Raw genomic sequence first — 72,089 nt, 5'->3', positions numbered from 1 at the left:
GATTAATATAAATATTTTTATATGCAGTATGGTTTTTCACTATTTTAATAAAGGGCTTCATAAATCAACATTAAGTACTTAAGGGTAATATACTATTGCAATAACAAATGCATGAAAGCAATATGAACTAGCCAGAAAGTACACAGTAACTCTCTAGAGCAGCAAAGTGAGACAGAGAGTGAGTATGAAAAAAATTGTCATATTAAAAATATATCCCCGCAATCCAAGTTGGTCTTAAAGAAAAAGAGACAAGAGCAGAAGTTCACTGAGGCCCTTTGGAGTCACAGTATCCAAAGTATGTATCCATCTCACTTCTCTTTTCAGCAATTCTAGGTTGCGATCTCCACTCCTGCTTAGGGGAGAAATATGGTCTATGATCATGTGTCTGAATTGAGGTAATGAGTGTTTAACATGCAAAAAATGACTTTTCCTGGTATAAATCCAACCGCGTTTTGATGGGTTCCGAAGCTGGTAAATGTATAATCATGACAATATCCCCTAAGTTCTTAGCCCTCCGGTAGTCAAACATAGGTTTATTGCTCCAGGTAAAAGGTAATGTCTGGCCAGTCCTTACCATTTCCCAATTTTTTTAAATTATCCTGCAGACCATGTCATTTTTAATAGAATAAGTGCTGTCAAAAACCAAAGGTTCTGTATTAGTCCCATGTAATCCTTAGGTTGCAACAGCTCCTTTTGGGTGGAACACCTGGCCTTGTTGAGCAGATTGTTAATGTCTGACTTTCTATACCCTCTTTCTAAGAAATTGCATGCCAATTGGATCTCTGCTGATTCCCTGAAAATGTAAAGGAATTGGGAGTATAAGACCCCCTTGGAGGTTAACTTTGGGTGGTGGGAACTAGCATGAAGGATTGTATTACTATCCATGTGCTTGCAGAACAAGGTAATGCTAGAGTATTACCCCTCTTTACCCCTCCTAAATAGTCTAAAAAATGTACATTGGATGTGCAAATGATACTAAACTAGAAATGCTTTCAAATTAATTAGAAAGCAATCATCAATGTATGCCTGGGACCTGGGGTTTTCTGAATAAGGAATCATTCAAAAATTTGAATCTCCATACCTTTAATCTACTAAAAAATCATTTAAACATTAATTAAACTTAACAGGATTGTTTTGCCTCCAATAAGGACTAAGTATATGTTATTTGGGATCAAGTACAAGGTACATACCTGTACAAGTAAAATCATTCTTCCAAATAATTCATGAAGAAAGTAGATCCTCACAAAACACCATAGTCTAGTTAGAAAATTTACCACTGACTATATTATTATCTTGTAGCAATTTTGTCCAATGTACAAACAGGATCACCAAGACCAAAATGCCTTAGTTTAGAAGGCAAAGGTTAATGAAGCACTGTAATAAAATCTTTAGTAGTACAATATAATTTGATCACATTTACTGAAATCTCACTGTTCAACTTCCTGCTTAATACATCATAAAAAGCGAATACATTTGTTTTATATAATCTGTCTTTCATAAAGCCGTGTAATATTACTACTTATAATGTTTTTCTCCAGGAAATATTGAAATCTTCAAATTGTTTGCCCATTACAGATGTCAAATTGATAGGCCTATAATTGCCAGGTTTATGACTATAATCCTTATTTCATTTCATCAATCAAAATTGTAGAAAATGGGTTAGAAAATCATAAATAACAGGTTTGTTAAAACTGAAATAAGATCTGTAAGTACTGACGGTCTATTCCATAAGGCAACAGAACTTTTTTCATGTTCAATTAACTTTATAGTTAATATCATCCTGTGTCTGACCACTGACATATTGTTGAAGCTAAGCCTTCCATACTTCTACAGAGTAGGTGCTTCAACCCTGGCTTCTCTATTGTATGCACTAAAGAAAATATATATTTCCACCTTTCTACAGTTTTTTTTTACTATTGATGTACTTTTTAGAATTTTAGGTCAAGTGCATCAGTTAATGTCTCACTTTCCATTTTTGCTTCTTAATTGCTGCTTTAAAACACGTATTGTAGTGTATATCGGTCGATATAGAAAGTGTATGTCCCCATTATTGTTCAGTCTTCCTGCTTCCTACTCAATTCATTACATCTAAGATAAACCACATTGGTTGATCCTTAATGTTTACCAATTCCTTTCCTAACTGACTATATTGAGAACAGCAATGGTTTAATTGCAATTTGTAGAACATTTTTGTTCAGTCTATGGTTGTTAGATCCTAATAGCACCCTAATAAATGCATTGAATTAATGATCTTAAGCTTTTTAATTTGTGGAGTGGTAACAATTCCAACAAAAACAATTCAAATTTGACAGCTTAAAGGACATGTAAACCCCACACATAAAAATCTAATCAGTGAACAGCCTCTTTGAAATCTTTCAATACCTGCCACTCTGGTTGTCCAGAGGTTAATAGTAAGTCTGCAACATCCCCTTAATCACTTAGATTTGCTTCTCCTCCTGTAACCCACTCAGCCCCCACCCTCAGGAATTTGCTTTGGCTGTTGGCTTGTGGGCATGCTCAGTTGTTCTAAGCATAGATTACTAAACACGCCCCCCAGTCTAGCAGCCAGTAAAGAGATGGCATTGCTGGTTCCCATAGAAACTCAGCTCTAGCTGTCTGCTTCAATTTTTTTCTCCTGAGCTCAGCTTTACCATTACAGTGCTCAAACAAAGCAGAACTTTTATCAGAGACAGTTGTGCCTGTGTGAGCCTGTATTCTTGATGAAATGTATGCTGAATAAGGGTCTGTGTGTGTGTATGCTATTTGCAGATTTAAATGTAACTGATTATGTATCAGAGGAAAAATGGCCACCGGGGGAAAGCTGCTATTTGCTTTAGGATAATGTGATGGTGCTGGCAAATGGAGGGGATATATGCAGTACAAATGATGCCATTTGGGTGGGGGAGACATGACCAACTGATAGCTATTATTGATATTTATTGCCCCATTTCTCACCTTGTCTTTATTATTTCCATTTTTTCATATGTGTGAATTTAGAATATCATAAACTATCATATTACCACTATCCATTGAATCACATTTTACATCATTTGGAGTTCACATTTTATATTTTTTTAAACACACTATTGCAGGAAAAAAAACACAGCTACAAATATCAAATTCAAATAAATTCAAGACATGAGGGTTGATTCACTAAAGTGCGTTAATTTTTACTGCATGCTTTTTTGCGTTAAAATAGACGCGAAAATTAATGCGCGATTCACTACAGTATTACTGCGTGCATTAAGTCGCATGCGTTAAATTTCACGCTACCGCATGCATTAATTTAAATGCATGCGTTAATTTGCGCGCAGAAATAAATACTAACACATGATTCACAAATACTTAGACGCGCTAAATATCGCATTAGTCTATGCGAAAATTAACACCTACTTGAGGCAGGCGGTAATTACAGAAAAGTACAGTTAATGAGCTTTTGGCAACACAATATGGACTTTGCAGTGGGATTTATTCAAGTCTGTGTTGGCCCAAGAGTGATGCAGCCGCCAGTTTGCAGGGAAATAGTCATTTTCAGTACAGTAATTTTCCGAAAGTATTGGCATGAATGGCTAATATGGCGTGCGTTTTTTCGCACGCGGCAACTATTTATACGCGGTGCGTTGATTAGCTCTCGTTCCGTCAAATACCGCACGAAAATTGTCTTCGCGCCTAAACTAAGGCAAGCAGTATCACGCGTAAATTAACGCAAATATGCTTTTAGTGAATCGTGCGTTAAGACGCGAAAAATTAGATGTGATAAAAATGTTAACGCATGCTATACACACGTTTTAACGCACTTTAGTGAATCAACCCTATGGTGTTCTTGTTGCCGTTATCTTCAATTGTGGGATTTTATATATCTATGTATAGAGGCGGTGAAGAGGTGCTGTAGGACTCTTGTGAACCAGAGACATGAGAGGTCAATTCTGAAGCTGAACACAGTGTGTAAGGTACAAAAGTATGTAATCTGTCATTTTTAGGCCCTTTGCACACTATATACTGCTCTGCACAGGTCTCTGTGCTCTGAAATGTAGTGCAGAGACCTGTGGCTTTCCCCACAAATACAGAGCTGACAGTGTTAGTCAGCATTGTATTACTAAGGGGTGGTAGGCATGTGGCTGTTCCTTCTTCTGCCTCCTGACTGTCCTCTAACTTGCATGTTATTTAGACAAAAAAGTTAGACAGTGGTAGGAGGCATGGGCCACAATGGCCATGGTATATATTGGGTTGTTATGCCCTTTGAGTCCAAGTATAATTTTAAGCATGTAAAGAAATCATAGGACAGTTGGCCCTTAAAGAAGAAATGTATCACTGAGAAAAAAAGCAAATAATGTAGGTGAGTGACACTTGAAAGCCTTTCTATATCATTAAGCATGCATTGTGGGTGCATGCAATTACATTCTCAGTAACCTTAAAGATATTCAGGTTTTTAGAAAATACTCTAGCTGGACATATATATATATATATAATAAAGAGAAACCCACAACCATACATAGCACTAGCACTACTTTAGAAATGGCACATCTTTCCTTCAAAACACACTACATATTGATTGGGTGAACATTTTATACATGGGGCTTATCCCTGGGAAACAGAGACCAATGGGAAACTTACTATAGAACCAAAAGTGGTGCACAAGTGTGTGGACACTGTAGCGAGTAATAGGTTGATTGTAAATCTGGAGTCTTTAAAGAAGAAGTAAAACCCTTTTTAACATTAGTTTAAAAAATATGGCTTTCGCTGAAAATACTTTTTGTATATTATTTTAATAAGGAAATATGTGTGTTATTTGCAATGTATCTCAATAAACAGGGCAAAATCTGAAAATTGAAACTAAAGTCACTTTCTGCTTCCTGTCTAAATGTGCAAGGTAAATCAAATGAATCAGCAGTATAAAAAAAAAATCTTCCCTTCTTCTAACAGCACTCTTATCTTTCTAAAGAGCAATGCATTATACAGAGGCATTGAAGTGAACGGTTCTTTTGGCCTTGCTTGGCAGGACAGGAAGCAGAAAGTGTCTTTAGTTTCAGTTTCAGATTTACAGCATACAATAACGAGAAACAAACATATTTTCTGATATAATGTAAAACGTATAATGTTCCATATAAGCTCTGTTCATTGAAATGACATTGCAAAGGGGTTTAGACTGCTCCTTTTAGAGCAATATGGATATAGTGGGCATGCTTGCATTTTATAAGCCAACTGTAATTGTTCATAGATAAGTTACTATAGGTGTTGGCTAGTAATGAGTGACAAAATTAGCAGTTTTACCAACGGTAACTTTTTTAGAGATGTAGTCTGTTTACTCGCAGAAGGCATCATTTCCAACCCTTGCCTTCTACATCTGCTGCTTCTTTGGACAGAGAAACAGATGATACACTACAGTGAATAATTAATGGAAATTAAGGGGTTTTGGTGAATCTAATTTTGAGACTTTCTGACTTGAGCAAATGGGAGATATGAGTGTAATTTTTTTTCTATAAATAATTGTAGCGAATAGAAAGGATTTTCTCTAAAATGGTAGGGCAATGTATATGCAATTGCAGAGATGAAAACTCCTTGACTGCAAAGTAATTTTGCCTCCAATGCTTTTCAGAAAATTTTGTGGCTTCGAAAATATTCTGCTAAGTGAAGTGCTCTATATTCCATTATAATTAGTGGCCTTTTCCGAATCAATGTATCTCTGAGTGCATAGACAATTGTGGGAGAAGGAAATAAATACACAGCCACTAGGGGGTGCTAAGTTGTTCCCTCCAAATAATTCTAGTCATTTATCTCCTTCTCTAGTCTAGCATGTCATTCTTCATCAGCTCAGGGTACACCCATATTCTCTTTTTTCCCAGACATCCCTGTGTTGCTCTGTCATGCATGCAAAGTAGAGTATGTTTTTGCCAGTTTCTGGCAGGTTTAATAAGGTGCAGAAGAAAACACAGAAGAAAACAATGCATTCCTTAAAAAGGAGGAGCACTGTCCCAATGTAGGAGGTAAGCAGCTTAATCAGGGGTGCATAAAAACTTGGCACCCCCAGCAATTCTACCTTTCCTTCACCATTTAAACATACAATGTTGCCCAGGGTTTTTATAAAGGGCCATATAACTCCTAGTTCAACATGAATTCAACAAACTGTTACCTTATACCCTGGGCTGGTGATCCTCTTCCTTCTTCTGTCTTCACACCGTTTGCGTATGCACAGTAGAGTGAAAAGCCGAACTTTAACAAAAAAGCTGCCCTTTTCAATCTACTGCTCATGTGTCGAGAAGAAAGAAGACAGGAGGAAGAGGATGACTGGTTTGAAGCTACCCCAGGCTGGAGCAGTTTTCTCCTAACAGGAGCAGCAACCCAGGGTATAAGGTAAGCCATTACAGTCACTGGGAAGTGCCTAACATTTTGGTGCCCCCAGTGATTTTACCTCTACTTCTCATTTAAGGCATTTAAACATGGGGGAGTAGTATGTTTAGCTGTTTAGCTGCTGGGTAGAAAACTGTCAGAAAGCAGAGAGTCATTGGGCCTGGTACAATGTAATACTTTTCTATGTTAGTTCAAATTTCTATCCCCTATTTCTAGATTTCTAATTTTAATTGGCAAAATGTACAGCTGCATAAAATATGTCCTATTGCAGTTTATTACTTACCTCCTTACATAACCACTTGTCAGGTGTGATAGATATCTGTGCCTTATACAGTATATTTTCTGTATGACTTTTAAAATAAATCAGTTTTACACTGGGTTAAATGATTTGTTTTGTTTAAGTGGAAAGCCTGCTGTGAGACAGTAAATAAGCATCTGTTCTCATTCAAGCAAAGATGCTCAGTGAAGCACTAAATCTACTGAGTATGAATCTGAAAAACAGGCTCCTTGTATAGGATCTATTATCCGAAAACCCATTATCCTGAAAGTTTAGAATTTTGCGAACACCATCTCCCATAGACTCCACTTTAATTAAATAATTCTAATTCCTTTTTCTCTGTAATAATAAAACACAACCTTATACTTGATCCCAACTAAGATATTATTAATCCTATTGGAAAAAAATCCTATTGGGTTTATTCAATGTTTAAATCATTTTTTGAAGACTTAAACGAGGGTGATCAAAATTACTGATAGTTCCCTTGTGCGGAAAACCTCAGGTCCTGAGCATTAGGTGCCATTTTTATGTTCAGTTACCTTATTTACTAATGTCGATAGTATGAAGAAGTCTCATGTTCTAGGATTCCTTGATCCTTAAATATAATTTTCACATTTCTACTTTTTTAGAATTGCCTTAATGCATGTCTAAGCATAGTGTTTTATTGATATAAATATAGGGACACAACCCAGTCAATGACTACAAAAAAGAAATTCTGATTGGCAGCTCAATTCTATGCTATCCCGCTATGTCCCTGAATAATAAAAGCATCCAAAGGATGTTTTCTTGTCATTGTGGACTGAAAAGCAATGCGGGTTATATAAAGGGTTAAGCTTCTTTTGACATTTAGTCATGTCAAAAGCCAGCAAATCAACTGAGAGCTTTCAGACTCCTAGGAGAGGAGAGTTCCCTGACAGGCAGTGAGAGAATCTGAACTTAAATGGGAATCAAAAAGCTTACGGCCCAGAGGAGTCTGACAGTTTGCAGATGCTACCTGGGTCTGCTTAACGAAGACAAGGCCCGCTCGCATGAATAGTTAAATTAGCATGTGTATGCTCTCCTCTCATTATCACGCATCTAACCCACCTTGATACGCTGGAAAATCTTCTTGTGATGTGACAGCCCAGCCACTGTCAGAGAGGAGTTGTTACAGCATCCATGCTCTCTGGCAATGATTTCTGAACTCCTCATTTTTTAAACACAGCGATACGTTTTGACAGCATGAAAAAAGGGAGGAAAATTAACATTTAGGATTCTCCCAAACAAAGCCCTGGCACTGTCACTTGAGAAATTGTCAGCTTTTCCAGAAGTACGTAATATAGAGAAATGTGATGTTGGATTTTCATGAGTAACTTTTTCCATTTTACATATTCTGTACACCACCTGCAAGCACTAATATGGGGGTTTCCCACTTTACTATGATTAAACATTTATTTCCAAAGTGGTGACATTTTCCAAGGTTCTGTGTGGTGGGAATTTTCCACTCTAGTATTTAACCTTACATGAGAAACAACTTGGTCCAAATAACAGATTGCTGAGCATCATACTTCTGAAGATGCTGTGCTGCTCTAACTTTGCTAGAACCTTTACAATTTTGGATTGATAGGGGGCAGGCTTTTAGAAGCAAATTGCAACTGCTTCTCATATTGTTATGTGTAAATGCAAACACTCCCAAAAACAAGTTACAGAAACTCACATCTGATCCATGGCATCATCAGTCATGGTTGTAGCCTTTTAAGTGCCAGTAAGAATTTGACAGCACTTAATGTCAGAATACAGTCATTTATAGAAGCCCTGTTCAAAGCATATAAACCACAGGAGCATATAAACACAGGAGCTCCATGTGTTAAAACAGTCTTGCTATACTGTATCTCTTGGATTATTGCAATGTCATATACCCATCCCTACCCTTTATAAATAAAGTATTCTATTTGGTATTTTTATTCAGACGCAAAATATATACGATCAATGCTTTTTATTTCTAAAGAGCAAATTTGCATAATAACAAAAACAGTCATTCCAGAGTCAGTGTGAAGAAAGACTACAATTTCAGAAAGGTCAGTTTCTTTTTGGCAAATATTACTGAAAGTGGTAACTATTGAGTTGTAGTATGAACAACATATTCAAATATTCTCAGTTAGTATGCAACTTTCATACAACAAAAGCTTAAATACGTTTTATTTTATTAGTACAATTAATATAAAACTTTTTAATAGTAAATTGTTAATCTTTACAGAAGTGCATTACACATATTCCTTTTTTGCTTACTAACAAAACAAACATAAAATCAACAAAAATACCCTAATGCATATACACATCACTCCAGCCAGGCACCCATCCATGGATAGTTAACATTGCAAACACAAAAGCACATATCTTCTATAAATAAGTACATTCAGGTAACAGTTTTCAATTTAAAGTAATTTATTAAACTACAAATGAAAATCACAGTATTATAACTGGGTACAGCAATTTAATGGTAAAGTATTTTTCTTTACACTGCGCAATTTGTATTGCATTATAATGATGAAACCACAATTCGGTTTCCAATAAAGTACAATAAAATGAGTTTAAATATTAACTCTGAATACATAATGTCTTTTTTTTTCAATGCATTCCCCTTAAGAATAATGAGTGCAAACCTTTTTCCACCATATGGGCATCAGCAGGGCATCTCAATACCTGGGTGGTTTAATTAAGATCCACTAGGTTACTGGAAGATGGTTTTAAATTCCCTCTCTCCCACTGACAATGAGTAGCTTTTCATAGTGGAAATCACTAGGGATGAGTGCAAGCACAGGGTAATTATTTGAGATAACATACAGCTCTGAGACCTGGACTGGGTACAGGGAAAGTTGCATATGAAAGAAAACCAAATAGATGGAAAAGTCTATCATAAAAAGGTCAACAGTCTCCCATTATTCCACACAGGGGTGATGGTCTATAAAGCCTTCTCACAATGAATGACAATTGTTTTGTTCCTTTTGACTTAAAGAAATATCTCATTCTGCCTTGGTAAGCCGCTGGTGTGACACTCTTATTTGAATAATCTATTACATTTTACGATAAGAGAATTGCTATTGCTTACTTCTTACGTCTTACAAATCACTTGTCCTAATTAGTTGAATTCATTTTGCTTACAAATTATCTCTTATTTTGTCAATTTTTACATTTTGTTCGATTATTTCTTAAAGAAAAACAAATCATTTATATTTGGGTATAAAAAAGGAAAGCATTTTCAAGAATGTTGTATGTGCATTTATATAGGGCCCTACATATTTTTAGTTGTTGTAGGAATTTATTTAATGAAAGTGACACAGTTTGCCTTATTCTGAACTGTACTTTGATTTTTTATTTATTCTCATTTAGTAGTGTTTGTTAGATGGTTAGAATAAAAATAAATGGCAGCAGTTCCCTAGAATTAACATTCCTTGAAAGAGTGATTGACAACATAGCCCTTTTTTAGTGTCCCAAAATCCTTTATTATATCATATATATGCACAAGGCTGTTGTTAAAGGGATACTGTCATTGGTTTTATGGTGTACTTTTTATTTCTAAATTACACTGTTCACATAGCAAACAATCATTTTTAGTTGCTTTCAGGTAACCTGTTGTTTCTCCTGCTCCCATGTAACTTGAGGAGTCCCAAGCCAGACTTGAATTTCTTACTATTGAGTGCTATTCTGATATCTGCTGGGAGCTGCTATCTTTATAACTTCCCACTGTTCTGCTGATCGGCTGCTGGGGGGGGGTAGATATCACTCCAAGTTGCAGCGCAGCAGTAAAGTGTGACTGAAGTTCATCAGAGTACAAGTCACATGGCTGTGGCACCCTAGGAAATTAAGAATATGTCTGGCTCATGTGAAATTTCAAAATTAAATATTAAAAAAATCTATTTGCGTTTTTGAAAAATGAATTTCAATGCAGGATTCTGTTGGAGAAGCTTTATTAACTGATGTGTTTTGAAAAAAAACATGTCTTCCCATGACAGTATTCCTTTAACAGACCAACCATTTCAAACATGAGCACCGCGGCCATATTTTACTCTTTTTTCTTTTTTGAAGAACTGAAACATTGATTTATAAACATGAGACCTAGTAGTGTGATACTTATTATTAGCAATATATAATGTAGAATAAATAACTTTTTGTCCACTTGAATACTCATTTCCTGCCAGGGATATACAATATCATGGGTAAGAACGAGAACCAACATTATTTTAATTTAAACTTGTTTTATTTTCTACTACTTGAAACCAAGGTGTTCTGCATTTTTCCAGCCACTGCATGGAAAATTATACCCTTGAACACACCACTTAAATGTGTTTTACTTAGTTTTTCATTTATCGGATATCCTTCAGGTCAGAAGTAATTCAGTTAATAAATCCAAACAGACTCATATCTGTACAACAGTATATTCCACCACCTCACGTTGATGGTATGAGGTTTACTGGGTATTTCAATTCTGTACTCCTGAAAATAAAATAGGAGACAGTACAAAAATAATATACCGTTAATTTATCTAGTGTGCACCACTGAAAGGTTTTTAGAAATACAATATGTATGAAGAATCCCAAAACAGGACTATAAAATTAGCATTTCTGACAGAGGCTGACAGAGAAACTGTTCTTAAGAAACTGACACTGAGTATTAATTCTCTAGTCTACTGGCATTTTATTGTTGTGCTTAAATAGGAAAGAAGGAACCACTTCTCTCCAGTCCAGCACAGTGTTTTATGGACCCCTGTTAGTGGGTTGGGTCCATTTAATATATGTGAAAGGACAGGGAAGAAAGGTAACTCCTTTACCTTGTCAGCACATTAAAAAATGCCTGTTTTTGTGAAAGCCATTTCATATTCAATATTTTACCTCTCAAAGAGAGCTTCTGTGTTGGCTACCACTCTACGTTAGGGCTGGCCTTTTCAGAAATGTTTTGAATGTACAGAGAATTTTAATTTTTTTAAGGATATTGGTGTATTTACCCCTAAAGACAAAGATGCTCATGCTGACAAAGTGTATACATACATGATAATGTATATAATGAAATTCTATGGATCCTTGGATTAAGATGTTACACATATGATCAAGAGTTCATGTAAAAACAGGATATATGAAACATTTACTTTTCCAAGAGCTCTTGGGCCGAAGCAGCTCAACTCTAATATGCAGATTTTAGTCCATCTTATCAGAGTTTTACTTTTCCTTGGTTAGTACTCTCATACTAATATGGACCAATGCAGTACCTCAGAGGAGGCATTTAAACATTTATTGCCATTGTTCCCACAGCTACAAACAATCAAAGCTAATTACTGATTGGTCGCTATAAATTATAATTATAAACTTAATTTTGACAGACTTTTTTAAAAGAAATTATAACTATAAACTTAATTTTGAAAGACTTTTTTAAAAGAAATCTTAGTCAATGAGTAGTAAATGAGTCACAGAAGACTGGCTTCGATGTCAGGTAAATTTCAGCTACTACACCCCAAAGTACCCCAAAAAGTTTGGTCATTGTAACTATATTTGTATATTTTTGTCTAATAAATAGTGATGAGTATATTTTTTCAGCAGACATGGATTCACAGCAAAATTCCACATTTTACCACTGGCATTTTTTTTTTCCGTTAAACTGCAGCTAAATTCATACACCCATTAACTTTAGTGTATTTGGAGTGAGAAAAAAATGGGAATTGCCTTTAATGTATTTGGAGTGAGAAAAAAGTTGCACATGTAAAAAAATGTTGTGCGCATAAAAAAAAACTTGTGCAGTAGCCACAAAAACATGCCTGTTGACTTCAATGCATTCTGCAAATTTTTCACCATTTTGGTGAAGCAAAACAGCACAGATTTGCTCATCACTACTATTAAACCATACCATCATTTAAAAATCTCTGTGCCTGTTCCCCATGCCTATAATACTCAGTTTGCAGGGGTCAATATGAGGACCTTGTAAATTGTTGGGTAAATGTTAAAGGTAACAATCTTGCAACAATATTGTTAGTTTTAAATCAAAGAGTGAGGGTGTGTTGAAGTCTTCCATAGGATAGAAAATACAATAAAGGTTAGATGCCATATCCCAGCAAGGCTTTTACAGCTATTAATTGGGAGGATGTGACCCTAGAAGACAAAACTATCAAAGGTTTACCAAGGGCAACACTTATTCTTATAAATAGAGCTATGGACCTGTCACAGTTTCTGTGCTTCCTAAAGAAAACATCTTTAGACATCTTAAATGTAAGGTTGAGCGGGGAGCAAGGGCAGGATATACACTATATCTCTGGCTCCTGATATGTTATGATTGGCTGTGTGAACAAGCAAGCCAAAAGTTAAAGGTAATATCAAATAGGGCTAAGGTCTGCCAGGCTGAAGTACACAACAATATCCTGGTACAAGCTGATGTGCAGCAAATTAGGTGGAGAAGCATATTAGGGCTCATGTCATGCTCAATCCTACAACTACATGTTTTGCAATTTTCTAGTATGTATGTATGTATGTATAACTTATAAAGTGGTACGCAACGCAGAAGACATACAATTTTTTTTTTGATGATGGTGAGAGTAAACAAATAGCCATACTAGATTAAATTTGGAATGGGGATCTAATATATTAGATGAAATGAAGTAAGAAAAGTATACATTATACATTTGTCTGAATCGTGTATAATACTTTACTACTAGGTATAGCAGAGATGTATAAATCTAAGATGCGATGTATTAAACAAAATGTATTTCAGCTGGGCCAGAGTTACAAGTGAATTACTTCAGGGATCTGTGCTTGTCATGGCCCCTTTTTAACCTTATTATATAATCTTTTAATTGATGACATTATAGATGATATAGAAAATAAGGTGTCCTAGAGTGCACAATTCTTTTTAAACATATGAATCCAGATGTTCACAATTGTTCGTACACACATTTTGACTGAAAGGGCTTTAAGTTGGCCCAACACTATCAGACCTTAGATTCATCTAACTGAAAAGCCCAACTCCAAACATTGAGATATTTTGCTGAAATATTGATATCCATGCAAATGACTGAAAAGAATCTTTAGGCAGATGGCTTGAATGCAAGCTAGGTGTGGTTCCTTGATCATCCACCATTGATGTACTATCCCTGATGTACTATCCCTGATGTGCTATCCCCATGCTGAGAAAGGGTATCGCCAGATTTTAGTTTGGGCAGACCAAAGGGCTCATTTACAATTCATCATGCAGTGCAAAAAAAAAAATGCCATTGCAACTTGCCTGAATTTACTGGGAATTTAGAAGAATTAAATACCCAGTAGTCCCTTCCTATCACTAATCAGAAACTGCCACCTGAAATGAAGGCTTATGTGCCTTTCTAAAGGGAAAAGTATCAACTTTGACGTTGCATTTGTAATATGACCTACATTACATTGGGGACCCATGAATCTTTGCCACCTTTAGTTAAGGCAAAAAAATCTAAATTGTGTCTGCTAGGAATGTACCAAATCCAGGATTTAACTTTGAATCTGGTCAAATCCCACAACTTTTTTGCAGGATTCAGGTTTGCCCAAATTCTAACTGTCAGAAATATCAAAGTGTAAAATTAGAGCTCACCACAGTAAAATTCTACCACTTTCTATTTATTTCTATGGGATTTTAGAGGCTTATTTATCAAATGGAGAACTCATACTCACATATTGATAATTACACCTCTAAAAATCCCCTAGGAATGAATAGATTGTGGTGCAATTTTACTGTGGTGAGCTCTAATATTAGGCTGTAGAAGGAACTTCAAGCACACCGGACGATGGAGTCTGCTAAAACACGATCTTTATTCTTCCATTTAAAATCAAGGTGCCTGACGCGTTTCGTGCACGTGCACACTTAATCATAGGCAAGGATACAGGGTCCCAAAGAGATTTAAATAGTGAAACAACAATGATGGGCAGAACTAAACCACACCCCCCACCAGTCTAAAAATAAAGGAAAAATAAACCGCACACAATTTTTATTAAGCAAACTCCTTTAAAGAAATAAATATTCCATAATGTCTTAATTATTAATATTTTATTTTGTTATATTTTAGATGTTTTTATTTTTTGATGTTATTATTTTTGCACCCACCTACGCCAACCTTTAAATGGGTTGGTGGGAGGAATCCCACATTGATGGAGGTAATTCAGATTATCTACATAGGATTATTTTTTATAAACGCTATGTAGATGATTTATATTGTAGATGATTTATTGTTTGTTTGGCAAGGATCTGAAAGTGATTTTTTGCGTTTTTTTGGCGAATTAAATATTAATGATTTAAATTTGAAATTTACTTGTGAGTTTAATAAAACCACTATTTCTTTTTTGGACTTGAGGCTGGTGGCTAAGGGCTTTGTTGTTGAAACCATTATTTTCAGAAAGGACTGTGGGGTAACTCCCTTTTGAGGGCTGACTCTTGTCATCCGAGTCACCTCTTTAGGGGTATCCCTTTGGGCCAATTTCATCGCTTGCGGTGAAATTGTAGTACGGATAAGGCTTTCTTGGAACAGGCCTGTCTCTTGAGAGACCGGTTTCTTGATCGTGGTTATAATTTAAAATCATTATCCACGGCCTTTATTAAGGCTTTACGTTCCAAGAGGTCAGATTTACTTATGAATGAGGTTCCGAATAAGTTTGATGGAAATATTAGTAAAAATAAAACCAAAACTATAAATGTAAGTAAGGATAATAATAATAACGATAGTCAGATACCTACTTTTGTGTCTTATCCCGGTTTAATTTAATGATCCTGATTTAGCGCTAATCTTGCAACAGGAATGTAGAGTCGTGGCACGAAAAGCCCCTACTTTGGGTACTATTCTTTCCCCTACTTTGTGGAGATCGCAACCAGTGAAGAGCTCTTGGTTGACTACTAAAGGGACCTATGGCTGTGGAGCGTGTAGGTGTGTGACCTGCGTCTATGTGAAACGGTCCACTAGTTTTCGGAGTTCAATGACCGGGAGGTCGTTTGATATGCACTTGAGCACCCGGCCCACTCCTGGACTCGGGTGAGCCACTTGAATTTTGTTTGACCCGAGTCTCTACCAGTGACTGGTATGCTTTACATTACCAACCCAATATACTTCATAATATAGTTATCATTTTACTTTGGATTTGATTCTTTGGGGGTTATATTTTGTGAGCTCTAATATTACACTTTTTCACACAGTGTTTAACTGAACCAACTCCATACACTTTTTTTTGCTTATGGATGCTGTAATCATTAGTTTAAAAGTGCAAATTAGGGTGCAGATATGGTTAAGTATGTAGCCGAATCAAAAAAAATGATGTATTTAATAAGCATCTCTATTAAAAAATGATGGATTTGGTGCACCTCTACTGTACGACCTGTTTCCCAGATGCAAAATATCTGCATTGGGAAAGTACAAAAATAGATTTGTAATTAACATACAATATTCACAGTCAAATCATCTGGTGTTGCATTATAATGTACTAACAATAATTCTACTATGTAGAATAAAAAATTTAAGAAATACTGCTAAATAATTTGGTATAAAGACTTAAAAGATTAGGACTATGTTCCTTAAAACCCTAGAGATTTTTTGTACTTGCATTTCATTTTCAAATGACTATACGCCTCATTGTACCAAAAGAGTTAATATGGGAGCAATTTTCAGCCTGGGCTTACTCCGGCCTATAAACTGCATCTGTCATCAACTTTAAAAGAGAGTGAATAACAATTTTTACAACAAATTAGATAATTATGGCTGTGCAAACAAATTACGTTTGTTTCCCTAATTACTGAACAGGCATTATCACAATCTAAAGGTTATAAGGAAATAGGTACTTTAATGAGATTCAAGTGTCAGCTCTCATTGCTCTAAACAGAAGAGGAATATGAAGAGGCACTTAAACATTTCTAGTAACAGCTGGTATCCATAGCTTTGTGTCCACAGCCCCTGCTTTTTATTTTTTATTTCTCGTGTAAGATGCTTAAGTGGTAGATTTCCCCAGTGCAGGAAAACTGTTTTGGCCCCCAAATTAAACATTGGGAATAGACTACTTTTTCTTTAAGTTTGCTCTTTTGGCCTTTTATGTTTTATTTGTTGAAAGGATTTGGAGTTAAAACTCAAAAATAACCCTCCCTCCCAAAATAGAAGAAGAAACAAACTGCAACTCTGTGTATACAGTGTATACACACATACAGAACCAGTGATTATGGTACAGAAGGGGACCCTGAAAGTGAAGGAGGCTGTGTAAGGACCCATGCCTATCCATTCATCACAAGTAATGTTGTCATGGAACAGTTCCTAATATCTAGAGGGGGGCAGGAAAATAATATAATGTCACTGAACAGAACTATATTAGTTTTCCCAAATGAGAATTACACATTCCTTTCAACAAGAGATAGGAAGAAGTAAAAGGGCTGCTTTATTGTAGCAGTGGTATAATGTCCGAGCCCCACTTCACAGCCCTTAGCTTCCCCCTTCCTGCATTTCCTCAGCTGCCTCCAGTTCATACCCATACCATGCTCTTGCACACCTCTCCCTTACTTGCAGTGGGTGATAAGGGATGGGGGAGATAACCATACAGCAGACCCAGCCCCCAGGTACCCCCTTCCCTGAACCCAGCTAGTCCATACCACACTACAAGTTTGCATGGCTGAACCCAACTGCACAGGGGAGGCATCAATACTGCTGTACCCCGCTAACATGTCCTCAGCTGCCCCCAGTCTGCACCCACACTATGCCCTTGTGCACACAAACACACCCCCACTTGCAGTGGATGGGGCAGAAAAGCAACCTCTACTTGCTTTTAGTAGTGCTGTGCAGAGCAGTGCTGTGCAGTGGCAGGGCTCACACAACTAAGTGTCATCCTTCCATGTACCTGAACTCTAATTTGTACATTTATTGTGACTTTAAAATTGGGTATTGGTAAAATGCTGTAGAAAAAAAGCACAAATGCACTTATCTCACTGAAGTGATCTTTGAAAGAGCACTAAGGGGTACACATTCTGCTTTTTGCTCTTGCACTTTCATCAGGGATCACAGAAGTACAAAGCCATACATTTGAAAAATGAAAAGAGGGACAATTTTTTGACCACACCCACTTTTGTGTCCATGCCCCAATTACCACACCCCCATTTTTTTAAAAAAAAAAATACTCCTTTTATATAGTTGTGATGGCGGGATTAGATGCAAAATGTGCTATACCCTCATACTGTACTACCTAAGGAAAACTCCTACATATAAAATACAAATATAGAGAGAAGGCAGTCAGTTATAAGTGAGTTATAACTATGTACCAGCTTTGCCCCCCCATACACAGTGCCCCCAATGGCCCAATAGACAGTACCCCTCATACACAGTGCCCCCAATGGCCCAATAGGCAGTACCCCTCATACACAGTGCCCCCAATGGCCAAATAGGCAGTACCCCTCATAAACAGTGCCCCCATAGACAGTTGCCCCCATAGACAGTACCCCCCATACACAGTACCCCCATAGAAAGCGCCCCCAATTGAACTCATAGACAGTACCCCCAACTGACCCCATAGTCAGTAGCCCCCATACAAAGTACCCCCATAGAAAGTGCCCCCAATAGCCCCCATAGTAAGCGCCCCCAATACTCCTCATACACAGTGCCCCCAATGGCCCAATAGACAGTACCCCCATACACAGTGCCCCCAATAACCCCCATCAACAGTGCCCTCTTACACAGCAGCCCCCTTACACATTAGCCCCCTTATACAGGAGCCCCCTTACATAGCAGGCCCCCTTACACAGCAGCCCCCATGGACGCGCCTTCTTCAGTGGTGGCGACAGGCTCTTTTATAAGGTTGCGCCCTGTGCGTAATGATGTCACACGTACGCACGGGCGCAACCCTATAAAAGGGCCTGTCACCGCTGCACAAGAAGTAGAGTTAGAAGGAGCTGGAGCGGCGTGTACACCCAGCGCGTCCCGCTGTGCTTGATAGTTCAAAGAATGTCCCTCGTTTCTGTAATCTATTACGGAAATGCGGGATATTCATTGAACTATCCGGGACATCGGGATGCGCTATAAAAATCAGGACTGTCCCACGGAAAGCGGGACAGTTGGGGGGTATGCTAAGCAGACACCACCCACAGAAGTACTTTTACTGTACCTGTTGTGTGGTGTAATATAGCTTAATCCTCTGTTCTGAAAATGAAAGTGAAAAAAAAAACATATTAATTGGGATAGACAGGAAACAAACCCAATTAACATATACAGTTATCATGTACTGTACACAGATGTACAGTAAGGTTTAAGAGATAAGACTTATTTTACCAACAAAATAATAAGTATAAATTGCGGATAAGGAGTAGTAATCCTAAACATTCTTAGTTACAGATTAATATTTATAAACAGTTAAACATTTCACAACACAAAAAGCAGTGGCGTAACAGTTATACTGAAGACATTAGCTTTTTGTATAAACTTCTCAGCAGTGCATAGGTTATTCTACTGTACATCGCTTAAACAAACATTTTCATTTCCTTTTTTAAGGAAATGCATCAGATATTTTTCCTCTGCCTGATTAAAAAAGGAGGAAAAAAAGAATGTGCTTATGTCATGTCAACGTGTAGGAAATGTTCATGGTGGGGATTGTGAGGGGAAGAAGGGCCATGTTCTCACTGTGACGTTGGTCGAGGAAGGTGCCAAACTAAATATGAGAAATTGTCATGGGAAAAATCCCACAGCACACCAGGAAATTATTCTACTGAATTCTGTAAAGGCAGGTAGGAAGCTATATTTTAACTGTATGAAAGACAGTGGTGAATATTATTTATGTAAAAATTAATAAATGGGTGTTAAATTTAAACTGGCAGACCCAAAATAAAAATAAACTTTGTACTCTGTAAATCCTATTTAAGGTTAATGAAAATAACAAATAGACTGCACTTACTGACATTATTTTTCACTTACAGACCAAAAATATCTTAAGATCACTAATAGTGATGAAAATATAATTATAATTTTGAGAATTTTTCCAGTACATATTAAAAAATATTTTTGGAATGATTTAAACATTTTTTTTAAATGTCATTGCAAATTAGGAAAGGACTGGCTCTGTGCCCCCTGGTGCTGCTCTCTGCAGCAAGGGCATCCCCTGGATCAGTAAAGCTGGCCATACACGCACCGATACTATCGTACGAAACCTTGTTTCGTACGATATTCGGTGCGTGTATGGCATGTCGGCGAGTCGACCGATATCGCAGGAAGCTGCTGATATCGGACGACTCGCCGATCGGGCAGGTTAGAAAATTTTGATCGGGCGCCATAGAAGGCGCCTGACCAAAATCTGCCGTCAGGGCTGAATCGGCAGAAGGAGGTAGAAATCCTATTGTTTCTACCTCCTTATCTGCTGTTTCAGCCCTGACTGTGTGTGGCGGATCTGACATCGTCAGATCGCCACGTGTATGGCCAGCTTTAGGCTAGTGCCACACGGGGCAAATTCTCGGCATGCTGATAAGCACAGTCCAAGACTCTACCCCCAGCTTTAAAAATCTAAAAGTTGTGCCTGCGCCTGGAAGCATTGCTTTGGCCTAGGTGCAGGAAATTCGCTGCAAATCCATGCCTGCTGAAAAAATTCGCTCATCACTTATCAGTAGGCAGTGCAACTATTTATATTCCATTTCTAACAATCTCAGAAAAGATAGAGTTGTATGTATCTAAGTGTGACTCTATTAGGGCTGTGGCACACGGGGAGATTAGTCGCCCACAACAAATCTCCCCTCTCGCTTGCAACTAATCTCCCTGAAATGCCATCCCACCGGTGAGAATGTAAATCACCGGTGGGATGGCATACCCAGCACTGCGATTTCCCCGAAACCATGGAAGTTGCCTTAAGAGGAAACTTCCCCGATTTCAGGGAAATTGGGATGGCATTTCGGGGAGATTAGTCGCCCGCGGCAAGGAAAATTTGTCACGGGCAACTAATCTCCCCATGTGCCACAGCCTTTAGTGAACCAATGGTGAGGCGCAAACTTGCATTCTGAACCTTTGCACGATAGTGAGACTTACCTTACACATCCATATAACTCAATTTGCATTAGTTGTTATCATTGCTAGGTGCAGGTGATAGCAACTTACAGACACAGGCTATTGGTTCTAGTATCTAATCTAGTCTAGAGTAGAATGCTTGATTTCTGTGTGACAAATACATTATGTATAAATTAGCATAAAGTAAACTTGGAAATTATACCACCAGTCTGCCACAAATCTTTCCCAAATCATTCAGCTTCTTTTTTTTAATGGCCTGTTTGAAAAAGTGATGGTAATAAAATGTTGTTCTTGGCATATACCACTGGATAGGGTTACATCACTACAAACTTGCAGTGAACTACTTCCTCTGAGGTCAGGTATACAAATAGAAAAGGCAAGTTTGGGCAAGCCATAATTATGGGGGATTATCATTACCAAGCTACTGCATTTAGGAACAGTACTGCAAGCACATTTAATAGAAGCAAGTTTAAAAATTGGCTATGTGACACTTTCATGACATAGCTTTCTGAGGACATACATTGGGTCAACAAAGACTCTAAAATCTTACGAAATCAAAGTTTAGTACCTGGATATCATTACTGCACCTCATAGATTGGGACACTCCTAGTACTGGATTGGAGCTGTTGAACATGTAAGCAGCGGGGGGAGGGGGGAGGAAGAGAGAGAAGGTTTGGGGGCAGCTAAGCTTGGCTTGGGCAATAGTTTTCTCTGGTCTGAATCTGTAGAAATGGTTACCCTTTCAAATGATATTAAACCATTATTATATTTATTTTATTCTTAAAAACCAGATAATATCACCCCCACCCAGTTATAATGGTAACTGGTGATGAAAGAATTTTTTCAGCAGGCATGGATTCGCAGTGGAATTTCGCGTTTTGACATTGGCGTATTGTTTTGTGAAACTTCCGAAAAAAAGGCACACGCATCACAAAAGTCGCATATTACCTGTGCTTCGCATTTTTTTCTCCTTTTCACAAACTTTTCATCAGTTTCGCAAATTTTCACTAATGGTAACTAAATATTGAGCCATCAAAAGATCTACTTATAGCAGGGCAGGAACTATGGGTAGGCTGAAGAGTCACATGTCTAGGGCACAACACTGGGGGTGGGGGCACTAAGCACGTACCTCTTCAGTCTGCCTACCCCACTCAGTGCCCTTGTACCCCCACAACCGGCGTAAAGTCTGCATGTGTACTCCGACCATCACCGCTCATGTGAATGCTCCTTCCTGTGCGCGATTGGGCGGGTAGGTCCATCGCTGGCTCATAGACCTGTAAAGGCTCCTATACTTTTCCCAATCTCTCACTCCAGTCAGTTGCAGAACACTAATGAGTTGATTATTCTTATTATTAACTGGTTGTGCAGGACAGGGTTTTCTTCTGTAGACCACTAGCACTTGCAAAATCTGTGCTTAGATCTCTGTTGCTCCAATGATGTATTCCCTCCTGCAGCATACTTTATTGCATTTTTTAAGACATATCAGATCCACTTCTTTTCTTGTGTCTCATCTTTTTATAGAGTTCATATGCAATCAGTTAATTGCATAGCTGTAAAGCTAGCCATGCATTGAAACATTTGATCCTTTGTCAAGGTTGCCAAATGAGCAGATTTTCCCCAATATGCCCACTTTGAGGTGGGCGATATCAGACTGATTAGATTGTTTGGGCCTAGGACCAAATTGCCAATAACAACAACAGGGATACAGGCCGTCAGAGCAAGGACCACATCAACGAGCCAATGTGGTGATCGCTCCAACAAAATTTTTAACCTTTCCAAATTATATTGGTCTGGTAGGCCTGTCAAAGTGTCCTATACACAGCAGATAAGCTGCTAACTTGGACTGAAGTAGCTGAATCAATAGCTAAAAATTTTCCTGCGTTTGCCACTTAAGAGAAAAAGTGATTCTACAACATGAACCAGTACAAAATATGTAACACAACCTGCCTAACAATATTAAAAAGTCCAACCAAACAGCCTATTTCAGCTCATTGCTGAAAGTTGCTTTATCATTACTCTGAAGGCTTAGGCTAAGGACACACAAGGTGCAGGCTCAGCTTCTCTGCACCTGTGTTTTCCCCATAGGATGAAAGAAGCAGTTGGGTTCCTATCCACTCTGTTTCTCTGCACTGTCTGCCTGTGTGCAGACACACTAAGTTGATATCGGTGTGTGAAAATGCATAGTTTCACATTTCCCCACCAATATACACTCAGGGGCTGATTTACTAAGACACGAATTCCGACCGAATTGGAAAAATTCCGATTGGAAAACGAACATTTTGCGACTTCTTCGTATTTTTTGCGATTTTTTCGGCGCCTTTACGACTTTTCGGAAATTATCGCGACTTTTTTGTTACCAATACGATTTGCGCGAAAAAACGCGAGTTTTTCGTAGCCATTCCGAAAGTTGCGATTTTTTCGTAGCGTTAAAACTTGCGCGAAAAGTTGCGCTTTTTTCGTAGCGTTAAAACTTAAAAGGCGCGACGTTTTGCGCAAGTTTTAACACTACGAAAAAATCGAAACTTTTTGCGCAAGTTTTAACGCTACGAAAAAATCGCAACTTTCGGAATGGCTACGAAAAACTCGCGTTTTTCCGCAAAAATCGTATTGGTAACGAAAAAGTTGCGATAATTTTCCAAAAAAATCGCAAAATACCGATCATTACGAAAAAAACGCAATCGGAGGCATTCGCCCGTTCGTGAGTAAGTAAATGGGCCCCTCAGTGTATCTGCATGTGTCTGCGCCTGTCAGTGCAGAGGAACTGATGAGCGGATGGGAGCACACCTGCTTCTCTCCAACTGTGTGGAAAAGCGATTTTAACAATTTTTTTATTTCTACACTTCCCAGTAGAAATGTGGGATGGAAAATCAAAATGCATTATTGTTATACTTCAAGGCTAATTGTCAATTAATTTGCTACATAAAATCCCATTATTTCTGCATGTTAACTAATTTATGTATGTTTAAATTAATAAAATTGCACATAAGGGCTCATTTACAGCCCCAGCCACAGTTGTTGTCATGCAAAAATGGACACAACAGTTCCACCGGCCGCTGGTGTCCCTCCCCTAACACACTAAAAGTAAGTTTCACTTATGCCAGTTCAGGGGAGGACGTCAGGTGGGGGGGTTAGGGGGCAAGGAAGGGGCCCCTCTGGGGGGTGTGGGGGACATGGCAGGGGCACCTTGTGGGTTGCAGAGCCCCAGGGCAGGTGGGGCTGTAGCTGACACTCTCTTCTTTGAGAGAAAAATATTTTGGATATAAAACATTAATAACTTTACATTTATAATATATATATATATAATGATTATTTATTGCAAATATTGCTGATCACAATGAATAACATATAAACTGTTTAACCTTTGAAACCCAGAAAAGGTAAGTGATTTAACAATAATATACTTTTTTTAAATTTTGATCATGTTTTACCATTGGGTAAACACACTGTACATTGGGCCTTACTTCTGTTTAGCTTCTTGTTTCTATTTCACCGGTTTGTTTTGACTCATGCTGCCTGAGTATTAACGTACTGATAGATAATGAGGCTCTAGCTTAAGGACCTTCCACCTTTGATACACGTGACAATGTCAGCTACATTGCCTCTATTGCCCTACCTAATAAATACTGTAGTTAAAGAAGCATGATGTGAATTCTTTGTTTTGAAATGTGCTCCTGGTTCATTTGACTAAAATATAGATCCATAACATTTTAGATACATAAAATTCATTACTCTTTTCTTGCATAAAATGTTCTTTTCTTTTGATTGCTTTCACAGCAGTAGTCCTGTAAAGGTTTCAGAAATGAAAAGTGGGTATGGTCTTTAACAAATTTGCATTTTGGTTTCTGTGCTATATACCTATATATACCTCATTAATAAACTTGCAATGTAATAACTGACACTGCATATGTAAAATTTATACACATAGAGAAAGAGAGATAGGGTGTGAGAGTGAGAATTAGAGAGAGAGAGAATTAGAAAGATATTTGTATAATTTTTAGAGGTTTTTTCTTTTACATTTTAATCTTTCCTCTACAATACTCCATTTTCCTACTCCAGACAGATCAATCTCCATGGCCTACGTAATTTATAAACTGATTCACTCGGCGGTATTGCTCTGCCTAATTATCATTCATCTTTTTTGCATTTTTAACTACTAGTTTTAATTAGTCTTTTATAATTAATGCACATAATTTAGATTTTCTCTCAAGTGTTTGTCTGAAGCCAAAATTACAAGCTTCTGTTATAATATGAAGAACAGTGTATTAGTTTGAAAGATTATTGTACAGCTCAGCATGTTCTTTGACACTACTTTAGAAGAAAACTACCACCTTGTCAGACTTAGCCACAGATGCGTGACTGACAGGTAGGAGTCTATGTCCTGGTAACCTAATGTATACCCGTTAATGGCAAGATTAAGACTGGAAGCCAAGATAGGTTAAACCAATGATATATTGTAACAAAGATGCAAAAATGGAAAAGTAACAAAAACAGAATGAGGAGGCAAGTTTTCAAATAAGTCCAAACAGTTGCTAGTGGTTTAGGATAGCGGAAAGCAAAGGCAGAGTCCAAATCAGGTAGTGGGTCAGGGCTGGCAGAAGACAGTCCAAAAGACAGGCCAAGGCCTGGGCAGGCAGCAGGCAAGCAAAGTCAGGAAACAGGCTGAAGGTCAAAACCAGGAGATCCACCAGGAAATCCACAGGACCCAGACAAAATATGGGCACAGGAGCACAGGAACAAGGCAGGGAAATAGTAGGAGCCAAACAGGGGATCAGGCAGAACTTCAGTAGAGTAGTAGCTTTAGTTATCAAGAATTTAATGCTGCATGAAGCAGGCTTATAAAGCCCCTTAATCGTAAGAATGAAGTCACATACTGCAAACGAGGTAGGAGTGCACAACTTTGTGGAAGGGAGACAGATTAGTTGCCTTTTATGAAAACTGGCCAGCATAAGATCTAAAACATCCTACAGTAGTTCACTAGAGTAATGCAGGAGCAGTCAAACATGCAGGACAGGGCTCAAATCTGGACATTTCGGAGATATTGGCAGTATCTGATTAGTCCCATGCGGACTAATCCGCATGGGCTGCTGTTTAATGTTATAGCACAAACATTAGTTCTGGTACAATACGTTACAGTGGTTTATATGTATTTATGTTAATTTATGTTAATCATCATGTTAATAAACAACTGTTGCCTTTTCTTTCCAACCCTGGTGTCCGATTGTTGTTATGGGGGGTTTTATAATAATTTTATATTTTCTTCAACACTAAAAACTCATCCAGTGTAATCCAATGTTGATATAGAGGCCCCTGAGTCATATTTTGGCATTCTTGACAATTCCATACCTGCTACATTCTAGCAATAGGGAAGGCACTTTTCTTTTTTAGAACTATAATGTCCCTATGTACAAAGTGAGATCACTTCAGGACTGGTTTACTGAGATTGGAGTCAAAGAACTTTATTGCCCTTCACAGATCCTCCGTAGGATGAATTATAATGCAGAATAAAGACAGGCCTAATTGCTAAACATCAGTGCCCAACAATTTAAGTATGAATGAAAGCATATCCCATCCAAAAATATTCCAAAATCTAGCAAAATCCTTCCCAAAAATGTTGAGGTTAAAGGCTGTTTTACCTGCAAACAGGGGACCAACTTCATATTGATGAAATTGGTTATAGAAGGCCTCAGTCGAATATTCATTTGAATATATAATGTCTCATATATACTCCAATATTTTTATTTGCAATAGTCCTTTTAAGTGGAACCAACACACCCTCTCTCACTTTCAGAAGCCACCCATTCAAATGAATGGGAAATGGCTGATCTTTAGGTACTACTGAAAAAAGATAATTGTTGATATTTGAAGTTGTAGCTCCTTGTTTGAAATTTGTTACACTTGGCAGTCATTTACCTTTCTCACATATGGAAAGAGGCTGTCAGCATGGAATACCGTATTGACAGTACCAACATACCAATGACCCCCTAGATGCGCCATGGATGCTTGCCTCCACCCCAGCACACACATAATTTCCCATGGGTCAGTATCAGAACTCCAAAAAAGGTAAGTAAAGTGGGTTTGACGGTGTAGGATATTTATTTTTTTACATAAGTGTCAGGACGCTTTTTAGATTTTTAGAATAATAGCAATACATTTTTTGTTAAAGTCTACAAAATGTCAGTATTACTTTAAAGGACACCTATCACTTTCCTCCACCAAGTATGTGGTCTAATATCAGTTTGGGGTGATAATACTATTTTTGCAAAAATCTTGTGAGAGATATACCACATGCACTGGGAGGGAGTGTTGTTTCACCAGACAGAGTTTATCAGACCACAGGCTTTATTAGACCACACCTGTGACTGACTGCAATTCTGGGTGATGCATCAAAATTGCAACTCACAGGTGATAAGCAGCAAATTTTGTCCTAAAACTGAAGCAAAAGTTCTTAGCAGAAAAAAAAAGAAAAATGCCGCAAAAAATGCCCATTCACTTTAATGCATTTGAAATTTGATAAAACACCCTTTGACTTTAATGCAATTGGAGTGAGGAAAAAAACTCCCATTGACTTTAATGCTTTTATGGTGAGAAGAAAAAGTTGAGGTTGAAGAAAAAGTTGCATGCGTAGCCATGAAAAAAAGCCTATTGACTTCAATGCATGTCGTAAATTTTTTACCAGTTTTGTGAATTTTTTGGGACAGATTCGGTCATCACTAGCACTCACACTTCACTATAACTTTCCTTTGAGATGAAAGTTTTTAGTCCATTTGATATTATTTCCAGTGAGAATGACGTGTGCACCCAATTCTGTGCACTGCACCTATTGACACAGGGTGCTGAGGGAACCCTGGAGCTACAGGCTGGTCTGGAGGCAGTAGTATCTCCAGGGTTCCTTGAATCAATCTCATTTTCTACTTAATTTTCTTGTTCAGCATGAGTTCAATGAATATTTTATTATTATTAACATATATTTATAAAGTGCCAACCAAAAGAGCTCACAAACTATGAACAGAGCTTGTGATAATAATACTTTTTTGCCTATTGTTTTAATTAAGATTAATATAGGAATTGTATTTCTAAAGTAACAAAGCAAACAGAGAAATTGAAGCTACTACATATTTCGAACTCTCTTGTTCCTGCAAGGTGGATAATAAGTGAATAGATTACCAGTCCACAGAGAACCCCACAACATGATAGACTTAAACTGCTTACACTACTTTTCAAAAGTTTGGAATCACCTAGAAATGTCCTGTTTTTGTTAAAAAAATGTGTACTTTATATACAAAGATAGCATTACAGTGACTAAAAATATAGTAAATAGACTGAAAAATCATAAAATTATTTGTATTTCATATAACTGTTCTATTCTACAGACAAAACAATCATCAAATTATCCTCAGTTTGCAGCAAATCCAGAGTTTGATAGATTTGAAATGTGGCCAGTGTCACACCAAGCTGACCATGCACCCTAGGCAACCCTGCCAGCAACCTTGCTAACCATACATGTGTGTGAATGTGCATGCATGATGTGGGAGGACCTATGTGTCTAGCGCACCACCACCACCACTGCACCTAGGCATGTGTCTCTTCTGCCTACTCCTAGTTCTGGTCCTGGGTATGGCAATCAGGCAGTCCTTAAGTTGATAGGACAGGTTAAAAAATTTTTGTCAGATAACGCAAACATTTGTGCATGTATTGTGTATCTGACGATATCCTTGGGGGACCTACAATGCATTTCCAGGAAGTCACTTTCATATGATTGGTGTCTGCCAACTATTTCAGACAACTATTTTCTCTGATTTGGCTTTACCCTACAACTTCAGTCTGAATGTTACAAAAAAAAACCCATCCTGGCCTGCTTTAAAAACCCAGTGGGTGAGCTTTATGCTATAGGGCAGGGGTCCCCAGCCTTTCTTACTCGTGAGCCACAATCAAATGTAAAAAGACTTGGAGAGCAACACAAGTATCATAAAAGCTCACCGAGGTGCCAAATAAGGGCTAAGATTGGCTATTAGGTTACATAGTTACATAGTTACATAGGGTTGAAAAAAGACCAGTGTCCATCAAGTTCAACCCATCCAAGTAAACCCAGCACACCTAACCCACACCTACCAATCTATACACTCACATACATAAACTATAAATACAACCACTAGTACTAACTGTAAATATTAGTATCACAATAGCCTTGGATATTCTGAACTCAAGGTACCTCTATGCACACTATCAGCTTACAGGGGGCTTTATTTGGAAGTAAATCTTGTTTTTAACCAACCAAAACTTGCCCCCAAGTCAGGAATTCACAAATAACTCCCTGGTTTGGGGGCACTGAGAGCAACATCCAAGGGGTTGGTGAGCAACATGTTGCCCCTGAGCCACTGGTTGGGGAACACTGCTATAGGATAAATCTATGTAAATGGGATTTTCTAAGAGCTTGTTTGGAATTCATTTGCAGAATTCCTTTTATTTGTATCTGTATGAGGCAGTCTCCTTAACCCTAATGATTTGAGTCTGAATGTTAGTTTTAGTGTGCATGTGCAAGTGCACAAATGCAAGTGTTGCATTTAAACATACGATATCCGAAAGTTTGCTGGAAGAAGATTAAAATCTGAACGTGCATAGCCATCTTTAGTAATGTCCTTTTACTTCTTTAGAAAAAAAAATGAAATAATAGGATAGGCAGAATGTATTTTTACATAAACTACACGACAAGTTAGCAGTAAAATATGCAAACATTTAATGGTTATAGTTAATCACAAAATCAGAAAATTGAACCTCCTTACGCATTTCGCACCATTGGGTGCTTTATCAGAGGATTAATTTTCTGATTTTGTGATTAACTATAACCATGTAATGTTTGCATATCTTACTGCTAACTTGTTGTGTATTTATGTATATATAGGACCTTAGCAGTGAAGTAAAAGCACTAGATGGCTTCTTTCTCTATCATTTATTGTTTTCTAGAATGTATTTTCAGCATAAGGTATATAGGGTATATAGGTATATAATGTCTTCATTTTTCTCCTTATGTGTGCAAATACTGACTGTATGTTACTTCTAGCAGCTGGTGAATTTTATCAGCTAGTCAACAGTACATTGTGGGTTAGACCAAGCTCTGAAGATCTCCTTCTTTGTTTTGTGTAAAAATGATTGCATAATATTGCTTCTAACTGACATTTACCCTTTAGTATAAGTATACTTCCACAGATGAACATTAATTAGATGGAGCTTAAAGGCTTTCCTGTTTGCCTTACTAGTTTCTGAGTAAATAGTAAGTGAACAGGATTTTACTTTTTAGTTATAAATTGATTTATACTGTTGCTAGGTGATTCAGAATTTTGAATACACCAATAGGCAATTTAGGATTCAATATAATGAGGAGATTTGATATTGTAGTACAGCACTGTGCAAATAAGTAGTCCTATATAAATAAAAATCTACATACATACATACAGTACATACAAGTGATATTACATAAACACTTTGCACTGACAGTGCTTTTTATCTATTTTTAATAAAGACATTTTTTAAAAGTTTTCCTTAAAGGTGTACTCTACAAAAAAACAGATTATACATAGGGCAGGTGATAAGGACATGGCCCTATTGCATCTTGCATCCATTCTCTTCACTAACTTGCACATTATTTATTCAGTCTGAATGATACCCAAGTTAGGTAACGTGTAGGAGGCAGGAGGGGGGCCCCTATATTTCTCCTCCCTCCCTATCCCTCACGAATTTAGTGTTTCTGAATGTAGGCAGTACTGTATTAATGGGGACAGCAAAAGGTCTTTCTGAAACAGAGTTCAAAAACTTTTGGCAATTCACAGTTTTGAACTGTCTCTGCACTCCTTCCAGAAACAATGTTGCAAACCAGTTAATTAACAAACCCGGAGGAAAATTGACTTCTGTTATATTGTCTTAAGAGCCCAATTTGACGCACAACAAAAAAAATTACATGTGACGATTTTTTCGGCCCGGATTTTCACAGAAATTTTGCAAAACAATTCGCCAATGGCGAAATTCGCTGTGAATCCATGCCTGTGAAAAAATTCGCTCATCACTACTGGTCAGCATTAATGCTCAAGTAAATACCCAAGCAATAAATAAGGGAGGGAAAAACACCACATGAATGATGCAGAAAACAAGTGTAAAGAAGTGAAGGGTGGCATTTTAAACTGGGAACATATCTGTAGGAGGGAGGGGAATACCCACTAGTTACTGCTAACCAGGGATATCCAGGAAGATATTTTCTTTCCTTATGCAAAAAAAAAAACAAAACAGTTTTTGGTTGGATGACACCTTTAATATCTAAAAGGGTAGATGCTGGTGAGTAGGCAGAAACTCAGTTGCATTTTGCAGCTCAGAATGTAAGTTTAAGCAAAGAAGAACATTACTAGAAGAAGCAAACATGTACAGGACTGTAAAGCCAGGTGTGTAATTCCTTTTGAACAGCAAGGGACACCATGCAAGATGCAGGGCTGAAGTGGGATAGAACAACTGCATCCCTGGCAAGCTCAATCTGAATACTATTATTAGAACACTATGAACCTGCCGTACCACAGTAAAATGTAAAGCACAATTAAGGTGAGCTTATTTTTCAGCTCTGTTCTAGTGCACTCTGGCAACTCGGACTTTCTTATTATGGAAAATCAATTCACTAAATGGGATAAATGTATGTAAAAAATAGTAGATTTACTACTTTGTGAATGTAAGAAGCTTACCAAAAATGCCAAACATTTCACCTAACCATTCACACCCACGTACAGATGTCAACTTATTAGTATAATAATAATGTGCTTTGTTTTCCAACCAGAATATTGCTTAAAAACATATGGATATATACAGAACACAGACCACAAAAGACCAACACTTGTGTTAGCAGTAATATGTAATGAAGCAACCCGTGAAAATGTTTTCCTTTCAGTTTTGTTAACAGCTTTCTCTTTAAGTGCTTTTATAAATTTGTTAAATTCATAGCACTGGGAGTTGCCTCTCTCTACGTGGTAACTAAGTACCCAGCTCTGTTTGGCTTCAACAAACAGACTGTTTACTTAGACTTTTTAATGTATTAATAAAATAGGTAAAGCACTCTTGGGACGCCATCTCGTTATGGGCCTTACTGTGCCGAATAAACCATGTGTTGTTTTCATCTCTTCCTCCCATTCCTTAATGAACCCAGTGGTGATTCAAAAGGTATTCCTTACACCTCCTTTATCACCATCAATTTATTATTCAAGCAAATATAGTTGAAAAAGGAAGAGAATCCAAGCCTGTGATTCTGTTTGAGGTTAGAAATTAGTCATGTGAATGATCACAGCTGTGGATCTGGCAGGTTCCTAGTCTGAATCTGATGATTTGTTTTATCATTTACACCTGCTCAGCCAAAGCCAAACACTGAAACTTACGTGTAGCTATTGGTATGGATTAAAAAGTTCTAACAGCATTGTTTAGAATGAATTCAAGAAATGTTAATTTATTTTCTACTTTGCAAGGAGGAAAATACCAAAAACACATTTTATGAAAAATGAACATCTTGGTATATAACATTCTTCGTCCTATAGTTAGGTTCCAATTTAGATAGGAAACATTAGCATATGGTAAACAAATTCAAAACATAATGATGATGATTACAAATGCCTGTTCATTACGTTAAACCATACAAAAAAAAATACATATACCATACTATGTTACTAAATAGCTTTTAATTTAGACGTATGTTGCATGGTTCTCTAGGGAGCAGTGCATTCTATAGCTGGCATCTAAAGAAACTGCTAATTAACCAATGAGACCTTGTTTGTTTTCTTTTGAACTGACAATCCAGTGCAACATATTGTATAGCTTAGTCCTATCCTCTTTCTGAAGAAAAAGAGATACATAAATTATTGAGCTTAGACTATAGAAGATTATGAACTGTTAATATTATTGACTGCTTTACATTCACTATGAAGTACAGATATGATATAATGCCTGCTATATTTCTTCCATTATATATACTGTAGGGCTGTGTCACAGGAGGAGATTGGAGAAATATGTGAGCCTGAGGTGAGTTTATGGAAAAAATATGAAGTTGATGCAGTAGTTTTAACTTGTATTAGTGCAGCAATACAGAACATAATGTATTCTATCTATTTCCTACTGGAAATATCCAAAATAAATAATTATTTTAAAAAAACATCACAAAATAATGTGATTAGTAAATAAAGCAGATTATTGGTACATGTCGGCAATTGGCATTTGATTTTTAGTAGCTTGTCAATTTTAAGATTATAATTTTGTAAGTTAGGGCTTGCACTGATGATTGCACTGTTCCTACTTGAATTCCCTTTAGGTGCATTCTTCTGCGTTCCACCGCAAGGGATTGAAGGAAGGAACGCATTTTGTTCTTCCCAATGTTTCTGTACTGACACAGGCGCATGTAAGAACAAAATGCAGGTGCGACGCAGCATGTTGTGTTCCACTTGGAGAATGCACCACAGGGGAACGCAGGAAGGAACACTCATCAGTACAAGCCCTAAACCTCCTTGTTTTTTTAATACATGTACTTGCATAGATACTCAATTACGGGTGACACAGGGAACCAAAGAATTTGCATTAATCAATCTTCTCTTTTGTATGCTTCTAGCTAATTTTGTCCAGATCAGTTGCACTTGTTGCAAAAATGTATTTATTTTTGTTGCTCTGCAGGGAGAATGGCCAAACCTCAATTTGGTTGTAACCCCTCCCCCCACCTTCCCCTTTAAATGGTGGCCTTTAAAAATTGGGTGTTGGTCTGGACAGTCTCTTTCCTTTAAAAGCCACAAACAATGGAGGATAAAGCCTGCAGAACCAATGTTGTGGTCTTACCATTCTCTCTCCTATAAAAGATAATGGTAGGGGAGGATTAAGCCCTGTGACTAGAACCAATGCCCTGGTCAGGAGACATTTATCACAAGAACTGTAGGGAGGTGCCAGCCTTTATAAAATATAACCGTAGGTAAATAGGTAGGACCACCATATGTGGTTTACTTTAACGTAGTATGGTGGCTTGTCGACTTTCTGATCATAATTTTAACTAAAACCCCCTATTTTTGGAGATAAATGCATCTGCATAGGAAGTGAATTACTAATGAGACAGGGGACCAAGGAATGTGCATTGATTATCCCACTTGATCATTATCATTATTTATTTCTGATCATTCCTTTAAAGTTGCCTTCTCTAACTCTACCTCCACTTCATTTCCTCTCTCTGTTGGAGTTCCCCAAGGCTCTGTCATAGGCCCCCTGCTGTTCTCATTCTACACTACTTCTCTAGGAAAACTTATTCAGTCATTTGGACTTCAGTACCTTTATGCTGATGACACCCAACTCTACCTGTCTACTCCTGTTCTCTCTCCCTCTGCCCTTTATCAAGGTACAGATTGCCTTTCTGCTATCTCATCCTGGATGTCATAAAGCCACCTGATATGGAATTTCTCTAAAACAAGAACTCATTATTATTCCTCCAGCAACTTCCCCATCCCTTAGGTTTCATTCACAGTTTTGATCAAGGCTACAATCTGTTTTTTACACAACACATCCAAACAGTTGCCAAATCTTGTTATATTTATCTGTGCAGCATTTCTGGAATATGCTCTTACCTCAGTGTAGACACAACTAAAACATGTATTCGGTCTCTTATTATTTCCTGCCATGACTACTGAAACTTACTCCTTACAGGCATTCCAATGCATCACCTTTTGCAACTTCAGTCTGTTCTAACAATGCAGCTCGAGTCAGTTATCTATCTCATTGCTCCACATCAGTCATTCCCCCATGCATATGTCTTTCCTGGCTTTCACTGTCCTCTGAAATCAAATTCAAATAACTAACACTGAAATTCAAGGCTCATAACAATGAAGCCCCTCCCTATATCTCATCTCTGATCTCAAAATAAACTATTTCAAGCAATATATATACATTCTGCTTTTGACCTTCGCCTTTCATCTTTTTTCATCGAGAAACACATACCTTTCTTCCAGATGGGACTGTACTTATTCAGGTGCATGCAAGCACCAAAAGCAGAAAAAGCTGCTGCAGTGGAACTCAGGGCCAAACACCAATATGTAAGGACCCTAAGAATGCACTACATTAAAGGAACAGTAACACCAAAAAATTAAAGAGTTTTAAAGTAAATGAAATATAATGTACTGTTGCCCTGCACTGGTAAAAGTTGTGTGTTTTCTACAGTAACTCTACTATAGTTTATATATAATAAACTAGTGTGTAGCCCTGGGGGCAGCCATTCAAGCTGGAAAAAAGGAGAAAAGGCACAGGTTACATAGCAGATAACGGATAAGCTCTGTAGAATACAATAGTGTTTTATCTGTTATCTGCTAAGTGCCTGTGCCTTTTTTTCTTTGAATGGCTGCCCCCATGACTACATAGCTGCATTCTTTATATAAACTATAGTAGGGTTTTTGAGGCAAACAAACCAGTTGTACCAATGCAGGGCAGCAGTACATTATATTGGAATTTCTTTTATACACTTGAATTTTTTGTTGTTACTGTTCCTTTAAGAGTCAGTGCTGGTTAGCATGTGATACCTTGTCAAAACTGATGACCAGCGAGCTGTCCTGCTGATCTGCTCAATTTAAATACACCCAATTTATACAATAGATACAATTTTGTGAATTCTTGTCTGTGCAAGTAGAATCACACAGATGTTTTGACATTAAATCTGACATTCCATAATTGTTCCTACCCTAACTCCTTTAGATAATTAGATTATATAGATATTTTTGAACTAAATAAGATTATGAACTTTTTAGAGGTTTAGAGGCCTCCTTTACTGTGTTCCAAGTACATATTTAATATTTATATGCAAAAAAAATAATGTCTTCTATTGAACATTTCTCAGCTTTGTGTAAATGAGAAAAACAGTGGCTTTTGCTGTTGCTTCAGATGTGATAAATGGATATTCTGAACAATAAAACATGGACTGTGTCATTCCGGTATCATTCTGGAATCAACATGCTATTGTGACTCCATTTTTCATGTTCTCTACAGACTGAAAAAAAGCAGAGATCAGCCCTATTCAGGAACAATTTATCATTCTAGAAAACAAAGACAATTCATGGTAGATGTTTATCTCCTTCCTCTATCTGTGTTTTTTTCCATGTCCACATAATGTTAACTTTAGAAAAATATTGCTATTAAAGAGGTCATCTGCAAATACGTGTCTGAATACCATTTACCGCTAAATGGGCCAGCCAGTTTTTGCTCGTGTGGTGTTGACTGAAACCTTAAATTGTGGAAATATTTCTAAACAGAGCAGTATAACTAGAAGTGTTCATATTCTTATACTTTGCACATGCCTTTATTTTGTAACTAGAATGTCCAAAAACTTTTGTTAGGGTGCAAATTTAGCAGACCCAATTCTTTAGATGAAAACATTTGTTTCTATTAATTGTCCATTAAATGTTGCTCAATTTTATTATTTTCTGTTTGCAAAAGAGTCGAGTCTCTTCCACTTCGTTTACATGAATGGATCTGTATCCTTATTATAAGTATGAGGTAGCTTTTCTTAAAAAATATACATCACAGTACATAGTAACAAACAGCTAAAAACAAAAGTAAGGTGCTTTTCTCAGGTTTTTAATCTTTTTTTAAAAAATGAACATTGTCATTTGTCATGTGTAGTTGACAGAACTGTATATAGGACTATATTTGATAACAGCTAACATAGCCACCTGGGCTATAGATTGCAAAATGTTTTGTACATCTAAGAATGTGATATAGGCTTTAAGTACTGCTTTGTGCAGCAGTCTGTACATTAAGGGGTATATTTATCATGCTGTGTAAAAAGTTGAGTAAAACATTACCGGTGATGTTGCTCACAACAGCAGTCAATCAGATGCTTTGCTTTGGTTTTCTAACTGTTGAAATCTAATTACTGATTGGTTGCCCTGGGCAATATCACTGGTAATGCTTCACTCCACTTTTTACACAGCATGATAAATATACCCCTAAGGAATTCTGGGGTATATTTATTATAGTGTGTAAGCCAACCTCACCAGTGATGTTGCCCATAGCAACTATTCACATGTTTGTTTTTGTCTTCTAACTTGTAGGTGACCATTCAATTCTAATTGCTCTTTGGTTGCAATGGACCAGTGATGTTGGCTTATAGACTATAATAAATATGCCCCTAAGTTGGTTACACAAATGCAATGGCACTCAGAGCTGCAATAGGGACAAGCCCTTTTAATTCCGAAACGTTGCACTACCGCAATAAAGTTTGAATTAAAGGGCTTGTCCCTATTGCAGCTCTGAGTGCCATTGCATTTGTGGTTACTTTGGATTTTTGGAGGGTGCCGATCCCCCCAGCAGTGTGCACCGGGTGCATAATTTGAGTTGGAGAGCTAAGGGTGTGCGAGGAAGGTCTCTGTTAGCTTACCTAAGTTGGTTACACCAATAATGGCATTTCATAAAACACTGACTTACAATACTTGCCAACAAAGGCACAACCAACACAAATTGCACAGTGTGCTTAATGCTATGTAACTCATAGGTGCAAGTGAAAGTGAACGGAGCCCTAAAGGTTACAATTATTGTACTGTAAGGCATCCTACTGGAACACCTCCAGTCTTTATTTGGTTCTACTTATGCACCAAATGGAATGCAAGGGGCTTATGCATTCCCAAATTGATGGGCACATGTGCGTGATGATGCAGGCCAGCATTTAGTGGTTCATTGCTGAAAGGGGCTATGCGTTGTTTACTAAATGTGACCTGTGCCTGAACTACCACCTGTGAATCTACGCTGCCTCCTCTGACCTGGATCTATCAACTACTCTTATGTCTGACCCCTCTGTACTGCAATATCCATCACTCTGGTTTTTCTTCACTGCTGTTCCAACCCTTAGGCAAGCTACCAGCTAGTGTGAGGTGCCTGTGGGTCTAAATTCATCCAAGAGCTGGCTTTAAAGTCTAACCAAGCTATGGAGGGAAAGTAAGATCTTCAATCTGTTACTAGTTTGACCAAGCAAATTATTGCCCTCATCAATGCAGTCAAAGAGCTTCAGGGAGGGTATAACCATGTTCGGGATCAGTTATGAACTATTCAGCCTGCTGCTCCAGCCCCTGGACTTGACATTATGACTGCACATTGCTAACTATGCTATTTTGCTATTTTCACTTCCAGTTCAAACATCCTCACTCTTGGTGTGTCCATCCAGTTTTCCACACAGTCTTGCTTAAATCTGGTTACCAATTCCTGTGATGGAGTTTGAGGTTGTGGACATTTTAGACCACAGAATATGGGGGTAAGCAGCATCAATATTTGGTGAATTGGAAAGGGTGAAGACAATTCCTGGGCACCAGTCCATAATATTCATGCCCCCAAACGTTTTTAAAAACTTCACAGCAAACTTTGCCTTTGGGCTAAAGCTTGCACCCGGAGGCTGCTCCTTTGGGGATGTGATGCAAGGTGCCTTCCCTGGGTGCAAACTCCTCCACTCTTCCTTTGGTTTGCTGCATGTGCCAAATTGAAATTTTGAGTTTTGATTAGTTTGAGAACCGGCTTGACAGTGCTCCCTAGCTCAGCAGCACTTGCACAGATGGGTTTGTAAAGTAGTTATTTGCTTCTTTAGTGATAACCCCATAGGAGTCGTAATTACATTCTATAAACACTGACCTACTCACTAAAAGACTATTAATAAATGCAAACAGTAGATAAATATTTGTAAACTAAACATCCAAGGTAAATAAATAATAGCAAACATCTACTACCAAAACTTAAATTACCTTTCTCTTTCAGATATTAGACAAACTGGCTCAATTTGAAAAGTGCAATATTTTTCTTGGAAGGACTTTATTCTTACCATGGATACCCACATCCTCATCCTATGATAAAAGTATTATGCATATAACACTTTGGGGCACATTCATGAAAATGAGAGTTCGAATCCCAAATGGGATAAATTCAGATTGGATACGAAAATTTCTGCAGATCGCAAATATCACGAATATGCTTACGAAAAAATTGTATTAGTCATGAAAATATCATATTGGCGATCCGAAAATCACAAAATTTTCATATTGAACGATCGTAAAATGCAGGAAAACCTTTCCGACTTTGATCCTTCTGTGCATGATTTTGGTAGCCTCCCATAGGAATCAATGGCACTCTGCAGCTCCAACCTGGCCCAAGGAAAGTCATGATAACGGAGCTTGAATGAATTCGAAACTTTCGTACTCGGCGCGACAATACGATTTTGTCGCACAAATTTACAAAAAAGTCGCGAAAAATATGAAAAAGTTGCGCAAGGTATGAAATTGTCGCAAAAAATACGCTCATTACGAAAAAAATGCGTTCCGACGCATTCAGAGCGTTCGTGGATTAGTAAATGTGCCCCTTTAAAGGCTTTAAGAAAGGAGTTTTCATGAGCTCAAATTAGTGGTTCCCTGAAGGATTATACAAATTACTGAAAAGACTTCTGCTATTTTTCTACAGATCAATAGACATAAAATAGATTATCTTATAATGACCCATATCAGATCAGATCAGACCCAAGTCAGATCATGAGCCAGTCATTGTTACTTAAAAAAAAGACTTAAAATGCACCTATAACCTATATCAAAACCACCCTAACCTAAAAAACAGTAAAGATAGACTTCCCTGTCAGTTCCACCTAGTTGCTGACTGGCTGAGTGCCATCAGCTTCCCTACACAGCCTGGTGAAGCAACCAGCAGGTAGACAAGTAGACCAAGTGAGGCTTGTTAGCAAGTTTTTTAGGGAATATTCAGTAAAGCAGTACAAAACTTAAATTTTAATAGCACATTTCTTCTATTTTTAGTACTGTGTAATGGAATTACAAATACAGGTATGGGATCCCTTATCCGGAAACCCATTATCCAGAAAGCTCCGAATTATGGAAAGCCTGTCTCGTATAGACTCCATTTTAATCAAATTATTCAGAATTTTAAAACGGATTTCCTTTTTCTCTGTAATAATAAAACAGTACCTGGTAATAGATCCCAACTAAGATATAAATAATCCTTATTGGATGCAAAACATTCCTATTGGGTTTATTTAATGTTTTATTATTTTTTTAGTAGACTTAAGGTAGGGAGATCCAACTTACGGAAAGATCCCTTATCCGGAATACCCTTGGTCCCGAGCATTGTGCATAACGGGTCCTATACCTGTACTTGTTTTTTTAAATAATACTACACTTTAAGACAGCAAGACAAGGTCTTGGAGACTGACTAAATATGTAAATATGCAAATAAGTACACATAAATCAGACCTGAAATGTTTACTCCAAAAATTGAAAGCCTTAAAATGCATAACAAGAGGCAAATCAATAATTCATCATTTCCCAGAAAAGAATAAGAAATCTTTATGAGCCCCTATTCAGAATGGTATAACCTCCATAGCCCCAGAAGATATTAGAATAGTATACCAACTATAATACAGTAAAAAGCTGAGAAACTAGAAAGACTTTGTTTTGTCTTGGGCCATCAAAAACTGTCAGGCTATAGCACAGGTCCAGGTGACTTTACAGCAAAATTCTACAAGATAATGAAACCTCCATTGCCATACACCAGAAGCTTTACAGTCTTCCTTGTGCCTATATCTACTTAAATGCAGACAAATAGTTGTTTACTGTGGAATTCCCTCCCCGAATCAGTCGTGCTGGCTGATACATTATATAGCTTTAAGAAGGGGCTGGATGGATTCTTAGCAAGTGAGGGAATACAGGGTTATGGGAGATAGCTCTTAGTACTAGTTGATCCAGGGACTGGTCCGATTGCCATCTTGGAGTCAGGAAGGAATTTTTTCCCCTCTGTGGCAAATTACAGAGGGTTCACATGGGGTTTTTTGCCTTCCTCTGGATCAACTAGCAGTTAGGCAGGTTATATATAGGCATTATGGTTGAATGTGATGGATGTACATATTTTTGCAACCTAACTTACTATGTTACTATATGACAAACACACTAAAAAATATTCTGTCATGCTAAAGTGCCTTAGTGAGATTTATATAGGGTAGATACAAGCAATATAATGTATTAAAACCATTTGCCTTCATTTACCAGCCTAGATATACATCAAAAGAACTACTGATCCTTTCAACAGATGCCTAGAATAATTTTGGTAGGGTGGACCATTTTTAGAAACAACAGTAAGGGCAACAACATGCTGTCCTCAACAATACATATAAATTATGGCATCTGTCAGGGACAATGGACTCAACTGAAGCTGTCCTGGCTTGGCAATGTTAACATTTTTAAAATTAATGTACGCCCAGGACTAATACTTATTCCAAACAATACCCGACAGATTACTCAACAACATTTTTTTTCACATTCAGCCAAAGTTTCTGTAAAGGATGGGAGGAAACAGGCCTAGTATATTAAGCAGAACACTTCAATTATTAGTAAATTAAAACAGGAGTTGTCAAGGTGTTTAGGTATTACTAAATTGTAGAACGTAATTATTTGTTTTTTATCCTTAATTAAGGATTAGACTGAAGAAGACATCACTCCAGTGCCTTTATTAGCTCTCACTTGACGTAAAAGTTGTATAAGAGCAAAACTTAACAGACACCATTAGTATCCTGGCTAACTCTTTAAACATGGATTTTTTAAAATGTAATTTCCTGTTATGAATATAGGGCAGACACATTTTACAGTGCTTTACAGAGATCATTCACATCTATTCCAGACCCAGTGGAGCTTACAATCGATGGTCCCTATCACACACTTTTATGGTCAATTTAGTTACGACCATGCCAATGAACCTATTGGCCTACTAAACCAGAATACCTGGACAAAACTCTCACAGACATTGCAGTCTTGCAGATAATTCCCTGGCAGGAATGACTTCAAAAGCTTAACCAAAAAAGTCTAACCAAAATTGACTGGAGTCAATGTTCTCATCACTTGTTACCTTTGACTTTCTACCTGAAAAAGAGTAGCTTTAAAAAAACGTGACAGCAATAGCAGTGTCGCAGCAGTTACAAACTATAACATGCTAACATATAGTTAGCCAACATACTTTTTTTTTGTTAAATGGAACTTGGTGGCTGTGATATTGATTAAATGAGTTCAGTGGTAAGTGGTCATAAAGTAGGCCTAGCCTAAATAAAAATTTGCATCTTAGTTTTTTCTTTCAGACTTTTATATATGTCCCCAGATTTCACTTTGAAAACTTTGAAAAAATCTTTTTGGAAGCAAACAAAACATTAAAGTACAATACTTAGGGGCACATTCACTAAAACACGAGTTTGAATCCTGAATGGGATACATTCGGATTGGATCAGAAAGATCGCAAATATCACAAATATGCTTACGAAAAAATCATATTAGTCACGAAAATATCGTATTGGCGATCCGAAAATCATGAAATTTTCGTATTGAATGATCTCAAAATGCAGAAAACCTTTCCGACTTTGATCCTTCTGTGCATGATTTTGGAAGCCTCCCATAGGAATCAATGGCACTGTGCAGCTCCAACCTGGCCCAAGGAAAGTCTCCCATAGGGCTCAATGGCACTCTGCAGCTCCAACCCGGCCCAAGGAAAGTCTCCCATAGGGCTCAATGGCACTCTGCAGCTCAAACCCGGCCCAAGGAAAGTCTCCCATAGGGCTCAATGGCACTCTGCAGCTCAAACCCGGCCCAAGGAAAGTCTCCCATAGGGCTCAATGGCACTCTGCAGCTCCAACCTGGCCCAAGGAAAGTCTCCCATAGGACTCAATGGCACTCTGCAGCTCCAACCCGGCCCAAGGAAAGTCTCCCATAGGAATCAATGGTACTCTGCAGCTCCAACCCGGCCCAAGGAAAGCCTCCCATAGGACTCAATGGCACTCTGCAGCTCCAACACGGCCCAAGGAAAGTCTCCCCATCCCATCAGAACGTGTGATCTGAGTTACCAATGGCTACTAAGACCAGACTTAAATGGCAGCTGCTATCTTAAATGAACAGAGGAAGCTTTCTGCAGAATAAATATAGTGTTCTAGTAGCTTGCACTAATGTGGCCAATCTATTGGCAGTAAAATGCCAAAATGACTTTCCTTCTTCTTTAAGCTCCAGTCTAAAGCTTTCTCCTCTCTACATTTTTGGCATTAATCAAGGAGATGGGGAAGCTTTTCACCTGAGGTATACAGGTATGATGCAGGTTAAATTAGTCAACCATGGATTTATCAAGCCAATCATTATGATGGAAAGTCTTGCAAAAGGAAAGATGCCAACTGCATGCACTATAACCAAATGAGAGCACAACTTCTATAGAAGTATTTGGTAATGTCGGGGTCTTTTGGGAGACAGGTGTGGACATGTTTTTGGAGATAAGGGAAGTCTTGTTGTCCTTAAAAATGACTAATTTGTAGTTGGCAATGCAATAATATGTGTTATTTCTCATTTCTGTGTTAACCACATAAGTATATGATTTAAAAGAAATAAAACAGTATACATTATTTTGATCTATTTTTTATGGGAACAAAAAAGGTTCCATTGTGTTACAGTGAAACATAGCGTAATTCATAGTAATATCTTTCTTACAGACTGAACAATGGCACCTGTTAGTAATTACAACCCTGTGTTTGATTAAAGAGATGGTTTCCCAAAAATATAGTAAGTTAGGTTTAGTTAACTTGAAGAATGCTTAAATTAAGTTGACATGGCCATCTTTTGAAGTAAGCAACTTTAATCTTCTGATTTTTATAAATACTGTCACCAGTGCAGACTGTAAAGTTAAAGAAAAATACAAATTACAATCCAAGATTGATGCAGATTGTCATTTCACATGTAAAAAATGTATTGAAGAGTTTTTTAGGCCTATGGCCACAGCATTTCTTAACACAGCACTGATTTGCATCTATTCATTTAATTAATGTATATAGTATGGCAAATTTCATGGCTGAACTTATATAAGATTAAGTAATATATTACATTCTTTTTTGAATATGTTGCTCTTTAAATATACATATACTGATTTATGTATTTATAGGATAAATACTTATGGCCTGCATTTTTCCATTGGGTGTTAATTTGAGGCATTGTCCCTTTTGTAATTATTGATTTAGTGTATGCTAATGGGGAGGTGTAGCAATCGTTCTTATTGCTCCCACATGGATGTTTGGTTGGTGAAGAACCAGTCGTTCAATGCCTTTGTTGCTGTGTTGTCGTGGCCTCTTGGATCTTTCTGCATTGCCATGTTTGTGCAATATTTGTTTTGCATCACATTCCCATGGTGACATTGTGGTCACTTCCACCCTGCTAGAATCTAAGGGGCATAAAAACGGCGTAAAAAGCTGTGTAAAATAAATGGAGACGATCGTCATCTGAACACCAGATTTTACACCATTATCTAACGTAAGTTCCGGCAGAAGAAAAAACGCGTAAAAGAATTACGCGGATTTTACGCCGTTTTTTACACAGTGAAGCCTGGCGATGTATGGCAAATTTTCTTGCCGTTTTTTACACAGCATAGTAAATATGCCCATAGTGTTAAATACTGGTGCCCAAATAGAGTGGGCTTCTCTGCGAGCAAAAAGGCATGGCGATGGCCTGAAACTGCTTGGGATTGAACCCTGACACTTATGGACCGTGCAAAATGAAAGTAATCATTTATCTCATGCTTTTCTCTTGTGACACCCAAAGCACTTTTACAACAAGGAAGACAGCCATTATAGGCACAATAATTATGCTGGGACACCAGGAGATGACTGACTTGTCCAGGGTCAAAATAAGTTTCCAAACGATCCAGTGTCTCTAGTAGTGTAAGATCCCACATCAAAGGCAGATCATTTAACCTTCAACCATGTATCTCACTGCTTATATGAGTGGTACCCATTGTCAGATATGAAAAGTGCTTCACTTTTAACTTTGAGGGGGATAAACAGGGTTGATTTTGGTTGCTTCTACAACAAGCTGAAAAACTTGATAGATCAAAACCACCCCGTTAGTCCTTAAGTAGTTGCAGTGTCTGAGCAGGATATCAAGCAGCCCTGTAATAAAGCACTTTGTTAATTATACTTTATATGGTCCCACTGTTACCAAAGGTATAGATCATGTTTATCAGTATTCCATTTGGAACATGCTAATCCATACATTAGCTATTTTCATTTTTAGTACTTAACTGTGGTGACAAATTTCATCTGAAAAGTTGAAGGTGGCCATACACAGGCAGATTTCAGCTGCTGATATTGGTCCTTTAGACGATTTGGCAGCTTACCTGCCCATGTATGGGCACCACCGACAGACCCCCCCCCACCCCCCACCCCCACCGGCTGACATCTGGCCTGAAATTGGGCAGATCCTGATTGTTCGATTTTATGATATTAGAGTTATGGATAGGAATTGTTGACCTATATCTAAAGGTACGAGCTGTGGTGCAGGGTGTACCTTGGGGACTGCATGGTTGTAATCCTGACAGTAAATGAACAAATGTTATATTTATAAGTGTGGCACAGAGAGATAGATGATAGACAGATAGATGATAGATAGATAGATAGATAGATAGATAGATAGATAGACAGACAGACAGACAGACAGACAGACAGACAGACAGACAGACAGACAGACAGACGGAAAGATAGATAGATAGATAGATAGATAGATAGATAGATAGATAGATAGATAGATACTGTAGAGCTTATTATACACACAGACCATTATGTGCATTGTTCCCTCATTTCCTTTACATCCTGGCAACCTTAGCAGACATTCTATTTACAAAATGTACAAAATTAGATCAGCTTGCTTTGGGCAAGTCACTAAATCTCCCTATGCCTCAGGCACCAAACCTATATTATAAACCCTACATGTCATGCAGCCACCATGTCTGAATAATTCTGCATACATTAATGTGTATAATGAAATAACTGTAAAAAGAGTAATCCTTTGCCTTTCTCTCTTCTTTTTATTACTAGCTGACCTCCCCAAACTCTATTACAAACTCCTCCTTTTGTACCTAACAACAGTAATGATGACACTGTCTGGTTGGCGAAAGAGAAGTGTCCAAAAAATGTAAAATTACATACTGAATAAAACAAAGACCAAGTGTAGGAGAGTTTCAGAAACTTTAATGAATGACAGCAGATTCCATCTGGAGATTGCAAGTTGTAAGGATCAGGTTGTGTGCTTCCCAATCGATAGGATTTTTCTGAAAAAAGAGGATGACAGGTTCTTTGCAAACAGCATAGAGTTTTTTTAGAAACTTTTTCCCAGCTAAGAAGAAAATGTAATTCAATGCTATGTAGAAACACTAAGAATAAAATGTAATTCAATGCTTGTGAACAGATATATACTGTATATATATATATATGTATTATGCCATTTGCCAGCCAAGGGTGATAAAGCATATCAGGAAAAGATGTAACTTATTTATATTTTAGTGATGGTCAATCAGACATTTTAGTTCACTTCTCTTACTATTTCTAAATTTGGCATCATAGCTTTTGATATATCATTGAAGAAATTGGTCAGAAAGCTACACCTGATATTGTTTTGCACAGTGGTAACTAGATGAACACATTGCTAGATGAATAGTGATGGGTGAAATGTTTCGCCAGGCATGGATTCGCATGGATTCGCGGGACAAAAGAATAGCTGCAGGCAACAAAAGAATAGCTGCGCGACAAAACAATAGCCGGGGGCGACAAAACAATAGCCGCAGGCGACAAAAGAATAGCAGTGCGACAAAACAACAGCCGCGGGCAATAAAAGAACAGCCGCACGACAAAAGAATAGCCGCCGGCGACAACTTTTTTTTTGACGTGCAACATTTTCACCGTTTCGCGAATCTTTTGAAAGATTCCCAAATTTTTCGGCGAATCGAAACATGACAGATTCGCTCATCACTATAGATGAACATTACAACATAAAAAGAATGAAAAATACATTTTGTTGTATACATTGGTAATAAGACAAGAAAAAGAAAAAAATAGAGCTCTTGCAACAAGTGTGTTAATACAGGTATGGGACCCCTTATCCGGAAACCCATTATTCAGAAAGTTCAGAATTACGGAAAGCCCCTCTCCCATAGACCCCATTTTAATCAAATGATTCAGAATTTTAAAACTGATTTCCTTTTTCTCTGTAATAATAATAAAAATCTTGTAATTGGATAACGGATCCCAACTAAGATATAATTAATCCTTATTGGATGCAAAACAATTCTACTGAGTTTAATTAATGTTTTATTGTTTTTTTAGAAGACTTAAGGTGTGAAGATTCAAATTATGGAAAGACCCCTTATCCGGAATACTCTTGGTCCCGAGCATTCTGGATAATATATATACCTGTACCACTGGCTTCAATTCTGGCAATATTGGAATAACTGTATGAGTGGCAGAAATGTTACATGTGGTATTATGTAATAGCTAACCCAAAGCTGTTAACACAAAAATACAAAAAACCTAAACAGGAAATATACACCATGTTTTACCATGTAGCAACAAAAATGTGCACAAATGAGCTTGATGACCACACTTCAACAGCTAGTTCAAATGAAAGATGGCTGATTTTCCATGATCAATTATTCAGTCCTCATTTGTCTAATAGTGTGCTGTAGCTTGTTGACTCACAGCAACTTATTTAACCCTTTAAGTGCCAGCCGAATTCGTCATTTCGGTTCCCCCCAGTGCCAGACGTTTTTTAAGCATTTTGTACTCATTCGCTTTAACAATGTTTTTTGGTAGGAAAACCTCCATGAAACTAGGGAAATTATATATCGTTTTTTTCGTCACTAATTGGGCTTCGACATACATACCAAATTTTATAACTTTTCTGGAGATATGATGTGTATTTTGGGTGAATTATGTAAAAAAAAAAAAAAATTATGAAAAATTTCTGTATATTTTGAGTTTTTTTTCCATAGAAAAGTTAATTTTACACACTTTTTTTTGTTGTTTGTAAAAGCCCTGATACTCCCAAGTCCAACGATACCAAATATGTGGTGGTACCCCACAGTTCCAGTCCAGAAGTAACCCCCAAACCAAAGAAATACTTTGTACAATATCACACCAGAACAAAGCGGAAAAGCGCTTGTAACAGTTGATGCAGCATAACTTATATGTAAATCTAAAATATCCCCTCATGTTTGGTATCTTTAGAAACTACAGACCTTCAGGTTTCTAGGTGCAATGTAGTTTTCACTCAAAAGCCAAATACCTTTTGTCAGTGCATTGTGAAATTTGACATTTTTTTGACATTTTTTTTTTTTCTAAAACGTAAACTTGGACGCATGATCAAATGTGGATTTGACAAAAAAAAATCTCATAAAAATTTTCTAACAAAGGCAAATTTGAAAGACAAATTTCTACTGAATAAAATGATGCCCAATATGTATGGGTGCACATAAAGACATGGGCACCAAACACTCCAAAGCAGGGGCAATGCACAAGGGCAATTACAGCTAAAAATGTGGGTGCTGTGCTCTATGTGCACTACCTGCAGTTTTTCAGTGTTAACCCCCCCTACTTGTGAAATAACCCCCACAAACTATATATTTCTGAAAAGTGCACACCTTCAGCTATTCAGAGACACCACTCTTCTCTTTCTACATAGAAAATTGTGGCCGCAGTCCCTTGCAGAAGTCAGCACTTTGGTCAGAAATTGAGGAAAAAACAGATAAAAAACCTAGATTTCTCCCCAAAATCTCCATGGCAACTACCAAAAACTTACTAAACATCAATCTGCAAGTTCCCCTGAATAAAACAATACCCCATATGTATGGGTACACATAAAGACGTGGCCACCAAATGCCGCAAAACAGGGGCAATGCATAAGGGCAATTTCAGTTGAAATTTTGGGGGCTGCGCTCTATGTGCACTTCCTGCAGTTTTTCAGTGTTAACCCCCCCTACCTGTAAAATAACCCCCACAAACTATATATTTCTGAAAAGTGTACACCTTCAGCTATTCAGAGACATCACTCTCCTCTTTCTACATGGAAAATTGTGGCCGCAGTCCCTTGCAGAAGTCAGCGCATTGGTCAGAAATCAAGGAAAAACCAGATACAAACCTAGATTTCTCCCCAAAATCTCCATGGCAACTACCAAAAACTTACTAAACATCAATCTGCAAGTTCCCCTGAATAAAACGATACCCCATATGTATGGGTACACATAAAGACGTGGCCACCAAATGCCCCAAAACAGGGGCAATGCATAAGGGCAATTTCAGTTGAAATTTTGGTTGCTGCGCTCTATGTGCACTTCCTGCAGTTTTTCAGTGTTAACCCCCCATACCTGTAAAATAACCCCCACAAACTATATATTTCTGAAAAGTGCACACCTTCAGCTATTCAGAGACACCACTCTCCTCTTTCTACATGGAAAATTGTGCAGAAGTCAGCGCATTGGTCAGAAATCAAGGAAAAAACAGACACAAACCTAGATTTCTCCCCAAAATCTCCATGGCAACTACCAAAAACTTACTAAACATCAATCTGCAAGTTCCCCTGAATAAAACGATACCCCATATGTATGGGTACACATAAAGACGTGGCCACCAAATGCCCCAAAACAGGGGCAATGCATAAGGGCAATTTCAGTTGAAATTTTGGGGGCTGCGCTCTATGTGCACTTCCTGCAGTTTTTCAGTGTTAACCCCCCCTACCTGTAAAATAACCCCCACAAACTATATATTTCCAAAAAGTGCACACCTTCAGCTATTCAGAGACACCACTCTCCTCTTTCTACATGGAAAATTGTGGCCACAGTCCCTTGCAGAAGTCAGCGCATTGGTCAGAAATCAAGGAAAAACCAGATACAAACCTAGATTTCTCCCCAAAATCTCCATGGCAACTACCAAAAACTTACTAAACATCAATCTGCAAGTTCCCCTGAATAAAACGATACCCCATATGTATGGGTACACATAAAGACGTGGCCACCAAATGCCCCAAAACAGGGGCAATGCATAAGGGCAATTTCAGTTGAAATTTTGGGGGCTGCGCTCTATGTGCACTTCCTGCAGTTCTTCAGTGTTAACCCCCCCTACCTGTAAAATAACCCCCACAAACTATATATTTCTGAAAAGTGCATACCTTCAGCTATTCAGAGACACCACTCTCCTCTTTCTACATGGAAAATTGTGGCCGCAGTCCCTTGCAGAAGTAAGTGCATCGGTCAGAAATCAAGGAAAAACCAGATACAAACCTAGATTTCTCCCCAAAATCTCCATGGCAACTACCAAAAACTTACTAAACATCAATCTGCAAGTTCCCCTGAATAAAACGATACCCCATATGTATGGGTACACATAAAGACGTGGCCACCAAATGCCCCAAAACAGGGGCAATGCATAAGGGCAATTTCAGTTGAAATTTTGGGGGCTGCGCTCTATGTGCACTTCCTGCAGTTTTTCGGTGTTAACCCCCCCACCTGTAAAATAACCCCCACAAACTATATATTTCTGAAAAGTGCATACCTTCAGCTATTCAGAGACACCACTCTCCTCTTTCTACATGGAAAATTGTGGCCGCAGTCCCTTGCAGAAGTAAGCGCATTGGTCAGAAATCAAGGAAAAACCAGATACAAACCTAGATTTCTCCCCAAAATCTCCATGACAACTACCAAAAACTTACTAAACATCAATCTGCAAGTTCCCCTGAATAAAACAATACCCCATATGTATGGGTACACATAAAGACGTGGCCACCAAATGCCCCAAAACAGGGGCAATGCATAATAATGGGGCTGCAATTTATGTGCACATCTCAAAGCTTTTCAGACAAAATTGCCCCTTACCTGTGAAAAAAACCATATAAACTGTATATTGATTAAAAATAGACAACTTCAGCTATTCAGAGACACCACTCTTCTCTTTCTACATGGAAAATTGTGGCCGCAGTCCCTTGCAGAAGTCAGCGCTTTGGTCAGAAATTAAGGAAAAACCAGATACAAACCTAGATTTTGGTCAGAAATCAAGGAAAAACCAGATAAAAAACCTAGATTTCTCCCCAAAATCTCCATGGCAACTACCAAAAACTTACTAAACCTCAATTTGCAAGTTCCCCTGAATAAAACGATACCCCATATGTATGGGTGCACATAAAGACGTGTCCACCAAATGCCCCCAAACAGGGGCAATGCATAAGGGGGGGCTGTGCTCTATGTGCTCTACCTGCAGTTATTTAGTCTAAACACCCCCATACCTGTGAAATAACCCCCACAAACTATATATTTCCAAAAAGTGCACACCTTCAGCTATTCAGAGACACCACTCTTCTCTTTCTACATGGAAAATTGTGGCCACAGTCCCTTGCAGAAGTCAGCGCTTTGGTCAGAAATCAAGGAAAAACCAGATACAAACCTAGATTTCTCCCCAAAATCTCCATGGCAACTACCAAAAACTTACTAACCATTAATCTGCAAGTTCCCCTGAATAAAACAATACCCCATATGTATGGGTGCACATAAAGACGTGGCCACCAAATGCCCCAAAACAGGGGCAATGCATAAGGGCAATTTCAGTTGAAATTTTGGGGGCTGCGCTCTATGTGCACTACCTGCAGTTTTTCAGTGTTAACCCCCCCTACCTGTGAAATAACCCCCACAATCTATATATTTACGAAAAGTGCACACCTTCAGCTATTCAGAGACACAACTCTTCTCTTTCTACATGGAAAATTGTGGCCGCAGTCCCTTGCAGAAGTTAGCGCATCGGTCAGAAATCAAGGAAAAACCAGATACAAACCTAGATTTTGGTCAGAAATCAAGGAAAAACCAGATAAAAAACCTAGATTTCTCCCCAAAATCTCCATGGCAACTACCAAAAACTTACTAAACCTCAATTTGCAAGTTCCCCTGAATAAAACGATACCCCATATGTATGGGTGCACATAAAGACGTGGCCACCAAATGCCCCCTAACAGGGGCAATGCATAACGGGGGGCTTTGCTCTACCTGCAGTTATTTAGTCTAAACACCCCCATACCTGTGAAAAAACCCCCGCAAACTATATATTTCCAAAAAGTGCACACCTTCAGCTATTCAGAGACACCACTCTTCTCTTTCTACATGGAAAATTGTGGCCGCAGTCCCTTGCAGAAGTCAGCGCTTTGGTCAGAAATCAAGGAAAAACCAGATACAAACCTAGATTTTGGTCAGAAATCAAGGAAAAACCAGATAAAAAACCTAGATTTCTCCCCAAAATCTCCATGGCAACTACCAAAAACTTACTAAACCTCAATTTGCAAGTTCCCCTGAATAAAACGATACCCCATATGTATGGGTGCACATAAAGACGTGGCCACCAAATGCCCCAAAACAGGGGCAATGCATAAGGGCAATTTCAGTTGAAATTTTGGGGGCTGCGCTCTATGTGCACTACCTGCAGTTTTTCAGTGTTAACCCCCCCTACCTGTGAAATAACCCCCACAATCTATATATTTAAGAAAAGTGCACACCTTCAGCTATTCAGAGACACCACTCTTCTCTTTCTACATGGAAAATTGTGGCCGCAGTCCCTTGCAGAAGTCAGCGCTTTGGTCAGAAATCAAGGAAAAACCAGATAAAAAACCTAGATTTCTCCCCAAAATCTCCATGGCAACTACCAAAAACTTACTAAACCTCAATTTGCAAGTTCCCCTGAATAAAACAATACCCCATATGTATGGGTGCACATAAAGACGTGGCCACCAAATGCCCCCAAACAGGGGCAATGCATAAGGGGGGGCTTTGCTCTACCTGCAGTTTTTCAGTGTTAACCCCCCTACCTGTGAAATAACCCCCACAATCTATATATTTACGAAAAGTGCACACCTTCAGCTATTCAGAGACACCACTCTTCTCTTTCTACATGGAAAATTGTGGCCGCAGTCCCTTGCAGAATTCAGCGCTTTGGTCAGAAATCAAGGAAAAACCAGAAACAAACCTAGATTTTGGTCAGAAATCAAGGAAAAACCAGATAAAAAAACTAGATTTCTCCCCAAAATCTCCATGGCAACTACCAAAAACTTACTAAACCTCAATTTGCAAGTTCCCCTGAATAAAACGATACCCCATATGTATGGGTGCACATAAAGACATGGCCACCAAATGCCCCAAAACAGGGGCAATGCATAAGGGGGGGCTGTGCTCTATGTGCTCTACCTGCAGTTATTTAGTCTAAACACCCCCATACCTGTGAAATAACCCCCGCAAACTATATATTTCTGAAAAGTGCACACCTTCAGCTATTCAGAGACACCACTCTTCTCTTTCTACATGGAAAATTGTGGCCACAGTCCCTTGCAGAAGTCAGCGCTTTGGTCAGAAATCAAGGAAAAACCAGATACAAACCTAGATTTCTCCCCAAAATCTCCATGGCAACTACCAAAAACTTACTAACCATAAATCTGCAAGTTCCCCTGAATAAAACGATACCCCATATGTATGGGTGCACATAAAGACGTGGCCACCAAATGCCCCAAAACAGGGGCAATGCATAAGGGCAATTTCAGTTGAAATTTTGGGGGCTGCGCTCTATGTGCACTACCTGCAGTTTTTCAGTGTTAACCTCCCCTACCTGTTAAATAACCCCCACAATCTATATATTTACGAAAAGTGCACACCTTCAGCTATTCAGAGACACCACTCTCCTCTTTCTACATGGAAAATTGTGGCCGCAGTCCCTTGCAGAAGTCAGCGCTTTGGTCAGAAATCAAGGAAAAACCAGATACAAACCTAGATTTTGGTCAGAAATCAAGGAAAAACCAGATACAAACCTAGATTTCTCCCCAAAATCTCCATGGCAACTACCAAAAACGTACTAAACCTCAATTTGCAAGTTCCCCTGAATAAAACGATACCCCATATGTATGGGTGCACATAAAAACGTGGCCACCAAATGCCCCCAAACAGGGGCAATGCATAAGGGGGGTCTGTGCTCTATGTGCTCTACCTGCAGTTATTTAGTCTAAACACCCCCCTACCTGTGAAATAACCCCCGCAAACTATATATTTATGAAAAGTGCACAGCTTCAGCTATTCAAAGACACCACTCTTCTCTTTCTACATGGAAAATTGTGGCCGCAGTCCCTTGCAGAAGTCAGCGCTTTGGTCAGAAATCAAGGAAAAACCAGATACAAACCTAGATTTCTCCCCAAAATCTCCATGGCAACTACCAAAAACTTACTAACCATAAATCTGCAAGTTCCCCTGAATAAAACGATACCCCATATGTATGGGTGCACATAAGTACATGGCCGCCAAACCTGAAAATGCATAATATTGGGGCTGCACCTTTTTTTTTGCCTGCACCCGAATGAATGGAATACGCTCGGGTGCAGGCACATGTAGCCGATATACGCATGAAAACGCGTGAGAATGCAAAGTCTCGCGTTTTCATGCGTATATCGGCTACATGTGCCTGCACCCGAGCGTATTCCATTCATTCGGGTGCAGGCACAAGTAGCAGGCGTAGGGCTGAATTTTCGGCAAGCGTTTTTCCACTTGCTGAAAAAATCAGCCCTACGCCATGTGTGGCATCAGCCTAACCCTTGGCAATAGAAACTACCAGAACAATCTTAGCACCTCTGGACCTTTCTAGAACAACTGAAATCAAATGAAGTTAAAATGGAATAAAACCACTAAAAGCAATCAAAGAACAATAATTGCAATGAAATCGGTGGTCAGAGCCCTGGATCCACCAATGTCACTGCAAAAGCAACCTTTTTGGGGCACTAAATACACAATAAAGAACAATGCAAAGATAAAACACCATAAAATCAGTAAATTCAAATAAAAACCACTCAAACCAACAGAAGAACAATTATTGCAATGAAATCGGTGGTCAGAGCCCTGGATCCACCAATGTCACTGCAAATTCAGCACCCAATAGCAATACAAAAGTTACAGTGCAATAGAATAATTCAAAAACAGAAATCAATTATGAAAATGCAAAAAAAACACTAAAATGCAACCAAATAAATCAGATAATTATAGAGCAAGATCAGAAATAAAGTTTTAGTAAAAAAAAAAGACTGCCAAAGAAAGCAAAGAAAGAAAGAAAAGAAAAGAAAGAAAAAAAAAAAAAAAGTGTAAGTGTAAGTGTGTGTGTAAGTGTCTGTGTGTGCTTGGGAAAGTTGTAAATAAGTGTGTATGTGTGTAAAAGTGTAATAATGACAAAGATAGAAGAAGAAATGGAAAAAAAAAAAAAATTTTAGACAGTTGAGATAGAAATAAGCAAAATAAACAGTGGTTAGAGAGTTGTAGTTCAGCTTACACAATGCAGGCAGGCGATCAGGGCGACCAATCCAGCAGGAAGGCAGCAGGAAGGCAGCAGGGTGGCTCCAGCAGTCTCACGTGGCAGCAGGAGTGAAGAGGCGACGGCGGGGGCGGCGACAATTAAAGGGACAGCAGTGGACATGTCATCAATGCGTGTCCACTGCTGTCATTGGCTGAGGACCCGGATCGGCGGCGCTGGGGGACCGGATCGGTGAGTATGTCCTTACTTGCTCGTTGCCTAGGGGGTTGTGCAGGCTTTACAAGCGCTGCGCTGCTTTAAAAGCGAGCGCAGCGCTTGTAAACCCGTTAGTGCTGTAGGACGTAGATTCTACGTTCTATGGCACTTTGGTCCCTTGGTACCTAGGACGTAGAATCTACGTCCTATGGCACTAAAAAGGTTAATGGATGGGGGTTGGGTAAGCAGTAACACAATAACAGCATAACATGAGTTTACCAAAAATAAACAGTTAAAAGGTAAAAATTAATGTAGTAAGTCAGGGGTAGGGAACCTATGGCTCGGGAGCCAGATATGGCTCTTTTGATGGCTGCATCTGGCTCTCTGGCATATCTTTAATAAAAAAATTAACGGGGGACGTGGCCTGCGCTCGGCGGATAGAAGACATGTTCTAAGCCTCAGAACACGTCTTCTATCCGCCGAGCGCAGGCTACGCCCTCCTCCGCATCGCATCCGGCATCCTTGGCACCCACCCTACCTTGGTGTACAGCCTTAAATCCATATAGTGTTAAATGGTACAGCATGTTTGGAAGGAAAATTTTGGAGCTTTCTGAATAACGGATTTATGGTTAAGGGATGTACATATCAAAAAATATATAATTTACCATATTTTAACTACTTTGTGTGCTCACTCAAAAAGACCGTAAATTAATGTGAAAATCAATTAAGATCTAATGATCTATAAAAATTTGAATATGAATTTTGAAATATAGGCTGTTTGATATATTTTTTGTTTTTCTGAGATATAGTTTGCCCTTTAAATTTAGATGTAAAGTTCTCATTGCACATTTTTAGCTCTTGTATAAACTTGAAAAATCTGGTTCATCTTCACACCACTCAAGATCATCACTGTATTTTATATATAAATTAATACCCAGCACTCTCATTCTCACCTTTAAAAATTAGTCTCTCCACCGAACTATTTAGGCTTCACAATTCTCCCCCAACTCTTCTGTAGTTGGAATATTCATTTAAACATGAATAAATTGCGTGTTTATATGAGATAAAACCTTTGTTCATACCCCCGTCTCATTGTAGATTGTTCTAATGAGGAGGGATCTTTTCATCTTTTCAATTAGTAAGTATTTGTATGTAACCAGTATGTTTGATATAAATACAAAATCACTTCTATTCTACAGTGCTGTAGAATATGTTGCTATTTTATAGATACTTGTTAAATATCTTTACTGTTAGGTATCTTTTCTTAAATATAATAATATAAATGCAACAGGTACCCTGCATACTTGCATTGTGTGATATGCACAAATCAGTGGCAAAATACAGTACATTTCATTTGACCATTGGAAGTCTTTAGGTTCTGCAGCAAATGCTGTATCAATAGTACAGCCCACTTATATACACAGAGTTGTGGGAGCACTCCAAGGCTAAATAGAGTATGCAAATACAATGGAAGTGTGACTGATCTGGCCAAATTAACTACAAGCATACAAAAAGAGAGGGGGATTGATCAATGCACATTCCCTGGTCCCCAGTTTCATAAGTAAATTATCTATGCTAGTGCATGTGTTTACAAAAACAGGGGTTTTTAGTTACAAAATTATGATCATAAGATTGGTAAGCCACCATACCACGTCAAGGTAAACCCCGTATGGCGGTCCTATCTATTTACCTCTGGTCATATTTTTCAAAGGCTGGCACTCCCGTGCACTGTTGCCTGTAGAGTTATTCTGCAGGAAGAATGGCCAAAATTCCATGTGGGTTAGCACCCCCACACCCGTCCCTTTAATGGTGGTCTTATGCCTTTAATAAAATGGGTGTTGGTTAACGGGCAGTCTTATCCTTTACAAGCCGCAAGCGGGGGAGGATTAAGCCTGTAGAACCAAGCTGTGGTCCTGGCAATCTCTCTCTATAAAAGCTGAAGGCATGGGAGTGACTAAGCCCTCTGACTCAAACCAGCCCCCAGGTCAAGAATGTCAACAGTGCACGGGAGTGCCAGCCTTTGAAAAATATGACCAGAGGTAAATAGATAGGACCACCATAAGGGGTTTACCTTGACGTGGTATGGTGGCTTACCAATCTTATGATCATAATTTTGTAACTAAAAACCCCTGTTTTTGTAAACACATGCACTAGCATAGATAATTTACTTATGAAACGGGACCAGGGAATGTGCATTGATCAATCCCCCTCTCTTTTTGTATACAGCCCACTTATCCCTTCAGAATTGAACACCATTAAATCGCTTATCCTATTTATTGATAACCACGCCATATGTATGCTGCAGAGTGAATTGTATTCTTATCGTATATCAGGCCTACTGATTATTATTTTAATTATTATTATTTTATTCCACAGAATGCACAGCACTTGGTTTTAAGGGGAAGTAAGCCACGGATAGCAACCCTGCTTGGAGGAGGGGCAGCATGACCCAGGCCCATCCCATGCCCAATAGAGGGGTTTAAGTGAGTGGGAAGGGTTAAGGCTGGGGGGAGGAGTAGGTGGCCATCTTTAGCGTGAGGCATGGTGAACTTGCAACCATTTTGTGGAAGCAAGTAGGAAAGCAAAGTTCCCCACCCGCCCTCCCTAGAAAGGGGGTGGTAATCTTGTTCGGGTTTGTTTTTTCTTAGTTGTCACAAATGTGGCCAACAAGGGCCGGGGTACACGAGTTATAGTCAGTTAGCGGGGACATAGCCAAATTGGGGGCTAAAATATTTTAGAAGGATATTTGTGGGCGGGCCCTTGCCAGTCTGCCGGGTAAATATTTGGGCCGGTAAGAGAGGCTTACCTTGGTGGGATGGTTTAACCCCTAAGGTGGGTGGCCATTGTTGCAGATGTATTACAGGGGAAATACTAAAAGGTGATGGCGGGGGCTCCCGGTAAGGTGGAGTCTTTTTTGTAAGTACGGTTTGGCGGCCTATCCTCTGGGCTAGGAGGCTTTACGGCTGGAGGATAGTGCTTCAGGTAAGTAGGGGCAGACTGACAGGGGCTCAAGTTATATGGATGTTACATGATGTTGTATGTTATATAATATTTACAATGTTTAATAAGTTTTGTTATAAATGATGTAAATGATGATTTGTATATTAATAAATTGTGATGCTTGGAATTGTATTGCTAAAATTAATAAAGCTGTGGCCAGTATCATTCCAAGATGATAGTGTCACGCATTTTATTGGTTAGAGAGTTTTTAGCGTGAGGATGCTGTGGATGATGCCTGGGTCATGTGCAATGCTGTGCACCAGCAAAAATGCCTGCTATAGAGCAACCTATGGATTAATAAAGATTCCTGCTATGCAACAGATGCAAATTAAACTAGTAGACTGTAACTTTTAGATGATTAGATATCCACACTAGATATGAAGCATTTAAGGAAATGTCGAATTTGATGGGCGGTTCTATTTCCACCTTAACTGTTCATTATAAACAAAGGCATTTTCTTCATGACACATCCACACTTATGTTAGTGTTTCAGATTTATGAGCCCTGTGGTTCTTCAAATGCTTTTTCATTTGTTCTCTTGCTAGTCCTTAACCATACAGAACCATGTTTTGAAACATCAGGATTGTAAATAGTAACATAAGCCTCCACCCTGGTGCCTTTTGATAACAGTCATCTGTTCTCTATGATTTGGTGTTCTATGGTTTTAATTTACTTAAGCCTAAGCTCCCTTTTTCTAAGTCTCTCTGTTAGGCCTGAGGCCTACGAGAACATTTTCACTGCAAATCTCTTGAGGACTTTTGCTATTGACTTTGATATATCACAGACACATATTTTAATGCAACTTTATTTTTTCATGCTGACTAAAGTTTGCAATGGAATTTTATCCTATTACTTTTAAAATGAAGACAGCTGTGAGTAGCTGTTAAAAAGATACAAACAAGGACCATGGGCAAAACCTTCATGTTTTACAAAATGCATCATACACAAATTGTGTTAAAAAGATATAAAACAACTCAAAACATATTAATTAACTGGAAATGATACTCTGAACTTCTTAAAACTCAAGGGGTGTTTTTTGTTGCTTCCTTTTTTTTCAAATGAAGATTTTTTTCCCCTCCTTCTCTTGGAGTATGCTTACCAGTATGGTCATGCACACATACCCATATGTTTTTACTTTGCTCTGTTATGTCCTAATAACTGAATGTAAATGAGGGTCAATTAACATCAGGATTGGAAACAAATGACAACATTAAAGCTGCAGTTTCATTCTGTGGTAATTACAAGTTCAGTGAAATATAAAACATATATAAACAGATCTAAACAATCTAATTTTGTAATGATTTGAACAATAAAACTGACAATTGACAGACCAGATTTTTAACAGCACTCAGTATAATTTTTACTCTACATATTAGGCAAATGTTGGTGATTTAAAATAAGACAACATATGTAAAGAATGGCTGCATTGCAATATGTGTTTGTTTGTTTGTTTGTTTAGATAAAACAGCACTCTATATAAATGAAAATAAATAAATACATATATATATTGCAGATTTAATATATTCATGAACACTGGTAGATGTACTTTCCAAAAACTGAAAGAAAACCAGGGTTTTGGGATATATTCTGCATAGTGAAACTCAAATTGCCTCAGACATTCCCTGTAATGCACATGATGCTTCCGTCTATACAACTCATATATAAACTGTGGCAGTCTATGTATGTATGTATAACTTTATTTATAAAGTGCTACAACGATACGCAGCACTGTACAATCTTATATGGCAGTGTTACAGCTTTACTAAGCCCTTTTAAAATAGGAGTAATGCTTGACACTGATGTCTGAATTCAGTTCTGACCATGGCACACAAAATATTTCTATGTTTAACCCATCTATGTGTGTGTTTCCAGTAGGAACTACATTGTATATTATAGGTATGGGCCTTCTTATCGAGACTGCTTGGGAGCTGTGGTTTTCTGATAAAAGATCTTTCCGTAATTTTATCTCCATGACTCAAGTCTGCTAAAAATCATTTAAACATTAAATAAACCCAATAGGATTGTTAAAATGGACTCTTTGCAGTGGCGTAACAATAGAGGAAGCAAGATCCCACACATGATCGCAGGGGGTCCACAGGGTCTGCATCCTCCATTTTGCATGTAAAACCCTGCTCTATGGTGACACACAGGTAGGGGAGTGGGAGGGGAGCTGGGATTGATAGGCAAGTGGGTGGCTGAGTTTGCCCCTGACTATGGGAGATGGAATCATAATAACATGATACAAACTTAGAGAATCAAATTAATTTTGCATCATGACTTTGAAGAGAGAAAAATGATCTTTTTGCCACCATTTAAAGTGATAAAATGGAAACACAACATATTCACAGTGACAAATTTGATTTTTAGGTCCATGTATGTTATTCAGAGGTTTTGGCTTTATATTCGGCTTTGTGCTAATGAAGTTATTAGTGACCTTAAAAGCAGCTTTTTTTTTTTTTTTTTTTTTTTTTAAAAAGTAAATTAAATTTGTAGAAGCAATGCCAGTTGCATTATTTATGTGAAACTTTTAATCACAATCACTGCTATCTGTGGTATTTTTCTGTATGATCACACAATTTTATTGTTAAACATTAGTGATAGAAACCATAGTTACACTGGCTGAAGCTTTTAGCTTGAATTAAACATAAAAAGGTCATTTAGAGTTTTAAGTGTTTTACAAGTAAAATTATGGCCTGCCGCTTTGTGAAGAACAAATTTCTAACTGTGCAGTTGCACCAATTTACTAATGTTTATGGCATACTTTATCCTGAGTTGAGAAAGTTTTATGTCTTACAGAAGTAAAGACGTAAGAAGTATTTTTACAGGGTTGTTAAAAGTCCCCACTGAGTTCACTGCAATCTATAGATTATTTCCATATAGATTTATAACATGATGAAAAACATTTCCTTTCAGAGAAAATGATTTATTCATACAGCTTTAGATATTTTTCTATTATTCGGGTAACATACAAAACATGACACAGAAACTGGAATGTTTTTAAAAATTGGTCCTTGTACATGACATGTTAAAACTAGTTGAGAGAAACACATCAACCGTTATTAGGCTTTGGTGGTATATTCATTTCTACATAGCCTATACCTGATGGAAGGATTATGGGAAAAGAACATGAGAAGGAGGTAAAAATGATATAATTAATGGCATGGAAATGTGTTTTATGTTCAGTTTAGCAGGGGGTATATAAAACATTACAAATGGGAGTTTAATATATGTAAAACTGACAGGCTTATTTACATGCAGGATCATCATCCATGCAATGGCACCTTTGATTTTTATCAGTACGTACGTTATAGAGATCCAAATTAAAAAGATCCTTTATCCAGAAAATCCCAGGTCCCAAACATTCTGGATAACAGGTCCCATACCTGTATATGTGTTTCATGGTCTGATTTTGCTGTTAAGTATGCTCCATTGCCTGTATGCATTAAAGAGGGTTAATATGGCCCCCTTTTTATTATGAGCTCATTCAGTTAAGTTTATGTTGAAGGTGCATAAACTGAAGCTGAAATAAATATAAATTATATTTTTACATAAACCAAATTTCACAGACAGAAAGGAATCCATGATAGTCTGTCTCTGTTCACAAGGATGAGTTCCTCCCTCCCTTAATTTCACACTATAATGCAACCTTCTCTCACCTTGTTCCACTGTGATGTGGAGAATTTTGAGTCTTGAGGTCACTCAAAATCTTTGGACCTCCCACTATGTAAAGCAGAAGGACTTCAAACCCCAGAATCCATTACTTCCCAATGATGCAATTTGAGGGAGGGTCTGCATTACTCTGTGACCCTAAGGGATGCTGGGAAATGGTTTGTAAGAGCATCATGGTCTCATAATCTGTGGAATGTGATATGTTTGTGTAAAAATTGTGTTATATTTATGAATGTTTAGGCAGTGTTTACATACCTTTTCTCATGAGCTCAAGTCAAAGGGAGGTATATTTTCCCTTTCATTCACAGAGACTTAACCTGTACATACATATATCATATTGATATATCATATATAAATATGCATGTTGCAAAATGTTTAATGCTTTGCTGTCATTTAAGCATAGCACAAATAGAAAGAAATGACAGAAAGGCACCGCTTTGTTTGATACCCCATCTGCAGCCATATTTTATGTTTCTTGAGTTATTGTTTACTAGTGTCAAACATCATACTAGTGTTTGGACATCAGAAGTGAGAGTATTAAATATTATTCAGATTTGGAATGTATGAGCATGTTAGAAGTAAATGTTAATAATAATGATAATAATGTTTTTATAGTAGATTAGAGAGGATCAATCAAATTCTGGCCAAGCTACTTCAATATGTCAATCTGCTAATCACAATTAGGGAAAAAGCTGTATACATGAGATAGGGAAAGGCAACATGAAGTATCATAATACCTAACACTGTATCTTTTCAAGAATGTATTTTTTTATTGCTAATTCAGCAGCAAATTCCTGCCATGTCATTGGATAGTTAACTAATACTGTCCTCATCATATTCATAGCAGAAAAAAACAGGCAGATGCACAGTTATACACAATGAGTGCCGCACATACTAGCACAGCAACATTTCTTTTCAGAGCTTACCTAATTTTAGAAATAATATTATTGCCCCATGTGATTTTCAAGCCACCAAAATTAGTATTAGTGTTCTCAGCCTGAGAAATGGAAAATCTTTTTGAATAAAATCAGTCAGTACACACTTGGCCGTGAAAAATCCTACAATAAAGAAAAATCTTGTTAGAACCAAATACATTGCTGCATGTGTAACTTACCTATTTCCAGGCTTGTTATCATTCAAGATGATACTTGGGAGAATGGATGACTTGACTTGAAGAATTCAACTTGAAAAAATATCTGACTGTGAAGAAATCCAGCAAATAAATATACACATTAGTACAATTTCAACACATTGGCAGGTCAGACCCCTAACACTGACCTTGAATGCTTGAAGGAGTCTGACTTTGAAGAAATCTGACTGTGAAGAAGTCCAGCAAAGACATCCTGTAAATAAAGACACACATTACTATTACATCAGCAATACTCAGGCAGGTAAAACTTCAACAATGCTTTAGAGACTTACCTGAAAACTTTATCCTGGCTTGTAAGTATCCAACATGGCAACTCTGAGAAGAAAGGATAACAGGCCTTGAATGCCTGAAGGAGCCTGACCTTGAAGATATCCGACTGTGAAGAAATCCAGCAAAGATATCCTGTAAATGAAGATACACATTAGTTTCACATAGCAACACTCTGGCAGGTCAAGCTGCTAACACTGCTTCAGAGATTTACCTGAAAACTTTCCTGGCTTGTACATAGCCAACATGGCAATTGTGAGAAGAAAGGATGCTTGAAGGAGTCTTATTTTGAAGACATTAGACATCAAGCAAAGATATCCTGTAAATATTTTCAATTTTAATAAATATGCAACATTATGTTATAATTATCTGGATGTTTACTTTTTAATGCATATTCAATATTGAATTAAATTGTTGTCATGTGTTTTAGCTCCATCACTTGCAGTGTTAAGGCACTCCTGACTTCCCTTGGCTTTTGATACACATTAATACAGTGTGATACAGTATATATTGCTGCAAAAGCAGTACTGCCTGTAAGATTCAGTTATTCCAACAAACTGTCCACGTGTAGCCGTTTTCGTATTTAATCAGTAAATACAAAATGATTAAACCTTTCTACACAGTGCTCAAGAATATACATCCAATAGGGCACACTGATTGCAACAGTGCACCACAGAGAGCTAGGAGCATCTTTTTTTTTTTTCCAATCGCTAACATTTACAGAAAAACTTGCATTATCTTGGGAAATAAAAACTTGAATACAACAGAAATTGAATTGCTGCATTCATTTTTACAAATCTGACTTTTAAAACATTTGATAAATAAAATGGCTTCAATCTTAAAAGTCTTCTTCTAGTTATTGGTTCTATAGAAGTTTAGGAATGAGAGATGTACAAATCCTGGATTCCTCCTAATTCTGTTTACATTTGGCCAAAAAATACTTGGATTTGGCCAAATATGAGTGCCTGGCTGAACTGAACCCTTAAAACCATGTGAATTTAGGTCACACCATTAAGGAAACTGCAAATTCCACCACCCTTTTTTAAATGAACAGTAACACCAAAAAATGAAAGAGCTTTAAAGTAATAAAAATATAATGCACTGTTAAAACTGGTGTGTTTGCTACAGTAACACTACTATAATTGATATAATAAGCTGCTGTGTAGCCATGGGGGCAGCCATTCAAGCTGGAAAAAAGGAGAAAAGGCACAGGTTACATAGCAGATAACAGATAAGTTCTGTAGAATACAATTTATCTGTTATCTGCTATGTGCCTGTGCCTTTTCTCCTTTGAATGGCTGCCTCCATGGCTACATAGCAGCTTATTATATCAATTATAGTAGACTTTCTGAAGTAAACACACAACTTTTACCAGTGCAGGGCAGCAGCACATTATATTTTAGTAACTTTTATACACTTTCATTTTTTGGTGTTACTGTTCCTTTAACACTAATTTGCATATGCAAATTCAGAATTCTCATTAATCCCAAAAAAGTGAGTTTTGTGCATCCCTACCAGGAACCCCCAGGAAGCATCCCGACTAGGAAGAAGCTAGCGTTTGTTGTTCTATAGAAGTCTAGTAGTTTTTATTTGCCAAAATTCAGAATTTTAAGATCTTTTGCAATTGAGAAATCTCAAAAAATTGTAAACTTTAAAAATATCATTTTTCTTTAAGTAAAGTTTGCATAATGCCAGGACTGAAATGACCGATATTTGATCAAATAGTTAAAATGTTGCACTGATATGTTAATAAAGCAGAATCAGAATTTTAATTTAAAATTTTAAAGTTTTAATGTGAATTTGTTTTAGAGATAAAGTCGTGATAGATATACAATATAAATTGTGTGTTGTATGTGTGTGTACATACTCTTTTTGTGTGCAGTAGTGGGCTAGAACAGAAAATATATTGTAGTGTAGTAGTAATAAGTCAAATCAACTGGACTTTGTTTGTGCTGTGTTTTTCTTGAAGACGTTTTGCCAGTCATCCAACTGGCTTTCTCAATTCAGATAGGCTCAGACTTATGGCGAGACCACAAAGACCCAGGCCTATGGTGCCACAAAATTAGGGGTGGCATGCATCGTGCCTAATTTTGCTCGTATACGGAGCACTGGGAACAGGATGCACAGAAAACTTAAGAGCGTCCTGTCTCCAGTGCCCATTCGCAATCCTGAGGGGGGTGGTGAATCAGGGCGGCCTCTGGGATTTTCCCAAGAAATCCGGCTCTGAATTCAGAATGGTGTAGTGTAGGTAATGTAGGTGTAGAATAGTGTAGTGTAGATTTGGTAGTATCCCCACAAGATTCCCTACTTGTGCGTGTGGTTTTTTTAATTTATCACTGATTGTGTGATAGTTGGATGTGAATGAACAAAATCATGGTCTAATATCAGTAACAAAAATATACCCCCAGAAAATGTTTTTTACATTTCTTTGACCTACTGTTTGATCAAATACAATGACTGGCTATTTTCACCAAACAAACCATAAATGTTTTACTTGTGAGAACATACTTGACATGACAATAAATTAGGTGGATATTAATCAAAGCTGCTGTGTTGCAATGCTGACAAAAGATTTTTTTGTGTGTGTTTTTTGCATAAATGATGGTACTGTGCAAGCACACTTAACCAAATAGCAGAGCTTTGATGCAGATGACAGAGATTTATATTGCAACAAGCTTTTATTTGTCTGGACACATCGGTCAATTAGTTCCATATTTCTAGATATACTAGGACATGGATATTCCGGTCTTGTGTTTTTGTTTAGAGTGGTAGGAATTGCATTTGATACTGATTGCTAACAGCAGTCAATTGAGAAATGATGAGAGATAAGTAGAAAGTTAATGGCTGCATTTTATGTACTCTGGTTATCTATACTTGTCTTTAACTGTTTACAGAAGTAATGCTGGGCCCCTTTTACTTCTTGTATCTCTGCCTTTCTGTAGTGGTAGAGGTAGAGGTAGTTAAGGAAGTTACAGGATTCTGTTACAGAGTTACAATTTGTACATCACACAAGCACATACTTTACTCATTTTAGATTTAATAATTCATAATATGTAATAGTTGTTACAATATATATATATATGTATATATTTACAGCAATCTTTCAGGGAAATCTAACAAAAGTCATTAACAGATAAACGTTTGTAATGCAAAAATGTACCATTTGTATAAATTTATTATAGCTTTTTGGAAACCCAGAAATTGGAATTTCTAAACAATTTTTATGCTTGCACCAGTGAGCATTGTATGTAAAAAAACGTTTTACTGAAAAATTCATTTTTGGTGAGGTATTGGGGACAATACCAGATGTCACCAAATCTGCGGCTCTCTTATTAGTTTGCCCATCCATGCACAGGGCCTATCCAGGATGAACTGACCCTTTCTCACCAGTGCTCACCAAAGGGATTTTCTAAAACACCCAATAGATATCTGGGCAAATTATGTTCCATATAGCAATAGTACAGGCAGTTCCAAGTGCCCCATACAAGGGTCTGCTGACTTGGTCTAGAGTGGCTGAGTCTGCAGTTTTTATTAACACATGTCTGGCCATGTTTTGCAAAATTGCAAAAAAAATTAACCCTTTCTCTGAGCAAAGTAGTTTACACATAGCGCGCAAAAAAAAAAAGCTGAAAGTGATGACATGGCCTGTTTGTCTGAACCTTTTTGCAATATGCATGTCTTTAAGCATATTGGACTGCACCAAGGTGCAGATGGTTACATATATATATGATTGCCAAAAACTCAAATAAACTATGTAACTATATCATAGCTGAACTAAATGTAACTTCTTGTAAACTGGTTACATTGGGGTTGATTCACTAAAGTGCGATAATTAGTGTGCGATTCACTATAGTATTATCGCGTGCGTTAAGTCGCCATATCGCATGCGTTATTTTTCGCGCAACCGCATGCGGTAGTTTTAACGCATGCGTTAATTAGCGCACAGAACAGAATACTAACGCATAATTCACAAACAGTAAGGCGGACTAAATATCGCATTAGGCTATGAGAAAATTAACACCTACTTCAGGTAGGCGACAATTATAGAAAAGTACAGTTAATGAACTTTTGGCAATAAAATATGAACTTTGCAGTGTTATTTATTCAAGTCTGTGTTTCCCCTAGAGTGATGCAGCCTCCAGTTTGCAGCGAAATGGTCATTTTTAATACAGTAATTTTCCGCAAGTATTGGTGTGTATGGCTAACATGGCGTGCGTTCATTCGCACTACTATTTATATGCGGCTACAAGTGATGAAATGTTTCGGCAGGCATGGATTCGCAGCAAATTTTTGGATGTGCGGCGAATTTTTTCGCGGCAAATTTTTTCATGCGTTTCGCAAAACAATCTGCTAATGGCAAAACGCATGAAAAAATTCGCCACACAAAAATTCACCGCACGTTCAAAAAATGACACAGGCGTCAAAAAATAATAGTCGCGGGCAACAATTTTTTTGCCCACACAACATTTTTGCCGTTTCGTGGATCTTTGAAAGATTTGCTAATTTTTCACCAAAGATAACCAGAACACATTTGCTCATCACTAGTGGCTACTATTTATAAGCATCTACTATTTATATGCTACCATTTATATGTGGCTACTATTTATATACACTATTTATATGTGGCGATAATTTATATACACTATTTATAAGCTACTATTTATATGCGGCGACTATACGCATGCGTTATTTAGCGTATGTACCGTCAAATACCACATAAAAATAGTCTTCGCGAGTTAAATAACGTATGCAATATTGCGCGTAAGATAGCGCAAGTATGCTTATAGTGAATCATGCGATAAGTCGCAATAATTTAGACGCGATAAAATTTTTAACGCACGCGATAACATTTTTAACGCACGCTATAAATAACACACATTATTTTGCACTTTAGTGAATCAGCCCTATTGTTTCTTATGAGGCAAATTTTTCTACAATTTTTGGTCATTAGAGTGCAAATGCACAAAACACAAAGCTCAGTCAATTCTATCCAGGATGTGGCATCCTTGCAGCAGGATCTTGACCAACTGGTAATCTGGGTGGCTAAGTGGCAGATGAGATTTAATGTGGATAAATGTAAGGTCATGCACCTGGGATGTAAAAATATGCAAGCCCCGTATACCCTTAATGGGACTGCACTAGGCAAATCCATAATGGAGAAGGACCTTGGAGTCCTTGTAGATAATAAACTTGGCTGTAGCAAGCAATGCCAGGCAGAAGCTGCAAGGGCAAACAAGGTTTTGAGCTGTATTAAAAGGGGTATAGATTCACGGGAGGAGGGGGTTATTCTTCCCCTTTACAGAGCACTCCTTTGAGATAATGCTGCAGAGACAGCGCTATAAGGGAGTAACTAAAACGCTCAATTTTAGACGTGCAGACTTTGCCAGTATAAGGGCATCTCTGCAATGTGTCAACTGGGAAAGGCTTTTCATGGGGTTAGACACAGAAGGAAAATGGAACATCTTTAAAACATTGTTTTGTAGGTATACACAACAGTATATCCCCCTTGTAAGCAAGGAGAGGCATCGCAAAGCAAAACCTTTATGGCTGAATAAAAGTGTTATTGTCGAGGTTGGTAAGAAAAAACGTGCTTTTAGGGCATTCAAGTTAGCTGGGACAGCAGAAACTTTCATCAGGTACAAGGAAGCAAATAAAGCATGCAAAAAAGCTATCAAGCAAGCTAAAATAGAAATGGAAAGGGATATTGCAGCTAGGAGTAAAAAGAATCCAAAATTATTTTTTAATTATGTGAATAGTAAAAAAATGAAGCAAGAAGGGGTGGGAACTTTATTATCACGGGGGGGTAAGTTGGTTGATGAGAACGGGGAAAAAGCTGAAATTTTGAACTCTTATTTTTCATCTGTCTATACATCTGAGGAGCCAGATAATGAAGGCTTCCCTTGTAATATGCCCAGTTCTAGTAATTTAGCTACTGACGCATGGGTCACTCGGGAGGAAATTCAAAAGAGACTTGAACATGTAAAGGTAAACAAAGGTCCAGGGCCGGATGGGATTCATCCCAGGGTATTAAATGAGCTGAGCGCTGTGATTGCCAAACCTCTTCACTTAATTTTTCAGGATTCATTGAGGTCTGGCATGGTGCCGAGAGACTGGCGGATTGCTAATGTGGTGCCATTATTTAAAAAGGGATCCCGTTCTCAGCCTGAAAACTATAGGCCTGTTAGTATGACATCAGTAGTAGGAAAACTTTTGGAAGGGGTAATAAGGGATAGGGTACTTGAATACATTGCAGTTCACAATACTATTAGTTTGTGCCAGCATGGTTTTATGCGTAACAGATCTTGCCAGACTAATTTCGTCGCCTTTTATGAGGAGGTGAGTAGGAACCTTGATGCTGGAATGGCAGTTGATGTCATCTACTTGGACTTTGCTAAAGCGTTTGATACAGTACCTCACAGAAGGTTAATGATCAAATTAAGGAATATTGGCCTAGAACATAATATTTGTAATTGGATAGAGAACTGGCTGAAGGATAGAGTACAAAGAGTGGTTGTAAATGGAACATTTTCTAATTGGGCCAGTGTGGTTAGTGGAGTACCGCAGGGGTCAGTCCTTGGTCCTTTGCTTTTTAACTTGTTTATTAATGACCTGGAGGTGGGCATAGACAGTACTGTTTCTATTTTTGCTGATGACACAAAATTGTGCAAAACTATAAGTTCCATGCAGGATGCTGCCGCTTTGCAGAGCGATTTGACAAAATTAGATAACTGGGCAGCAAACTGGAAAATGAGGTTCAATGTTGATAAGTGCAAAGTTATGCACTTTGGTAGAAATAATATAAACGCAAACTATCTACTGAATGGTAGTGTGTTGGGGGTATCCTTAATGGAGAAGGATCTAGGGGTTTTTGTTGATAACAAGTTGTCTAATGCCAGGCAGTGTCATTCTGTGGCTACTAAAGCAAATAAAGTGCTGTCTTGTATAAAAAAGGGCATTGACTCAAGGGATGAGAACATAATTTTGCCCCTTTATAGGTCCCTGGTAAGGCCTCACCTTGAGTATGCGGTGCAGTTTTGGGCTCCAGTCCTTAAGAGGGATATTAATGAGCTGGAGAAAGTGCAGAGACGTGCAACTAAACTGGTTAAGGGGATGGAAGATTTAAACTATGAGGTGAGACTGTCGAGGTTGAGGTTGTTTTCTCTGGAAAAGAGGCGCTTGCGAGGGGATATGATTACTCTGTACAAGTACATTAGAGGGGATTATAGGCAGTTGGGGGATGTTCTTTTTTCCCATAAAAACAATCAACGCACCAGAGGTCACCCCTTTAGATTAGAGGAACGGAGCTTCCATTTGAAGCAGCGTAGGTGGTTTTTCACGGTTAGGGCAGTGAGGTTGTGGAATGCCCTTCCTAGTGATGTGGTAATGGCAGATTCTGTTAATGCCTTTAAGAGGGGCCTGGATGAGTTCTTGATCAATCAGAATATCCAAGGCTATTGTGATACTAATATCTACAGTTAGTACTAGTGGTTGTATTTATAGTTTATGTATGTGAGTGTATAGATTGGTAGGTGTGGGTTAGGTGTGCTGGGTTTACTTGGATGGGTTGAACTTGATGGACACTGGTCTTTTTTCAACCCTATGTAACTATGTAACTATGTAACTATATAACTGGTAAGGCCCCATCTAGAATATGCTGTTCAGTTCTGGTCTCCAGTGCTCAAACGGGACATGATTGAGTTAGGGAGGGTCCAGAGAAGGGCAACTAAGTTGGTAAAGGGTATGGAAAGCCTCAGTTATAAAGATAGACTGGCCAAGTTGGGTCTGTTTATACTGGAGAAGAGGTGCTTAAGAGGTGACATGATAACTATGTATAAATATATAAGGAGATCATATAATAACCTTTCTAATGTTTTATTTACCAGTAGGTCCTTCCAACGGACACAAGGGCACCCACTCCGTTTAGAAGAAGGGAGGTTTCGTTTAAATATTCGGAAAGGATTTTTTACAGTGAGAGCTGTGAAGTTGTGGAATTCCCTCACCGAATCAGTTGTGCTGGCTGATACATTGTATAGCTTTAAGAAGGGGCTAGACGTGATTCTTAGCAAGTGAGGGAATACAGGGTTATGGGAGATAGCTCTTAGTACTAGTTGATCCAGGGACTGGTCCGATTGCCATCTTGGAGTCAGGAAGGAATTTTTTCCCCTCTGCGGCAAATTAGAGAGGCTTCAGATGGGGTTTTTTGCCTTCCTCTGGATCAACTAGTAGTTAGGCAGGTTATACAGGTATGGGATCCCTTATCCGGAAACCCAATATCCAGAAAGCTCTGAATTACGGAAAGCCTGTCTCCCATAGACCCCATTTTAATGAAATAATTCAGATTTTGAAAATTGATTTCCTTTTTCTCTGTTAAAATAAAACAGTGCTTTGTATTTGATCCCAACTAAGATATAATTAATCCCTACTGGATGTAAAATAATCCTATTTGGTTTAATTAATGTTTTATTGATTTCTTAGTAGACTTAAGGTATGAAGATCCAAATTACGGAAAGACCCCTTATCAGGAATACCCTTGGTCCCGAGCATTCTGTATAATGGGTCCTATACCTGTATAGGCATTATGGTTGAACGTGATGGACGTATGTCTTTTTTCAACCCAACTTACTTTGTTACTATGTTACTATGTAAAGCCTGGAATTATTTGCAAGCTTTGGACAAATCTAAAGCATCCAAAAGATTAGCACCTATTTCTAAACCTGAGTAAAGGGCCTCTTTTTCACGATTAGTATTTATTACTGGATAGTAATAGGTTTTGCATGAGAGGTTTTGCATGTTTAGTGAACACTTGGCTTTCTTCTGAAGTGTCTAGTGATGGTCGAAATGTTTTGCCAGGCATGGATTCGCGGCGAATTTCCGCGTTTCGCGAAAAAGCTGAAAAAATTCGCAGCTTGTCCAATAATTGATGCCAACGTCCAAAAAGAACAGTCGGGGATGTCAAAAGAATAGCCGCGGGCGACAATATAATAGCCGTGCGACAAAATAATAGCCGCGGGCGACAAATTAATAACCGTGCAACAAAATAATA

The 72,089-nt window shown here is 38.0% G+C and overlaps 1 long non-coding RNA gene across 1 annotated transcript; it reads right to left on the bottom strand.

Moving 5' to 3' along the window:
• Window positions 1-45,632: 45,632 nt before the first annotated feature.
• Window positions 45,633-63,178, bottom strand: LOC116410553. The gene is made up of 4 exons (XR_004222470.1): window positions 63,052-63,178; window positions 62,908-62,972; window positions 62,556-62,829; window positions 45,633-45,734 (listed from the first exon to the last, which is right to left on the bottom strand). It is a non-coding gene; the product is annotated as an uncharacterized LOC116410553 (long non-coding RNA).
• Window positions 63,179-72,089: the final 8,911 nt, after the last annotated feature.

This window comes from Xenopus tropicalis, chromosome 4 (genome assembly GCF_000004195.4).
Source record: "Xenopus tropicalis strain Nigerian chromosome 4, UCB_Xtro_10.0, whole genome shotgun sequence".
Lineage (NCBI taxonomy): Eukaryota > Metazoa > Chordata > Amphibia > Anura > Pipidae > Xenopus > Xenopus tropicalis.
This window is presented reverse-complemented; position numbering and strand designations above follow the sequence as displayed.